The following is a 71820-nucleotide window of genomic DNA, read 5'->3' as shown; positions in this document are numbered from 1 at the left end:
ATCCTACTTTCCCCATACTTGCTGTGTTTCATTGATTCTAAGATACATTCTTAAAAATGTTTGCATTTTACATCTTAACATTACTATTTTCCTCTAAATTCTGTAGACAATCACCCTATTATCATCAGATACTTAATTTTGTATATCTGGGAATAACATGACTTATTTCTTCAAAGACAACTTAATTCTATCTAAATGCTTCTAGAATTTTTTATGTTTTATAATTAGCAAATATTTTGTATTTAGCAAAATCCCCAAAAATATAGTGGCTTAAAGATGCAATGATTTATTATTTGTCAGGGTTCCATGAGTGAGCTAGGCAGTTTCTCTGCTGGCTTCACATGGCACCCTTGAACAACTGCATTTACTTGAACGATCAGCTGGGCTGAAAGATACACAGTGACCTAACTCACGTGTCTGGCAGTTGTTCCTGGCTGTCAGGTGTGGAGTCTACTTTCCTCCATGAGGCCTCTCATCCTCCATTTGGCTAGACTGGATTCTTTTTGTGGCAGTGTTCACTTCCACCACATTCTATTGGTCGCTACAACACCCACTCAGACTGAATGGGTGAGAAATTAGATTACAATTTTTGATGAGATATCCCCCCAAGAATTTGTGGCCATATTTACTCCCATCCACTATCTGGCCATAATTATTTACATTTCTCCAACATATATAAGACACTTAACTCCTTCTCAAGACCTCTAAAAGTTTGATACAACTATCAGATCTAATATTTTATTATCTGCATCTGATTCAGATATGAATAAGGCTTCTCCCATGTGCCAACCTATGATCTAAAAATCAGTGAACCAGGGGCACGTGGGTGGCTCAGTCGGTTAAGCATTCGACTTTGGCTCAGGTCATGATCTCATGGTTCATGAGTACAAGCCCCATGTAGGGATCTGTGCTGACAACTCAGAGCCTGGATCCTGCTTCCAATTCTGTGTCTCCCCCTCTCTGCTCCTCCCTTGACCATGCTCTGCCTCTCTCTCTCTCTCAAAAATAAATGAGCATTAAAAAATTTTTTTTAGAGATCAGTGAACCAAAGTAGGGGTCCAACACCTTTTTCTGTCAAGATCCCCATGGTAAATATTTTTGGCTTTGTGGGGCTGTTTAGTCTTTGAAGTTTTTTTTGGGGGAGGGGTTGTTTGTTTTTTAAAGATTTTATTCTCAAGTAATCTCTCCACCTGACATGGGGCTCAAGCTCACAACCCCAAGATCAGGAGTCCCATCGTCCACTGATTGAGCCAACCAGGTGCCCCTGTACAGTTTCTGTTATAACTATTTGATTCTTCAATTGTAATGTGAAAGCAGCTATAGAAAACATGTAAACAAATGAATGTGGCTGTGTTCCAATAAATCAGGTATTTACAAAAATAGGCCAAGGACTGGTTTTAACCTGTGGGTCATAGCTTGTGCCCTCCAAATTAGAGTATAAGAGACCCCACCAAGGAAAATCGAGGTGCCCCAGCCAACAGTTTGAACCAACTATCTGACATAAGAGTGAGATGATTTGTGACTTTTAGTCCAGCCAGCTCCTGCACTGATTTAACCGATGTGAAAACAGCAGAGGAATCTCCCAGCCAACCTACAAAATCATGAGAAATAATTTCTGTGTTTTAATCCACTTAGTTTTGGACATTTCATTATACAGCAGTAGTTAACTAAAAGAGAAATTGGTACCTGAAGTGGAGTACTAGTTTGGCATTTGGTTAAAAAGTAAATATACGCACATTTTTCTGGAGTGAAAAGCAGTAACTTTAATTAAATCCTTATGGGGATATAAGACCTATAAAAAGGATTAAGAACCTCTGTCTTGATATATCTCAAAGAACACTTTTAGGGTCAAGATGTAGATTAAATATGGCCACACACTTTTTTTTTTGCTCTAAATTTTTTTTTAAATGTTTTTTTAACGTTTTATTTATTTTTGAGACAGAGAGAGACAGAGCATGAACGGGGGAGGGGCAGAGAGAGAAGGAGACACAGAATCGGAAGCAGGCTCCAGGTTCTGAGCCATCAGCCCAGAGCCCGACGCGGGGCTTGAACTCATGGACCGCGAGATCATGACCTGAGCCGAAGTTGGACGCTTAACCGACTGAGCCACCCAGGTGCCCCTTTTTTGCTCTAAGTTTTAAAATTACATTAGTATCCTGAAACTCATCTATGGAGAACCTGAAGTTGAAAATCCCTAGCTCACATATTAGTATATTTTAATTAATTTTCAGTTAACCCTTTCCATCTGCAGACACAGTTCTTTATTTAGCTTATTAAAATCATTTTTCATTGTTGTATCTTTATTGTAATACAACAATTCGTTGTTGCATTGCTTGTGTTTCAAGTGTTCATGATTTATCCTCGTAACACTAACCATCCATATATAGTCTCTCTATGCTCTGCCTTACATTATCACCAGCTTCTCGCTTGTCATTTTCATCTCTTTATCCTTTCCTTTGTAATTTTAGCAAGTTTCTCATATATTTCCTCCATATTACTAATTTGATTTCCTTTGGTGTCAGTTCAATTCTTTATTGACATATCACTTAAAAATAATGTGTGGATCTGTTTCATATTCCGATTACATAAGCCAAGTACTTGAAGAAATAATTATTGAGACAGTTGAGGAAATCTGAACATCATCCAGGTATTTGATGTACTAAGGATTATAAGTCTTATTCAGTGTGATGGTGGAATTGTGGTTACATTTTTGTTTTTTTTTAAGAAGAAAGGGGGCTCTTGGGTGGCTCACTAGGTAAGCATCTGACTTCAGCTCAGATCATTTTTGAGTTGAGGCTGGTGAGTTTAAGCCTCATCAGGCTCCCTGCTGTCAGTGCAGAGCCTGCTTCAGATCCTCTGTCTCCCTCTCTCTCTCTCTACGCACCTCCCCCACTCAGATTCTCTCTCTGTCTCTCTCAAAAATAAATAAACATTAAAAAATAAAATAAAAAAGAAGAAAGAATGACTTCATGTGAAAGAGATACTTATTGAAGTATTTACAGGTGAAATTATATTGTCTTTAGGATTTGATTTAAAATATTTTAGTACAGGGTCCCCTGGGTGGCTCAGTTGGTTAAGTGTCCAACTCTTGATTTCAGCTCAGGTAACGATCTCATGGTTTGTGGGATCAAAGCCCCACATAAGGCTCTGCACTAATAACAAGGAGTCTGCTTAGGAGTCTCTCCCTCTCTCTCTGCTCCCTCCCCTGCTCGTACTCTCTCTCTCTCTCTCCTCTCTCAAAAATAAACTTTAAAAAATAAAACAAATTTAAAAAATGAAATAATTCACAAAATATTGGTAACTAAGTTGAATGATTAAATGGTGATTATTACATTGATCTCTCCACTATGTATCTATTTTAAACATCCCACAATATCAAGTATCAAAATTGCAAAAATAAGTCTGAACTTTATTGTTTTTAAATTTTTTTTTAACGTTTATTTATTTTTGAGACAGAGAGAGACAGAGCATGAATGGGGGAGGGTCAGAGAGAGAGGGAGACACAGAATCTGAAACAGGCTCCAGGCTCTGAGCTGTCAGCACAGAGCCCGATGCGGGGATCGAACTCATGGACCGCGAGATCATGACCTGAGTTGTAGTCGGACGCTTAACCGACTGAGCCACCCAGGCGCCCCATAAACTTTATCTTTTTTTAATACAGATTTAATATATGAGATTTTACTGTTTGTTTTTCCTTAATCCACCCCACTTCCTTTCTATATTTCTGCCTGCCTCTCAATCAGCTTTCTTTCCATCTCAGTCTGCTATTTTATATTATCTTTTATGTCTTATTTTATAGAATAAGTTTAAGGGTTTTTTTGAGAACACTAAGCAGATGTCCTGTTCTTGCCGAAAATCTATTTTAAAAGCCTGTTCTTCTTACCCATCTTGAAACTGTTTTCTCCATTTTTCCATTTTTTAGAATCTTTTCTTATCCCCAGTGTTCACTTTCTTTCTAATTATTGTCCTTAAAATAAAAAGGTACTATCAGGCCTGGTTTCCCCTGTAATCAGGGAAGGTATATTCTACTTGGTTCCTTCATTATCCCCAGGTTGTTGTTATATTTTCATTCCAGTCAAAGTCTAGTTAATACAAATTTTAGTAAACCAGAATTTTAGGACCCATGAGAAAGATATGGAAACACTGAAAAATCCAAGCAGAAGAACTTCTTCTCTATAGTATCTTTCTACTGTGTCTACTGAAGCTGCTATACTGGAAGCTAAACTTCTGTATCTAGAGTGCTAATATTCTATTTCCATCGGGCCAGTAATTCATGTTAAGTGCAAGTACTTAAGGGTCTCCTATCAACTACTGCCTGCTTCATGGGACTCAAGATCCTGCCCCTTGGCCAGCTCTGCTCTTGGTGGTTTCCCATTGCCACTCTCTTTAATAACTGCTGATTTGCACTGATGAAATGGAATCCAAGTAGTTTCCATGGAACCAAGTGCTCTTGTGTGGTTTTTTAATGTATCAACTGGCTGGGCTGAACTACATTTCCCAGAATTCTCTTTCCTGTATGTTTTCCAGTTACAGTGAGCCACAAGAGACAGTCTTGTATGAGATTTAAAGGGCAAAAATGGGCACCACAGCCTTTTTTTATTATTAATAGCTTCCATACCTTCTTATTCACCTCCTGGCTTACCTTGTTGGTCTGCAGCAGCTCCATCTTCACCTGGATCCTCTCCAGCTCCTAAGCCAGTTACCAATTTCTCCTGCAGGACACCCATGTGATCAAGACCAGAGACAGTGAGAACTGACACAGTGTTCAGTTCACCTTTGTGGGTTTCAGATTGTGCTTATCGGTCCCAGTTCATCCCTTCTCTCCTGCACTTAAATTTTTTTTTAATGTTTATTTATTTTTGAAAGAGAGAGAGCCCATGTGCAAGCTGGGGAGGTACAGAGGGAGAGGGAGACAGAGGATATGAATTCACAAACCGTGAGATCATGACCTGAGCCCAAGTCAGATGTTAAACCGACTAAGCCACCCAGGCGCCCCTCTCTCCTGCACTTTAAATTCGCCTTCCATTGGGGCACCTGGGTGGCTCAGTCAGTTAAGTGTCAACTCTTGATTTCAGCTGACAGCGCAGAACTTCCTTGAAATTTCCTGTCTCCCTTGCTTTCTCTGCACAAACCCCCTCTCGAAATAAATTAAAAAATAAAAATAAAGGAGGAGCCAAGATGGCAGAACAGCAAGGAAGTTTTTTGTGTGTCTCGTGTCCATGAAATACAGCCAGACCGACACCAAACCTTCCTACACACCTAGAAAACTGACCGGATGATTAACACAACAATCTGCACAACCTGAACCACAGAATTCAGCAGGTACGCGGCACAGAGAAGTGAACTTGGGGAGCGAGAAGACACAGGAAGGGAGGTGTTTTTGTCAGCGGAGAGAGGATGGAGACTGGGGGTGGGAGGGAGAATATGGGAAAATCACCCCTCCCCAAAAGCAGCTGGAGAGAAAGTAGAAAATTAGAAACAGCCACAGGGACTAAACTAAAAAGGGAGAAAGGAGAGGGTTTAAATTTCGTTAAGACTGTAAACAAGGGGAGCGCAGTCTGCAGCTCCACAGCTCGATACCTGGCGGTGCTCTGGTGGGAAGGGCAAATACCCAGGAACAGAGTGGGGTCCAGGAGGTTCTCAGGCCACCTGGGGAAAAGCGGTTCCACTTCTGGAAGGACATTTGGTAGAGACTGTTGAAGCCACCTGGTCCCAGCAGACCCCCGAAGGCGGCCACATTTGCTGGTGCTGGAACAAAGTCATTAAGGGTGAAGCCTGGTGCCAGATGTGTGTTGTGATTTTCCATAATCCCTGATAAGCTGCTGCTACACTGTCTCAGAAACTTTTACTGGGGCGCGCTGGCACCTGGCCGCAGTCTCAGGGCACCGGCAGCAGCAGGGTCCATCAAGTGTTCCTGGGTGCAGCCGACATTCAGCCATTGCTCATTCAGCCGTTGTTCGGTGAGACCCTCCCGCAGAGGGGCGGAAGAGGTCAAAGCCGCAGTCCTTCAGAAACAACCACATCTGAGTCAAAACGTGGAAGGGAGGCTTGGGGCCTGGTCACGGAGAGTGAAAAAGCAGGGAATAGATGAAAGCTGAAGACAGAGGACAGAGGCGTAATTGCTGATCCGGGAGAACACATTGGGTAAGGGGTGGCGCCATTTTTACCGCTCCGGCGCATGCGCATACACACCTAGGAACCCCGCAACATTCCACCCCAGTAGGATAGCAGCGCCATCTAGTGGAGAGCGGAGCTATTACACTGAGCCCCGCTCAAGTGGGCCAACCTCACTCTTCAATAACACAAGTCTCACTGCTGGCTTAGTCTATGGACTATGAAACGCTACATATACTGACTTCTAGGGGAAAACGAAGTAATGTCAGTCCTACCTCATTCTGTTAGCAGGTCCATCTATTCAATTTTCTTTCTTTTTTTTCTCTTTTACACTACTTGTCTTTTTCTTGAATACAGAAAGACAAAAAAATTTATTTTTATTTTCAATTTTTATTAAAAATATTTTTCCTTGATTTTTATTACTATATTTTTTACTTTTGTGTAAAATTTTCAAATTCTATTTTACGTCCATCATTTTATTTTAGCATATTCACCTTTTCAAATTTTCAAACGATTTCCTTTTTTTTCTTTTAGTTTTTCTCTTTTTCGTTTCTTTTCTTTTTCTTGAATGCAGCAAGAGAAAAACTTCATTTTTACTTTCAATTTCTATTAAAAATATTTTCTTTAATTTTTATCACTATAATTTTTACTTTTGTGTAAATTTTTTCAAATTGTATTTTACTTCCATCATTTTATTTTAGTCTACTACAGTGTATTCACTTTTTCAAATTTTCAAACGATTTCCTTTTTTTCTTTTTTTATCTTCTTTCTGTTTTTCATTTCTTTTCTTTTTCTTGAATACAAAAAGAGAGGATTAATATTTATTATTTTTTTTCCAACGTTTTTTTGTTTTGTTTTGTTTTGTTTTGTTTTTTATTTATTTTTGGGACAGAGAGAGACAGAGCATGAACGGGGAAGGGGCAGAGAGAGAGGGAGACACAGAATCAGAAACAGGCTCCAGGCTCCGAGCCATCAGCCCAGAGCCTGACGCGGGGCTCGAACTCACGGACCGCGAGATCGTGACCTGGCTGAAGTCGGACGCTTAACCGACTGCGCCACCCAGGCACCCCTTATTTTTAATTTTTATTAAAAATATTTTTCTTTATTTTTTTCTTACTTTATTCATTACTTTTGTGTATATTTTTTCAAATTCTATTTTACTCCCATCATCTCATTTTAGTCTACTTCAGTGTATTCATTTTTTAAATTCTCAATTTCCCCCCCCCCTTTTTTTCTCTAATCTGTCAAACCACTTTCAACACCCAGACCAAAACACACCTAGAATCTAGCATCATTTATTTGATTTTGGTGTGTGTGTGTGTTTTTTAAATTTTTTAATTTTAATTTTTTAATTTTAATTTTTCTACCTCATTAATTCCTTTTCTCCCTTCAAAATGACAAAACAAAGGAATTCACCCCAAAAGAAGAGCATGAAGAAATGACAGCCAGGGATTTAACCAACACAGATACAAGCAACATGTCTGAACCAGAATTTAGAATCACGATAATAAGAATACTAGCTGGAGTTGAGAATAGATTAGAATATCTTTCTGCAGAGATAAAAGAAGTAAAAAATAGCCAGGATGAAATTTAAAATGCTGTAACTGAGCTGCAATCACGGATGGATAAAGCAGCGGCAAGAATGGACAAGGCAGAACAGAGAATCAGTGGTATAGAGGACAAACTTAGAGAATAACAAAGCAGAAAAAAAGAGGGAGATTAAGGCAAAAGAGAATGATTCAAGATTTAGAGAAATCAGTGACTCATTAAAAAGAAACATCAGAATCATAGGGGTCCCAGAAGAGGAAGAGAGAGAAATAGGGGTAGAAGTGTTATGTGAGCAAATCATAGTGGAAAACTTTCCTAACCTGGGGAAAGACATAGACATCAAAATCCAGGAAGCACAGAGGACCCCCATTAGATTCAACAAAAACCGACCACCATCAAGGCATATCATAGTCAGCTTCACAAAATACTCAGGCTAGGAGAGTATCATGAAGCAGCAAAGGAAAAAAAGTCCCTAACCTACAAGGGAAGACAGATCAGGTTTGCAGCAGAACTATCCACAGAAACTTGGCAGGCCAGAAAGGAGTGGCAGGATATATTCAGTGTGCTGAATCAGAAAAATATGCAGCCAAGAATTCTTCATCCAGCAAGGCTGTCTTTCAAAATAGAAGGGAGATAAAAAGTTTCCCAAACAAACAAAAATTAAAGGAATTTGTGACCACTAAGCCAGCCCTGCAAGAAATTTTAAGGGGGAATCTCTGAGGGGAGGAAAGATGAAAAATATATATATATATATATATATATATAAATAAATACCAAAAGCAACAAAGACTAGAAGGACCAGAAACTCCAACTCTACAAGCATCATAATGGCAATAAATTCATATCTTTCCATATTCACTCTAAACGTCAATTGACTCAATGCTCCAATCAAAAACATAGGGTAACAGAACAGATAAGAAAACAAGATCCATCTATGTGCTGTTTACAAGAGACTCACTTTAGACCTAAAGACACCTTCAGATTGAAAATAAGGGGATGAAGAACCTTCTACCATGCTAATGGTTGACAAAATAAAGCTGGAGTAGCCATACTTATATCAGACAATCTAGACTTTAAAATAAAGACTGTATCAAGAGATGCAGAAGGGCATTATATCATAATCAAGGGGTCTATCCACCAAGAAGACCTAACAATTGTAAATATTTATGTGCCAAATGTGAGAGCACCCAACTATATAAATCAATTAATCACAAACATAAGGAAACTCATCAATAGTAATACCATAATAGGAGGAGACATCAACACTCCACTCACAGCAATGGACAGATCATCTAATCAAAAAATTAATAAGGAAACAATGGCTTTGAATGACCGGGCCAGATGGACTTAACAGATAGATTCAGAACATTTCATCCAAAAGCAGCAGAATATACATTCTTCTCCAGCGCACATGGAACTTTCTCCAGAATAGACCATATACTGGGACACAAATCAGCCCTCAACAAGTACAAAAAGATCGAGATCATACCATGCATATTTTCAGACCACAGCGCTATGAAACTCGAAATCAACCACAAGAAAAAATTTGGAAAGGTAACAAATACTTGGAGACTGAAAAACATCCTACTAAAGAATGAATGGGCTAACCAAGCAGTTAAAGATGAAATTAAAGAGTATAAGGAAGCCAATGAAAATGATAACACCACAACGCAAAACCTCTGGGTTGCAGCAAAGGCGGTCATAAGAGGAAAATATATAGCAATCCACGCCTTCCTAAAGAAGGAAGAAAGATCTCAGATACACAACCTAACCTTATGCTTTAAGGAGCTGGAAAAAGAACAGCAAATAAAACCCAAACCCAGCAGAAGACAAGAAATAACAAAGATTAAAGCAGAAATTAATGTTATCAAAACCAAAAAGCAGTAGAACAGGTCAATGAAATCAGAAGCTGGTTCTTTGAAAGAATTAACAAAATTGATAAACCTCTAGCCAGTTTGATCAAAAAAGAAAAAAGGAAAGGACCCAAATAAATAAAATCCAGAATGAAAGAGGAGAGATCACAACCAACACAGCAGAAATACAAACAATAATAAGAGAATATTATGAGCAAGTATATGCCAATAAAATGGGCAATCTGGAAGAAATGGACAAATTCCTAGAAACATATACACTACCAAAACTGAAACAGGAAGAAATAGAAAATTTGAACAGACCCATAACCAGTAAGGAAATTGAATTAGTAATAAAAAATCTGCCAAAACACAAGCACCCAGGGCCAGATGGCTTTCCAGGGGAATTCTACCAAACATTTAAGGAAGAGTTAACACCTATTCTCTTGAAGCTGTTCCAAAAAACAGAAATGGAAGGAAAACTTCCAAACTCTTTCTAGGAAGCCAGCATTACCTTGATTCCAAAACCAGACAGAGACCCCACTAAAAAGGAGAACTATAGACCAATTTCCCTGATGAACATGGATGCAAAAACCCTCAACAAGATATTAGCCAACCGGATCCAACAATACACTGAAAAAACTACTCACCACGACCAAGTGGGATTTATACCTGGGATGCAGGGCTGGTTCAATATCCGCAAAACAATTCACATGACTCATCACATCAATAAAAGAAAGGACAAGAACCATATGATCCTCTCAATAGATGCAGAGAAAGCACTTGACAAAATACAGCATCCTTTCTTAATATAAACCCTCAAGAAAGTAGGGATAGAAGGAGCATACCTCGAGATCATAAAAGCCATATATGAACAACCCAACGCTAATATCATCCTCAATGGGGAAAAACTGAGAGATTTCCCTCTAAGGTCAGGAACAAGACAGGGATGTCCACTCTCACCACTGGTATTCAACATAGTATTGGAAGTCTTAGCTTCTGCAATCAGACAACACAAAGACATAAAAGGCATCCAAATTGGCCAGGAGGAGGTCAAACTTTCACTCTTTGCAGATGACATGATACTCTATATGGAAAACCCAAAAGATCCCACAAAAAAAATGCTAGAACTGATTCATTAATTCAGCAAAGTGGCAGGATATAAAATCAATGCACAGAAATCGGTTGCATCCTATACACCAACAATGAAGCGACAGAAAGAGAAATCTAGGAATCGATCCCATTTACAATTACACCAAAACCATAAAATACCTAGGAATAAATCTCACCAAAGAGGTGAAAAATCTATACACTGAAAACTATAGAAAGCTTATGAAAGAAATTGAAGAAGACACACACAAAAAAGGAAGAAGATTCCATGCTCCTGGATAGGAAGAACAAACACTGTTAAAATGCTGATACTACCCAAAGCAATCTACATATTCAATGCAATCCCTATCAAAATAACACCAGCATTCATCACAGAGCTAGAACAAACAATTCTAAAATTTGTATGGAATCAGAAAAGACCCCGAATAGCCAAAGCAATCTTGAAAAAGAAAACCAAAACAGGAGGCATCACAATCCCGGACTTCAAGGTATACTACAAAGCTGTAATCATCAAGACAGTATGGTACTGGCACAAGAACAGACACTCAGATCAATGGAACAGAAGAGAGAACCCACAAATGGACCCACAAATGTATGGCCAACTAATCTTTGACAAAGCAGGAAAGAATATCCAATGGAAAAAAGACAGTCTCTTCAGCAAGTGGTGCTGGGAAAACTGGACAGTGACATGCACAAGAATGAACCTGGACCAGTTTCCTAAACCATACACAAAAATAAACTCAAAATGGATGAAAGACCTCAATGTATGACAGGAAGCCATCAAAATCCTTGAGGAAAAAGCAGGCAAAAATCTCTTTGATCTTGTCCACAGCAACTTCTTACTCAACACGTCTCCGGAGGCAAGGGAAACAAAAGTAAAAATGAACTACTGAGACTTCATCAAAATAAAAAGCTTCTGCACAGCGAAGGAAACCATCAGCAAAACTAAAAGGCAACCAACAGAATGGGAGAAGATATTTGCAAATGACATATCAGATAAAGGGTTAGTATCCAAAATCTATAAAGAACTTATCAAACTCAACACCCAGAAAACAAATAATTCAGTGAAGACATGGGCAAAAGATATGAATAGACACTTCTCCAAAGAAGACATCCAGATGGCCAACCGACACAGGAAAAAATGCTCAACATCACTCATCATCAGGGAAATACAATCAAAACCACAATGAGATACCACCTTACACCTGTCAGAATGGCTAACATGAACAACTCAGGCAACAACAGATGTTGGCAAGGATGTGGAGAAAGAGGATCTCTTTTGCATTGTTGATGGGAATGCAAGCTGGTGCAGCCACTCTGGAAAACAGTATGGAGGTTCCTCAAAAAACTAAAAATAGAAGTACCCTATGACCCAGCAGTTGCAGTACTAGGCATTTATCCATGGATTACAGGTGTGCTGTTTCGAAGGGACACATGCACCCCCATGTTTATAGCAGCACTATCAACAATAGCTAAAGTATGGAAAGAGCCCAAATGTCCATCGATGGATGAATGGATGAAGAAGAGGTGGTATATATATATAATGGAGTATTACTCGGCAATCAAAAAGAATGAAATCTTGCCATTTGCAACTATGTGGATGGAACTGGAGGGTATTATGCTAAATGAAATTAGCCAGTCAGAGAAAGACAAAAATCATATGACTTCACTCCTATGAGGACTTTAAGAGACAAAACAGATGAACATAAGGGAAGGGAAACAAAAATAATATAAAAGCGGGAGGGGGACAAAACAGAAGAGACTCATAAATATGAAGAACAAACTGAGGGTTATGGGAGGGGTTGTGGGAGGGCAGATGGGCTAAATGGGTAAGGGGCATTAAGGAATCTATTCCTGAAATCATTGTTGCACTATGTGCTAACTAATTTGGATGTAAATTTAAAAAAATAAAAAATAAAATTAAAATTAAAAAATAAAATATTAAAAAATAAGAATAAAATAATAAAATAAAATAAAATAAAATAAAATAAAATAAAATAAAATAAAATAAATTCATCTTCCCTTCCCACCTATCTACCCTGTGAACTTCAAGCTCTAACATCAGGTAAAATCAACAGCCTTACAAAGACTTCTAGAGCAGCTTCTACAATTGAGGTCAAATTCCTATAACAAAGACATTTGTGTGTGTGTCTGAAATACATCTTAGTATAGCTATCTATATCTAGTTGTCTAGCTACCTACATATCTATCTATCATGTATATTTCATAGTGATTCTGCTTCTTTAATTGAATCTCAACTAAAAAAGCTCCACATCTGATCCATGACCCACTTTAGTTCCTGTTATTTTGCTTCAAAGTTTGGGAATTCTGGTTGGCTTCTCCCAAAGTCTCAATTTAACTTTGTGGTTATTTTGTTGTTTCTTAGGAAAGGGCTTTCACTACAACACTCAGTGACTTTCAGTTGAATGTGCACCTCATTTAACAGAAACTCCTTTGCCTTTTGGGCCCGTGATATTGTCTTTGCCTAGTAAATCAGAAGCAATGATCAATCCATGAGGGCTTTAGGTGCAGGGGCTTATGTAAATATTTTCTACAGCTGATTCCTGGGAGGGAAATCATTGTCAGCCCAAATCTAATTCTATATGTTTTATGTCCATACAAATGTCACTCTATTGACTCTAGCTCTTGTTTTGAAGATTTCTGGGAATTAAGAAAAAGATCACTGGTCCCACTTCTAGCCATGACTAACTAGTGCCAATCATGCCTTCTCACTGTCTGCACGTAGACAACTAGACAAAACATGTGAAACAAATTTTCAGACATTGGACCACAACTAATTCAGAACTGAGATCTTGAAAATAGAGAAACAAATGAGGAGGGCTGTATAATCACCCCAGCTTTCTGGATGCAAGGACCATTTAGACAAGGACACAGAGAAGGGATCTTAAGCAGCATATAGAGATCAAAGTTTGAGGAGGAGAAAAAAAAGTTTGAGGAGGATAAGGTAGGTAGAATGTGTGGAACAGTCTAGAGAGGACAGAGCAATGACAAAAAAAGAGCTCCAGAAATACGCATAACATATCCTTGAGTTTTTGACTGAATGTAAGCAGTGTATAAATAGGATGGGATTCCAGAAGGCTAAGTAATGAATGGATCTGTCAAGTGAAAAGTTTCCATAGCTCACACTGGATGGGGAAGTTCTAACAAGTAATGGAACTGGAGAAGTTTTTGACTTTTTTGCTTTTTTCTTAAAGAGAAGCCATAGTTGCAACTAAGCCTTAGCTGGAAAGCTACAGAGTTTCTACAATGAATCATCAAGATGGATGCAATCCCAATGATACTATGGAGAAAAAATAAAATGAGACCCATACACAAAACATAATCAATGAATACCAACCTTAGAATGACCCTAGTGTTGAAATGAGCAGACAAGGATTTTAAAGCAGCTATTATAACTGTGCTCAAGGACATAAAGGAAAATATACTTGTAGTAAATGAACAAACAGAAACTATAAGTGAGAATCAAATGGCAAGTCCACAGCCTGAACATATGGTAAGGATGTGGGGCTCTTGGCCAAAGTGAGGTGGAAGGCCCTGGAGCAAGACAGAGTCCAGACCAAGCATTAAGTTTAGCTTGCAATGCTTATAATTAGAATGAATAATTTGAAATGGCAGCTTCACCTGATGCAGTCATGTCCTCTTCATCCAATTTCTTAAGATCTCTCTCAGTTTATGAACCTCTTAAAAGCATTAATCTCCTAAGATCTGATTGTTAAACCCTGTGGGATAAATCAGAATATTATTACAGAATTGTCAAGTTAATATTGCTGGTGTTTCAAGGTCCAACCACAGGTGTCTTTTCCGCTAGAATATATGATGATGACCACAATACCAAGATCCAGTACAGCCTATACTGTGCTTTTTGGACTTGGGCTTTAAACCCTTGCATGTAGTCACATTGATAATGAAAAGAGAAGGACGTAGGAGCTTGGCTGTAAAATGCATGAGAAGTATTTTCTACTGTTACATGCATCAGGATGTTAAGGCCCAGAAGTTTAAGCAGGACACAGCCCAGTTCTTTTGGATATTTTTCAGCCACAACAGCATGAAATAAGACTAACCAGGCATCAAACCAGTGAGTCTTTGAATAGAACTTCCACTGAGTTCTCTGGCCAAGCAGCACAGATCCTGCAAAACAAAAAACAAAAAAACAAAACAAACACTCAATGGTATCATATCTGGGAAGCATTTACCATAGCAACCAACCTGTCAGATATGATAATATATGAGAGAAATGTCTTTCTCCTTCTTGAAGTCATGTTGGAAAATATCAACTAGCCACAAATATCAATTGTGGAGTTATTAATGGCTATATTCATTTTGCTGGAAAGAAATCTTCAGTGAGACTTTCAAGACAAAAAAGTAGATCTAGATAAACTGGTGAAAGAAAAATTTTAGTAATTTCAAAAATATGAGATTCAACTAAAGGAAGTTGACAAAAAAGATGATGTGACTTCCTTTTACAACACTCTCCCTAATCCCTTGCTAAAAAAAAAGCTATCATATATATATATATATATATATATATATATATATATATACACACACACACACACACACAGGGGAGGGGATGAGGAACACCTGATTGCCTAAGTTCAGCTCACAGGTCAGCCAGTGGTCATGTCCTCTCGGTGACCTCCTTCAACAAAAGTTTAGGGCAGCTGGAGATAAGGGGGAGAAGAGGTAGGAAGAGGTAGGTAGTGAGGCAGGGAGAAATTAGTTTGGAGGAATATGTTGGACTCTGTCCTGTGGACAAGAACCATAGACTAGAGTGGAGAGAGCCTAAAGGTAGAAACAAGAGCTACATGATAGGCAATAGATGATGAATGGCCTTGACAGAAGCGTAAGGAGGAAAGAACTGGTTATGAAGAAGTAAGGCTGGATTTGGGAGACATCTAAGATGTGGAATTGATATGACTTTATAACTAGTTGGATGAGGAACAGGAAAAGGATGATATTCAGATAGATGGCTTGGAAGCTGGTTTAGACTGAATTTGTCCCCCAAATTCATATGTTGAAGCCCTAACCATCAATATAACTGTACCTGGAGGTAAGGTATTTAGGAGATAATTAATGTTAAATATGTTAAATGGGGTCATAAGGGTGGGGCCCTAATCCAATAGGACTGTGGCCTTATGAAAACAGGAAGAGAGAGGGAGAGAGATCTCTTCCCTTCAGTTAGAAGGTACTGTATACAAGCCAGGAAGAGTTCACCTGAAACTAAATGGCAAGAGCTTGATCTTGGACTTCCCAGCTTCCAGAACTGTGAAAAAATAAATTTCTGTTGTTTAAGCCACCCAGTCTATGCTATTTTGTTATGGCAGCCCAAGCAGACTAATTAATACAAGAGCCAATGGGAGGAGTGGGATTATGGGGAGGGGACATGTTCATGCAATTCACCTGGATCAAGAACACAAAACAAGAAGCCAGTTGCAGCAATGTTTTGAGTTCAGATTGGGATATCTCAAGATTGGGATGTCTAAATCATAGACATTTATATGAGAAGATAAACAGCTGGAAATCTATGTATGAAACTCTGGGGAGTGGTTGGCTGGAAGTACATACTTGGAAACCATCAGCAGTAGGTGGTAGTTGAAGCCATGGAGATGGGCAAGCAGAGGAGGAAAGAAGTTCAACAATGCAGAATAAAATAGCCAGAGATGGAGGAGAACCATAACTGAGTAGTGACTTTGAAGCCAATGAGAGAATTTTGAAAAGAGATGATTAACAGGATCAAATGCAGTGCACTGAGCCCATTTCTGGGGACCTGTCTAAGTGTTTGGCACAACCCTTGAAATCAAGGGCCCAACAGTCTAGCTGAAAGGAGAACACAAACATATGAAACAATTAGGAAATCATTCAATTAGAGTAAATTGTCTTATTACTGTTACAGACAAGTGCAATATAGATCCATCCATTTATTCTGCAAACATATTGAGCTCCTAGTGTGTGTCAGACATTTCGTTTTTGAAAGAGGCGATTGGACTTTTTTAAAAGAAGGGCATGACTTAGTTATGGAGGTGGAAATGATATTCTAAGTGAAAAAGAACAAAAGCTGAGTAATTTAGGCACATGAGGAGAGAGGGTGGAAAGGATGCAGTCTTGGCAAGAGTCTAAGAAGGGGGGACTATCTGGGAAGAAAGCCTGGCTAGGTGAGTTTGTGTCAGAGATTGGAGGGCTGGAGGGCACCCGTCAGAGTGTAACTAGTTCCAGAAGTATTCCCGATCCAGTATATTTTCTAGGTGCTATCTACCTACTGCTTCAATAGCAAGGAGAGCCCCCTTGTGTCGAGCCAGTGGGGCCACTGCTTTCTGCAGACCTTGGACATGCAGAAAGTGCAAGCTTCTACAGGGGCCACCAAATACGTGTCGAATTGCCGTCAGATACGGAGAGGAGATTATAACTAGATATCAAGGGAAAGCATAATTAGAGGAAAGCTTTAGATATCACAGCAGTTTCCATGGCCCTGATGTACACATGAGCTTTTTCAAATAGCAGGTGCAGGAGATTGGGAGATCCCAAGCGTCCATCATAACATCTATACTGCAGTGGCTCTGGGTGGACCGATTAGCAGCCAGGCGTATGGCCGGGTATAGACAGTATGATGAATAGTGATATGGGCAAATTCGTGGAGGATGAACCACTACCAGTCTGAACGCTACCAGTCTTGCCTGGCGGACCTGGGAACAAAGCTTGCTTCCCCCAGGACGGCCCTGAGGGTGCAGTTCTCCGAATGGCTGGAAGAGGGCGCTGCGGATCGCACTGGTCCGGTAAAGTCCGAGGTCGACCCAGAGTCCTGGGAGGCGAGGGGTGGGGAAGCCAAGCTAGGTTTCCTCCCAGAAAACCCGAAGCTGCTGAAATCTTCCGCAGAGCGCCTGGCGGGGGTGTTAATGCGGCTGCTTGAAACTTTGCCTGGACCCAGTGTTGGGGGTTGGGGGGAAGGATGGGAGATTGGAGAGGGGAAAGGAACAGAGAAATAAACCCCAGAGCGCTGCTGGCAACTCTGAGGAAATCACGACTACTATAGGCCCTTGGGCTCACACTGCTGGGGCTTCGGTTTGATGGGAGACGGAAGGGTGGAAGAGCTGCAGGCTTCAGCTATCTAAAGTTGAATGCAGCTGCACAGGTCCTAGGGCGAAACAGCCGCGGCGCCGCGAGGAACCTTCTTGAATCTTGTCATTTCGGCTTCAGCAGTCGCTCCAAAACTTTCTTCCGAACTGCACGCGTCCCCTAGGATGTTCCCATTCCTTAGGATGGGGGCTTCCTATCTGTCCAGAGTATGGCGAAATCACCACCGTCCACCCTGTCTCGCCCACTTACAGGCTTTTAATTTAAACAGGAACGAAGAACTGGGAGCAAACAAGCCAATCCGCTACAGGGCTCTGGCTCTACTTATGCCTCTGTCTTCCAGGGCGCCCCGCATCGGCCTCGCTGGGTCTCCCAGCAGCTGTAGGTCGGCCCCCTCCCCACTTCCCACCCCCGTATCGGTTTCTCCGCATTTCAAAGGATGCTGCTAGCGCTGAATTTCCTCCTTCTCTCTACTTTGTAAACCAATCCCCGAAGTCGCTGCTACCCAAGATCTCTTCCCGCCAGGGGGCGCCTTGACTATAAGGGCTCTGGCTGTAACTTGGGACAAGTTGAATTAGGCTTGAACCGTGTGACATGAAAATAGGCAAGTTCTGAGACCACAGGTGTGAACCTCTTGGAAGACTTGACCTGACAGAGGAAAAGGTTCTTTGACACTAAAGGCCGGAGGGTGGACTCTCCTCCCTGGGAAGACTCCCACTCGAACACCAGACAGCGCCAGTGCAGGGAGAAGGTGACACTGGAGCTACTCTCAGACATCCCAGCGTAGCCTCCCCCTCGCCCCCCCCCCCCCCGGGCCTGCGCAGAAGCCATGGCTTGAGGAGAGTGTCCGGAAAAGGAAGGTGGCCCGCGAAGACCCTAGATGCTCAAGTCCAGACAGGGAGCAGTGAGAGAGCGCGCCTTAGCTCCGAATCTGTTCCTCGAACAGCCTCTTCGAAAGCCTCCTCAGGAAAGCCCCCTACTACAGCCCCTGCCCTCCACCCACCTTCTTCGAATAGATCCCTCAGAGGCTCTCAATTCTGGTGCCTGGGAAAAAAGCGCAAGGGGTTCCGGCGAGATCCTTCAGGGAGAGAAAGACGCCCTCCAGAGGGGGCTCCGGATTCTCCGTTCCTTGGATCTCATTGGGGAGCAGCGACCCCCCGCGCCTGGCTGCTTTCCTGCTTTCTCTTCCTGGGTGTCGTTGCCTCGACGGCACCCGAGAACCCAGCTCAGCCAGGCTCGGGAGCCTGCTCCTGGCTGAGGAAGGTTTGCCCTCTGGGGGGGCTAGGCACAGGAACAGCCGAGGGCCCAGAGAGCTTCATGCAGAGTTAGAAGCCTGGATTCATAGTTTCTATAAATTCAAGATACAGAGTCCTAAGTAACAATCCCTTTCATTTGCTAGCAATTTTTATGATTTACAAACTCATGGATCTCATCCTTAAATACTTGGATCCCTAGTACAACCTGGGAGGTACACAAGGAGAGATTATGACTATTTTTTTGCCATTCAGGAATCAGGTGCTAAGAGGCTTTGTTTCCTTAATTCAACATTTCTTGAGACACTGGAAAATTCAAGAATAAATAAAACAGGATCTCACTCTAAATTAGGGAGGCCAGTAAGCAACACCTTAGTTTACTCAGGCTGTGGGCAGAGCAGCTCCAGGGTGTGGTGGGAGTCCAGGAGAACTATACCACAGAGCTGAAACGTGGCAAAGCCAGGGCTCCAGTCCCAGGACTTCTGACTTGTACTCAAATGCTCTGCCTATGACCCCTGAGCACTTTAAGATGGGCTATGGTGAAGAACACTCCCCACCCCGTCCTACACACACACACACACACACACACACACACACACACACACAACTTAAGATGAAGGGGAAGGTAGCTAAAAGAAAGGACATTCCTGGGTTAGGAAGAGGTGTTGGGGCCAGGAGACTTCATCAAAACCTCTATCTTGGTTGGATCCCAGAGTAACATTGTCACAAAGTAACTATGTACATATTATTTGGGTGATTTATTGTTAGTTTATAAGCTCTGTGTGGGTAGGAGCCACATCTAGCTTCTTTAAAGCTGAATTGTTAGGCCTCGCACGGAGCCTGGCACAGAGCCAGTACTCAACAAACATTTGTTGAATAAATCACGAATTGCGATAAAACTCGGAACAAAATAACACCAGAAGGGAACATGGCCGCTCACCGTCCTAAGAGAGGTGTGAAGGACCATGAAGAGAATTAGAAAAATGTGGCGCTGAGGACTGGGAAGGACTTTTCATTTCTCTAGCGATCCAAGCTTCAGACTCCGAGTCATACAGCCTTGTATGAGCCCTCCGTCCTAAATTCTCAAAGAAGTGACTCCAGAGGGACAGAAAGGCGCTTCCCCCCACCATAAGGGTGGTGAGCAAAGGTTGGTGGCAGTTCAACGCGTCCCTGGCCGGGCCTGGACCTGAGCCCCAGTCGCCCGGGCTCCTTAGATTCCAGGCCAAGCTGCAGAGAGCAAAGCTATGTGGCCGCGGTTGAGGTGGGCGTGTGCGGCCCCACCAGGGAAAGCTCCTTGAGAAGCCCGAAATGGACCCCACTGCGCCCACTCTGCCTGAGAGAGTTACTGAAGACGCGGGGACCTACAGGGAGGATCTCAGGCTTCCCAAGTATTCCCTGCAGCCATGAAGAAATTACTAGGTTAACCTCGGTCACCCTACTTAAGATGAAGGGGGAGGTAGCTAAAAGAAAGGACACTCCTGGGTTAGGAAGAGGTGTTGGGGCCAGGGACGGACTCTCAAAGCCTTTGGTCCGGCAAGAGCAGAGATGGAAATATATGCCTTTTCCCTCCGGTAGACGCCTCAGTCCTTCAGGCTTATTGTTGGCAGTGCAGAGAGTGTGGGGCTGTGTGTGTGTGTGTGTGTGTGTGTGTGTGTGTGGCAAGGGTAGAAGAGGTGGGGGTGGGGTGCCGCAAGGTGGTGCAAAGGCCCAGGCGAGGTCTAGTCCAGAGCTAGTGCTGGTGCGCGCGCGCCTGGCGGTGAGGTGCAGCATAATCTTGGTTGCGGGGATGCAGGTGGGAGGGCGGAGCAGCAGCCTCGGCCAGCCGCCGCCCTCTGCCCCCCAACTCCCGGCCCAGCTCCAGCTCAGTGCGGAGACTCAATGCCTGCTGCGTGGCTGGGGGTCGAGGTCCATTCTGCAAGCCTGAGGGTGGGGGTGGGGAGCTGCCAGCCACGTGCGCAGCCGGAGCCTGCTGCGGGACTGCGAAGCTGCCGAGGGACGAAGGCCCAGGCTCAGGGCCTGCGGAAGACGCACCCAACTCTCCCCTTCACTCAAGGCCTAAAGGCAGGGCAGGGTGGGGGGTGTGCTAACGACAATACAGAAATCTGGCGCTCTGGCAATGAAATTAAAAATTTTCTAAAGCTTTCGGAGAGCTTTTATGTGCCCCATCTTATCTGAAAATCTCAGAGAAACCTTGTGAAGAATTACCTACACTTCTAAACGGCATTGAGACCGAGAGAGACGTACACCATTCTATACTTGGTGTTTCTTATACTTACCAGTAATGTGAAATAATGGAGAGGGAAAGGGAGAAAGAAGACAGGTGACTGGGAAACCCACCCCGCCTTAGCAATAAGACCCCAGTCAAAACAAAAGCCCGGGATTCTGGGCTGCCTGCAGACAAGATCTGTATTCAGTTTTGTCTGCTCTCCTCGACGGTTCATTTGAGCTCAGCATCGTCTTCCCTCCTTGCTCCTAGGGCTTAAATATCACATAGATCAGCGCGCAGTTGATGGAGCCTGAGCCTTCCTGAGAGCGCCGCCCCCCCCACCCTCCCAGACAAGCCCCTTGGAAGAAGCGCAAGGAACCAGCCTGGCGCTTGTCTTTCACAGTACAGCGGACAAGCACGTCTCAGAGCCCAAGTGCAGGGTTGCCTGCCCCAAAGCCACCAGGGGAGCTGCGCAAAAACGTGGGCACATGCGGGAGGAAGGGGGTGCCCTGGGCTTTGTCACCCTTCATAAGCGACGTAGGTGGTGAGGAAACCGAATGTTAGTATACAAGTTGGCTTTGTATTGAGGGAGCACAGAGCACTTCTCAAGGAGAGAACTGAAATGTTAAAAAGCCAATAACAAAACAAGTTTCCTTACTACAATTGCTGTTAATGGAAAAGGCGCCTAACCTGCTGAATTAAATCGTTCAAAAGTGCCTGTTCATCACTGGGAGTTCCTTCTCTACAAGGAGGGGAAAGAAAATGAAAACAAAAAAACAAGTTCGAGAAGCCCCCTTAACTGGCCTTGGCAGCGTGTTGGAGGCCCCAGCCTGGACAAGGAGCTTTCCACTCTCCCAGCCTCTAGCCGGAGAGGAGGCTAAAAGAGCCAAAGAAAAACCAAACCAAAACAACGACAAAACGTTTGGAATCTCAGGGGGAAAAGTCGGAGTGGGTCTCGGGATCTGTGCCACGCAGGGCACGACACTGTAGTCCACTGGGCTGGAGGCCGGGGCCTGGCCGGAGCAGCAAGGCCGTTGCCTCTGGTCCGGCTGGGGAGCGAAAGCCCACAGCTCCCCCTCTCCAGGCGCCCAAGGACCCTCAAGGCGCGGGGCTCACACTTGAAGCCTGGGAACGCGCTGACAGGAAACCCACTTCCTCCTAAGCAGTTTCTTGCTCGCCGGATGAGAGGCGCCCAATTGAAGCAGAATGATCCTCATCTACTAATATCCAGCGTGGCCACAAAGCGACTGGCCATTTACGCCGCCACTTTAAACAAAGATATTTGGTTATTCCCGGGGAAGCAAGTGCACTTTTGCATGGCTGAGCTCCGGGCGGAGGCGAGCCTCAGCCCAGCCTCCCGCCTGCTGGGCTGCTCGCGCCTCGGGATTCGCCCCCTCCCGGCCAGCTGGTCCCGCCGGGGTTCAGGCTCAGTTCCGCCCGGCAACAGGCGGGCGGGTACTTACGACGCTCCCTGCCCGCGCCCTCCCTGAAGCATCAGAGGGGAAAACAGCGTGGCCCTGGGCTCGGGTGCTGGGGCTGTGATGTCCTCGGAAAGTCAGCTCCAGCCCCAGAACCCCGCGTGTCCGGGCGATGGGCGAGGGTCGGGGACACCAGGTTTGTTCGAGGTGGGGCAACTTCAGCAATGGCCCTTCGGGTTAGTGCCCCCCAGCTTCCCAGCTCTGGCGGCCAGTAGTGTGCTTGTCTTGGCCAGGAATGGGGGTGGGGAAAGGGAGCCGCGGGTGGGTTGTTGGGGGGGGGGGCGTGATGCAGGGGGCCCTGAACCGCTGAGAAGACCCTGAGCTGGGGGGAGGGGGACGCGGGGATCTGGGACAGCCTCTCCGAGGCAGCCGATCCCCTGCTCAGCGTCCCCTCCGCCCGCTGGGATTCTCTCTCGGGTAGGGGGAAAGGGGGCGGGGAGCAGAGGTGTCCCTCTGACGGCGGCAGAAGAGGCAGACAGACGGACAGACACGCAGAACAACAGTGCGGCCCCAGGGTTCGTCCCCAGACTCGCGAGCTCGTTTGGTGGTGACTGGGGCTCAGCGCCGCGAAGCCCGATGTGGTCCGGAGGCAGTGGGAAGGCGCGGGGCTGGGAGGCCGCGGCGGGAGGGAGGAGCAGCCCCAGCAGGCTCAGGTGAAACCCCTACCCTGTCCCTTGGCCCCCTCCCTCTATAGACTTGTCCCCGCCCGGGAACCCCGACTATATTGGAAAGTGGTTCACTTTGTAACTCCGAAAGTTGGTTGCAAAGCAGCATTCACCTTCCTTCCTCCCCACCATCCCCCCTCCTCGGCTACTCCTCACCCCACCTCTTGCCCTCCCCTCTCTCGGTTCCCTCCTCCTTTCCCTCCCCTGTCTCCCCCCGCGCGCCGCCCGCACCCCACAAAAAATGGGGTGGGGGTGTCCGGGGGAGGGGGAAAGAAATGCTTTGGGTCGTGTCTCTGCCTCTCTCTCTCTCTCTCTCCCTCTTTGAGACCTAAAAATCCTGACAAGTGAAACTTAAAGGTGTTTACCTTGTCATCAGCATGTAAGCTAATTATCTCGGGCAAGATGTAGGCTTCTATTGTCTTGTTGCTTTAGCGCTTACGCCCCGCCTCTGGTGGCTGCCTAAAACCTGGCGCCGGGCTAAAACAAACGCGAGGCAGCCCCCGAGCCTCCACTCAAGCCAATTAAGGCGGACTCGGTCCACTCGGTTACGTGTACATCCAACAAGATCGGCGTTAAGGTAACACCAGAATATTTGGCAAAGGGAGAAAAAAAAAGCAGCGAGGCTTCGCCTTCCCCCTCTCCCTTTTTTTTCCTCCTCTTCCTTCCTCCTCCAGCCGCCGCCGAATCATGTCGATGAGTCCAAAGCACACGACTCCGTTCTCAGTGTCTGACATCTTGAGTCCCCTGGAGGAAAGCTACAAGAAAGTGGGCATGGAGGGCGGCGGCCTCGGGGCTCCGCTGGCGGCTTACAGGCAGGGCCAGGCGGCTCCGCCGGCCGCGGCCATGCAGCAGCACGCCGTGGGGCACCACGGCGCCGTCACCGCCGCCTACCACATGACGGCGGCAGGGGTGCCCCAGCTCTCGCACTCCGCCGTGGGGGGCTACTGCAACGGCAACCTGGGCAACATGAGTGAGCTGCCGCCGTACCAGGACACCATGCGGAACAGCGCCTCGGGCCCCGGATGGTACGGCGCCAACCCAGACCCGCGCTTCCCCGCCAGTAAGTGAGGCCGCCCCACTGCCGGGCCGCGGGCTGAGTACGGGAGGCGCGGGGAGAACAGCCCAGAAGGCGCGGCTCCTGCCAGCTGCGCCCTGGGCGTCAGGGTGGGCGGCCCGGCAGCCGCGCCAGGGAGTAGGGTGCGGGAGCTGGGGATTCTTTCCCCTGCTGGATTGAGGTGTCCCAGAAGAGACACTTGGTTACGCTGGGGTCCTGAGAGCAGTATTCGGCGTCTCCCCAGTGCGGCCGACTAGGAGCTCTGCTCGGCGCAGGAGACCTCGGAGTGCCGAGGGAGAGCCTCCCTCCCCCCACCCCACCCCCAAAAAACCCCTAAGGGAGCTGGGGGCAAGCAGGGAGCAGAGAGGCGCGGCCTGGCCGGGCCGGAGGCTGCCCTACTGCGACGCGCTCAGGCGTCCGGCCCGGCTGGCTCTCCAGTCTAGGCAGGTGGAAGGGCGCGCGTGGCTCCAGAGGGAGCTGTAAATGGAACGAGCAAGTGCCCTCACTGGGGCTGACAGGAGAGAGAGCGGCCAAGAGGCAAAGCGTCTGGGGTTCTAGCTTTCCGAAAGTGAAGACTCCACTCTCCTAAGCTCCCAAAGTTGGGGTCTACCGTGGGACCCCAGCTTTTGGTGTGGGCCCAGTTCACCGCCTGTGCCCCGATAACCCCACGACTCTGGCCGGGGATGGGCACGAAAGGAACGGAAGCGGCCTTTCTCCACTTTGCTTTTGGGCTGGAGCACTGAGACTGGGGAGGCAACCGGGGTTGAGGTGAGGAGCTTTCCAGTAAATCCCTCGACGGCAAGGCCTGGGGCAGGCGCTAGCCATCCTTGACACCTAGGCCTCTCAGGGCGGAGGCAGCTTAGGTGAGGAGGGAGCCGTCGGGGTGGGCAGGGCCGGCCAAGGCCGCGGAAGGCAGAGGTGGCCTGGCCCGGCCCGGTCCCCGCCGACGCTGTGCGTTTGTCGCCTACAGTCACCCGCTTCATGGGCCCGGCGAGCGGCATGAACATGAGCGGCATGGGCGGCCTGGGCTCGCTGGGGGACGTGAGCAAGAACATGGCCCCGCTGCCAAGCGCACCACGCCGGAAGCGCCGGGTGCTCTTCTCCCAGGCTCAGGTGTACGAGCTGGAGCGACGCTTCAAGCAACAGAAGTACCTGTCGGCGCCCGAGCGGGAGCACCTGGCCAGCATGATCCACCTGACACCCACGCAGGTCAAGATCTGGTTCCAGAACCACCGCTACAAGATGAAGCGCCAAGCCAAGGACAAGGCTGCACAGCAGCAACTACAGCAGGACAGCGGCGGCGGCGGCGGGGGCGCCGGGTGCCCGCAGCAGCAGCAAGCGCAGCAGCAGTCGCCGCGCCGCGTGGCAGTGCCGGTCCTGGTGAAAGACGGCAAACCCTGCCAGGCAGGCGCCCCGGCGCCTGGTGCCGGCAGCCTTCAAGGCCACGCGCAACAGCAGGCGCAGCAGCAGGCGCAGGCTGCTCAGGCGGCCGCGGCGGCTATCTCAGTGGGCAGCGGTGGCCCTGGCCTGGGTGCACACCCGGGCCACCAGCCGGGCAGCGCAGGCCAGTCTCCGGACCTGGCACACCACGCCGCCAGCCCCGCGGCGCTTCAGGGCCAGGTCTCCAGCCTGTCCCACCTGAACTCCTCGGGCTCGGACTATGGCACCATGTCTTGCTCCACCTTGCTATATGGTCGGACCTGGTGAGAGGACACCGGGCCAGGCCGGGCCCAGCACGCTGCCTCATCGCTTCCCCTCCTGCCGGTCACACAATCACCAACTACCCGCCGCTCCCTGCGCTTCGACTTTTCTTAATAATCTGTCCCGTTTAGACCGAGGGGAAAAAAACACAAAAGCCAAACTGCTGGACGTCTTTTTTTTTTTTTCTAAAATTTGTGGGATTTTTTAAAAAAAGAAAATAAAAACATCCAAGTGAATCCAATTCTTTAAGGAGTCCTTAAAAAGAGAAGGACATAACAAGAACAGCTTTTGGGGTGTCTTTTTGGTGATTGAAATGGTTTCACTTGCTCAGGCAGGGTGCAGTTTGGAGAGGGCTCCACGATGACTGGCTCTGGACTCTAAAGATCGCAAACTTCACTCTGGGTACACTGTGCCAGCAAGGCGGACTCGCTTGTAAATACCCGGATTTCTTTTGAAGGGATGATGGGGGCTGGGGAGAGGAAAGACTCTTCGACAGGACCCACTTGTCATTGACACAAAGGAAATGCCCCCTCCCAGCGCCCTCTGGCCGCCCAGGCTCAGCCCCGGGGAAAAGCCCTGGCTAAAATTGTTTTATGTTTGATGTGAACTTGTAGCTGTAAAACGCTGTCAAAAGTTGGACTACATGCCTAGTTTTTAGTAATCTGTACATTTTGTTGTAAAAAAACAAAAACAAAAACAAAACCAACCCCTGTCCCCAGCCCATCATATTTTTTATGGGCATTGACAAATCTGTGTATATTATTTGGCAGTTTGGTATTTGCAGCGTCAGTCTTTTTCTGTTGTAACTTATGTAGATATTTGGCTTAAATATAGTTCCTAAGAAGCTTCTAATAAATTATACAAATTAAAAGGATTCTTTTTCTGATTAAAAGTCCACCTTTTGTTTCGTTTTAATTTGGCTTTAAAAGGCTTTTTTTTTTTGGTGGTGGTGGTGGGGTCAGCTCATCATTGGCCTGATGGGGTTGGAATTGTTTGGGGGCTGAAAGGATACTAAACCAGCTAAAGAGCTGGGCCCAGAGTCCTTATCCCACAGGGAAACGGAGTTTTGTTCTGTCTCCAGATTGAGTAGAACCAAACCTTGAGCAGTCCTGGGACTTGACAACCAAAAGGAAAAAAACTAAATACTTCCATCAGGAGGGAAAGGGTGAAAGGAAGAGAAAGAGACCAAAGGACTAGTTTTCAGCACCAGGCTTCTGGTTTTTTGTTTTTTGGGTTTTTTTTTGAAACCTCAGAAGTGTCTACTGTGGTCTTATACAGCTAAGGCAACGTTTAAGACTTTAAAATGTTTAAATAACATGCATTTTAAATAATCTGAATGAGGGATCATTTTTACTGAACGGATGGTCCCTGTAGATTTCAACACCAATCCTTGTTTCTAATCTGCTGTAGAGCCTCGTCAGAATTGGAATTCAGGGGAAGACTATTTTCAAAAGTGGGAAAGTTTATCTGGGTCTCTGTTCTGTTCTAAAACAGCTATCCCCCATGCAGGGTTAGACATGGATCCCAAGCCTCTCAGGGTCTTTCTGGTCTTGGGAGGTTTCTGACTGGGCTACACCAAAGGCAGGACTTTGGAAGCTGGGCTTTCCCTCTTTGTTCCACCGGTTTCCATCTCTGGAATATCTTTGTAGTAAGGAATCTTTTTCCTGTCTCCAACTCTCTACTTCTCGCTGCCCACCCCCTGTCACCACCACCCCAGCAAAATAATCATCTTTGACCTTTCTCCCTCCTTCTAATTTCCTGGTCTCTTTCCAGATGTGGTTGTTGGGGAACTCTTAGGTTGCCCTGAGGAGGGGAGGAGGAAGGAGTGGCTGTGGACAGGGAGAAATCATAGTCCCTAGATGGGCTATTGCCGGATTTCAGTGTCACCCTTGATAAACCTACCCAACAAAAGTGACCGGGTGAGCTCCTATTAGCCTGAAAGTGTTTGTGGGTTTCATACTTGGCATTTACTCATTTCATGCCCAGAATTCCATCTTTCTTTTTCCTTTCTTCCCTCTCTTCATCTTCCTCTCTTCTTTTCATCTCATTCTGTCTCCATCTCTCTTTTCACCGGACTTTCCCCATACCCCACTTGTGAAGGAAATTGCATAGACCAAGGCCTTGCTCCATGACCAGCAGTATTCTTTGTTAACTTCCTGGGGGCTCCTCTCCCCAAATGCCTTAGGACTGGGGGCCGGGGTGAGCTTCCTCCCCTGGGTCTGGCTGCTGAGATATGGTTTCCAATATCCAGAAGAGACTGGAGAATCCGAGGATGGTTGGTTGGGTTTACAGAGTGTGCTGGTTGGGGAAAATCTCAGCAGGCCTCACATTTTGGTAAACAAGCAAAAATCAGTAAAGTTTGAACACTTGTGTTGGAAAGAGCAGCAGTGGTCCCGGGACAGGGTGCATAGGTGGTCGAGTCACAGCTCGGGCCGGGTCTTTGCCAGGGAGATGTTTGCTCTAAGGTCCCAATTCCATGGGGGATGGGAGATTCCGCTCAACCTGCCCCAGGCCCAGCACAAGCCCCAGGGGCGGGGGAGGGGAAGCAGGTGGGGCTCGAGGCAGGACACTGGCAAGGATGGCTGCTCCCCCAACTCCTAGCCGGGAGCAGGCGCCTGAGAGTCACAATTTTTAGTGGGTTGTGGTACCCTCGGCCTTATCACCCTTACACTGGATGGAATTTTCTCAAATACATTCTTCTCTCTGCCGTCTAGGGTCGGCTTAGTTTGAAGTCTGTTTACTTGTTCGGGTGTGGGGTGGGGGAAGGAGGTGATTTCAGCCGGGTCTGTGGATGGGACCGAGACAAATAGAGGCTTGGCTGCTTCTCTCCATCCATCACGCTCTGGCCGGGAGAGTGTAGTAACTTCAGGAAGTAGCCGTGGAACGCAAGCTGAAGCTTTTTTGATAGGGAAACGTGTGCGCGCTGGGTGCAGCTAAAGACCCCAGCCTGGGAACATTCCCCAGCCCACATCTCGAAGAGCCTCTGCGACGCCTGTCGTCATCTACTCCTGAAGTAGACCTCCCCTCGGTCTCCAGCATCTCTGGCCCAGGTTCTGGCCCGGAGAAATCAGCCTTCTGGGGATGTCCCTGGCCCTGAATGCTGGAAGAGCCGGAAGCTTCCCCACGTAGGGGGGCAGCGCAGTTCGCCCCAAGATCCCAGAGAAGCTGAGCACCCCCGCCTATGCACCCCACCCATCCCTAAACCCTGACGGGTGAGGAGAGTGGGGGAGATCTTGCAGACAGCATCCCCCATACCTCCTCTCCCCCACCCCACCCTGCCAAGTAAACACGGGGACTTTCTCGAGAGCCCTGGAGAGCGGCTCTAGTGGCTTGGGGCCTGAAACCCCAGGCTTGGCTTGTTTGATGTTTAGCATCCCAAAGCGGCACACCACCCCCTCCCCAGCCTGGGAACTTGGAGCTGTGGGTCGGAGAGGGAGGAAAGCAGCCCTCTCAGTCGGCCAGGCCGGGGACTGGACTGGGTTCTGGAAAGGCGAGAAGAGCCGGTCAGAGATGCTCTGAGCAGGGGAGAAGGGAGACCCGGCTGCCGCGCCCCCCCCCCCCCCCAACAGAGACACTTGTGGGTACAGCTGGAGTTGTCAAGGCCTGGAGGTGGGTGGGGGCAGGGAATGCTCAGCAGCCGGGCAGGGGCTCTGGGATAGGGGCTGGCCCTGAGGGAGGTAGCTTGGGGCCCTCGAGTGAAATCAGACTCAGGCCCGAGGCGACCGCGCGAGAAACGGTCGGGGCACTTACTCCTGGAGCGGAGGAGGCCCCGCGCGCTCCAGTCCAAAGGCCTCGCAGGAGGCAGGTCTCCTTCCCGCTGTTTAGGACTTGGCCTTACAAAAGGGAAGACTTGCTCGGGAGCCTTCCGAGGATTTTAAATCCTCCTGGGTCAGGGGCAGGCCTGGGGCTGGCATCAAGGTCTCGGGTTTTGAGACCCCAGGGAGGAATTCTCATACTGAGGCCACACACTTCTCCGAGCGCGCTCGCCGGCGTATGCGCGTCGGTGAAGGGCTATCTCCAGGCGCGAGTGCACAAAAGGTAGCGCGAGTCTCTTCTCAGGCGACTGGAGATAAGAGGAAATGAGAGCGGGGTTTTCTGACTTCCAACTCATTAGGGACCAGGTAAGGTCAATGCTTTCTCTATTATGTCTTTATCTTAAAAGCGGGTCAATTTAAGATAAGGGAAAAAAAATCCAGGATCTGTGTGAACCGTACTGATAAAGACTGACCCCTTTCCAGAACTAAAAGCAAGCCAGGCAGACATTCATTTTCTATAAACAAGAGAGTTGTGAGAAGCTGCCTTGAATTCTGATCGAATGTCTCCAGTCTCTCTAGACACGGCTCACCCCCTCCCCCAATTATTAGAGCTGGGAGCAGAGTGCGGGAGGATATTATTTGTGGAGAACTAGAAAGCCTGTTGGGAAATGTGAATCTGAGATGATATGGCTCTTAGGCATGGTTTGCTGGCTTGTTTGCTTCAAATGTGTCTTTCTTTTAGAATGGAAGGAAAGTGACAGACATGAATGTTGGGAGGGATGAAGCTGAATGTTTTCTTTGCTCTGCCAGGTTCCTATTAAGAGATGCTGGACACCACCTTCCTCTGACCCTCCCTGACTTCCTGACTGGTGTGTTTGTGGTTGTGTAGTTGGGTCCTTTTCAGCTCAAGGCCCACCCTTTGTGGGGCTCGATTTGGGCTCCCTCCTCCACTAGGAGCACAGCAAATTTTCTTGCGCTGCTTTGGCCAGGAGCTTCTGGAAGGAGTGTCCTATCCCCAGTTGCCCTCTGTGGCAAGTTTGTCCACCCAAGTGGCTGGATATATTGGGTATGGATAAGAGTAGTGGGAAGAATGTGTTTTATTGAAAGGGAGGCCCAGGGCGTGCATGCTCCCTCTTCCCACGTAGTTGTGTTTCTCAACTTGATGGTTCTCAAAGGAGCAGAGGAGAAGCAGGCTTAGCAACTTGACAGCACAGTTTCTGCCTCATCTGAAGTCACAGCTGAAGTAGCAGGCTGAGTTTCTCTCTGATAGTGACCTAATACCGTACTTGGAGGGCATCTAGGCATGGCCCCAGACTTCTTATTTCATGTTTCCCATTTGATCTCTGCTTCTTAAACATTTATTGTCTTTGTTATGCTGAGTTGTAAATAAGTTTTGGAAAGGATGAGATTTAAATCCATTCTCCTGTTCTATTTATTTTTTTAGTTACTTGCAGGACACTGCAATATAAATTGATTATTGTTATTGCTCTACTTGAAATGCAAATAAACAATTTTTTTTAATTGCAAGCAATAGGTCTTGTTAAAGAGGACTCTCCTCCAACATAATATTCACATCTGATTCTGCCAACTCTGTATGTAGGTATAAATGGTTGCATAGAGACATCTGTCTTTGTATGCATTATAGAAGTATACACATATGTATCTATCTCATATATCTATTTTAGAAGGTATTAAAATAGAAAAAAACTTAATGTAGGATTCTCTCAGTAGGGCATCTTATGGAAACTGTTAGATGCAAAAAAGTTGAATGCATTCATTGCCTCAATTAAGATTCACATAAAACCGAGTGTCCCTTAAAAAAATTATACGAGTAAAGAAAAACTTTCTTCAGCTTTATCCATCTTAAATTGGAATATTAATTTATTTTCATGCAAAATTCTGGAGAATTAATTATGTTTGGGGAAAATATTAAAAGTTGTTCTTAAAGAAAATGAACTTGTTGTCTGAGACGCACAGCTGTAGATGAGACTTCTTGAGGCAATCTATTAGAAAAATTATCGTTTGTCACATCTCCATTATTCACTAATAGATATCATTAGTATGAACACTATTGGCCAGCTAACAAAATCAAATGGAAATGTTTCTGCTGCTCCTTTGTAGCAAACTTCCCTCCTACTCTGGTCTTCACAGAGTAGTGGAAATAAGAGGGCAGGTCTGAGTGTAGTCCGGCAACAAGGAAAAAGACCAACTTTTTCTCCTTCCCTCCATTTCCTACATTTCCAGGAATCCTGTCTTTGCTAGATGAAATTGTCAATAATTGTCAGTAACCACCAGGCTGTTGGTAGAGGGTCAAACATTGCATTTCTAGGGTTTTCAGCAATTGTTGATAATGTCATTTCTACAAAATCAAAGATGTTAGGCAATGAAAAGTGTGCTTGGATACCCTTCCCCAGTCACTATTGCCCTGGAGCCGTTCTGTGGAAAATCACCCAGGATGGTAGGGCCTCCACCTTGCCTAGTATTTTCCCTCTCAATACTGCTGCTCGAAGGTGTCCAAAGCTCTAGGAAAACAAGGGTTTATTTGGTTCGCGCGCTGCCGATTTACCTGATCTCCTCGGCACACACACAGCTGAGTGCGCGCGCGCAGATGTAAACCTGGGAATTACCGTAATGACACGAAGAGGACTGGGAGCTGACTCCTCCGAGCTGGCTGTTCGCTCTGTTCTAACCTAGGAGAACAGGTCAATGGTTTAACGAATCTGGCTATGTTGATGTATACAGCAAATCCGGCATGGTTAGGGTCCCCGCGGGTGCCCCCAAAGCACTGGGTTTCTAAACAGGTTTGGAGCGACAGGCTTTTTCAGAGGAGATTCTGAAGCCAAAGAGGATTAAACCACTCTCCCCGCCTGGCCACTCGACGGTGCCTTGAGGTCTGCAAGGCACTGTTTTCTGGGTGGGGACTAATGGGGGTTGGGGGTGGGGTGGGTGCGGAGCTGGGCAGTGACGGCTTCCTCCTCCCCTTCTGAGTGTGCTTCAGAAAGATTGCAACTCTTTCACCAAAGGCATGCACAGAGCATACATCCCCATCCCCAGCCAGGGTAGACACAAGTTGTAGCCAGTTCATTACTACTCACTAACCTGCACTATGAACTGAAATGTTGATTACCATTTCCTGGCAGGACTGCTGAGACTGAGGCCTGGGTGTAGTAAACTTTGGAAGTACCGCAGCATATCATTATATACAATTCACATAGCAGGGAGAGTTCAGTTATCTATGTGCACTTCACGTTGGCTTCGTACTGAAATCCAATGGGAGAATCTTTGGAAATATTCCACAAAAAGTCAACCCATAGCCATAATCTAGCCCTGGATGGGTTAAAGAGAACATCTATGAGATCTATGGTAGCATACACGGAGCTTCAGGCATCCCTAATAGTTGATATTAACTTTCCGGTATGAACTGTTTTCTAACAACCCTATGCCATACCAACCCTAAATTGGTTACTGAAAATTCTCGACAGAGCTAAATACTTAGGTTCTGTGGAAGCTGGAGGGTTGTGTGTGCGTGTGTGTGTGTGTGTGTGTGTGTGGTTCTGCACAGAAGAGAAAAGAGGAAAGGAGAGGGGACTGGAAAGGAGGGGAAGGGAGAAGAGAGGAACACTGCCTGGTGACAGTGTGTGGAGTTCTGCTGGTGTTTTTGACAGCTGAGTCATACTGGCCTTTGGGTCCAAGGGTTGGGGCAGATGGATGAGTGTGTACTGTATGTGATTTTTAGGGGGTGATGCTGGTGGGTAGGGCAGGGGGGCCGGCTGAAAGGCAATGTGTGTCCCACCTCTTGGCTGGAGTGTAACGCAATGGGAACGTAATTACCTAGCTGAAACAAGCTCAAAAGGCAAAAAGTTGCAAAATAGATCGGCCTCCCTGAGAAGAAGGGGAGCCAGTTCCAGAGGTCTGCAGCCATCATCCTTTTTTTTTTTTCCAATACATTTTCAACAAGAGGATCTAGGGAGTGATTCCGATTCAATACACATAATCAGTTTGCAAGTCTTATTTCCATTTGAAAACAGGGCCATTTGCAATCATAAGAGCTGGACACGCTGAAAGATACAGAGCGCTTTCTGAGCAGATGATGGGTGACAGAATCTACAGGCAAGCACTAAATATTTTCTTCTAGCCTCAGGCCGTATGCATCAGGCTTTAGTCCCGGTGTATTTGAAATCGAATATTCCTGTTGTATATATAATTTAATTGCTTAGAAAATTGAGACTCCATGGTTGGAGGGGGGAAAGAAACAGCAGGAAAGGTGAGAGAGAAACCATGTTTGTGCTTCCTCTCGTTGCTGATTGATAGTCATTTAGTGAAGAGTAGACGGGCAAAAGATTTGATGTGAAATTCAAACTTGTTTTTAAAGGAAGGGCCGCCAGAAGAGGTTGCTCGGGGCTAAAATTTCGTGCGTTGGAGTCGTGAAGCCCTGCCGGGGCGTTTCGGGGACCAGCAGGATGTCTGCGGGGCCCGGGCGCAGAGCTGTGACCGAAGCCCTACGGGCGGCTCCGCGGCCTCCCAGTTGCACCGCCAAAGACCTAAGGGCCCCTAGCGGCCCCGCGGTTTCAAATTTGTTGTCAGGCGACCCAGCTGCAAATGTGGACACTTAAAATCTCCGGCTATTTTACGGTCTTTCGTCGTAAAAAGTTTCGGTTTCTAGAACCCAGTGTAACAGCTGTCGGCGACCTCCCCCCTCCTGCCCGCGGCCTCTGCACTCCCCACCCCCTCGGCCTCCAGCTCTAACCCCAGTCCTAGGCGTCACCCCGCCCACCCGAGGTCTTCCCTCCCACGCGCAGCTTGCGGTCACGCGCTCTCTTCCCACCCAACCTCTCGAACCCCCCATCCCCACCCCCCACCCTCGGCAAGGCTAGCAGGTGACTCTCCAGCCCGTTTTCAGTTCACGCTGGGAACAGCCTATACTCTGAGCTGTCTGCCGACAGGCTCCTAACCCCTTCTGGAGACCACACTAAGAAGTCTGGTGTGAGGATAAGTAGAAATTTCCCGTGAAGTTTGACCCCAGAATATACAGATAATTAGTTCACTGGGTCACGATGATGATCAAAACCCTAACCTGAAGGGATTTTTTTTTTAACGATCTGAAAACACAATCTTTATTTGGATAAACAAAATCAAACACAGCCAGCGAACTGCTGCTGTTTCCCCAACGAGTTTTCCTACGGAAAAGAGAGATTCCGCCTCTGCCTAGATACGAACATCTAACAAACTTTCTGGCAGGCAGAAACCCAGTCTAATAATAGTATGTGCTTAATGCCGATTCCATTTTTATTTCAAAAGGGAATAATTTATTAACCTCCTCAAGTTAGTGCCTCTTAGGCAGGCGTTGTGTTTTTAAACGTCCTTGCAAAGCATTTTCACCTCTGAGAAGATCTCAGGAGAACCAATCGATGGGGGGTAGGGGGTGGGGACGATCTGCACAGCTTCCGCCGGCTTGCTCAATCTAATGCAAAACTCTTCCTAAAAGCCCCGATGTTCTCTTTAACAGATGTCAAGTTACAGAGACCATAAAGATCTAAAGTCACCCTTCACACACACCCCAGCTGTAAACTCACTCCCCCCCCCCCCCCCCCCCCCCCGCTCTCTAGAATTCATTCTGTGGTTAAGCGGAGTGAGTGGTCCTGAAGCATTAATCCATCCTGAGTGCAGGTGGGAAGGTCAGGCCTCCCACAATAGGGAGCCTTCAGGCTCCCTATTTCTGCAGACGGGGAACACAGAACTCCTAAAACTGACAGGAGGTGAGGGTGAGACTGGGACCAGTGGGACCCAACCTGCTAGGGTAAAGGGGAGCTAGCTCACCCAAATGAGGACAGGACCCGGCTTAGTCTTGGCTGGGTAGGCAGAGAGGGTGCACAGGGATGTGTCCCAGAGCAGCAGAGAGCTAGAGCAGGTTCCCAGGGCAGGAAGTCCCAGCCACCTGACAGCTCCACAGAGATATGGTGACTATGTGGCCATTTCTAGGAGTGGTGGCTGATGTGTGGTGACTTCTTCCCACTCTCCAGGATCTCCCTGAAGACCAAAACCACACAGGCTGGGGATTGCTGGTCCACGTCTTCAGGAGCAATCCTAATCAGGGAGAAGAAACCTCAGTCTGCCTTCCTCAGGGAGCCCTCTCCCTATCTCCCAAGGCAGATGTGGGACACCTTCATTAGGAGCCAAAGATCACCTACGGGAGCATCATATTCTTGTATTTATAGCTTGATGTGACTCCTTCATCTACTTTTTATTTGTTACTTCATCCCACTCATTTTCCATTTCTTCATTTCAACGCCTATGTTTTACTTGCTTGCTTGTCCAATTCCAGCCTCACAGCTGCAGTCATACTTCCAAGGCAATTCGGTATCATTTTCCTAATCATGTCGGCGCTAAAGGGAAAACAAAGTGGATGCGCTAACCCATACAGAAGGAAAGCCAGTAAAGCCCATATGGGAGGCCAGTGGTAGTGGTGGTGTGGAGAGGTGTTGCTGAAAGGACCAGTGAGCCACCAAGGTCAGCCTATCAGAGGACTAGTGAGAAAAAAGTGACAGAAGCAAAGAGAGGCAGCAGTGCAGAGAAATTCAATTAATGTCAGTAGATGCGAAGTAAGGAATACAGCCCCGACCTAACATATATGTCTGGCCTGGACAGGCATAGAAAGGGATGAGGAGGAAGCAGATGTGTATATGGTCATCTGTCTCTGAACTGAGAGGCAAATCTAGCAACCTCTTACTTTCCTCCTGCTAGACATTAAGAATAGAAACTTTATGCCGGAGCAAATTAAAGGGCTAGGGAGCTGAGGGGCCAGGAACTGTTGTTCGCCTCCAAACTCCAGCCTGGCCATTTGGGCTCTACACTTTGGGGAAGGAAAAAATTCAGCGGAGCCTGGGGGCAGAGGGCGAAGCCCCTAGGAGAAGAAATAGTGGCTCCTGGAAACTTCCGGGAAAAACAGACAAAAATCCTTTCTTTCGAACAAGTGCCCCACCCCTCCTCCCTGCAGTTGGAGAGGGGCCTTAAGAGAAAGGGGAGACTCTAGGTCTTTTCCGACCCTGGCTGTTGGACAGCGCCCTCTTTTGTCCCCGCCAGCGCGGCCTCGAAGGAGGTACCACGTGGAGGGAGCCCCAGCTGCCTGGGAAAATGGCAGGGCGATTCCACTGGGACTAAGAGCCGAACCCGCCGCCCCCCCCCCCCCCCCCCCCGCTCATCTTCGGGCCCCGTACAGCTTCCCATGACAGAAGGCGGGTCCTGAGAAGGCGCCCGGTTCCCCGCTACCCAGTCGGGCCCCATCCTTCTGCGGACGCGCAGCGGGCGGGGCCACGACTGCCCCGGAGATCCCTCCGCGGAGCCGGAATCGCTCCCCCCGCCCGCTCCCCGGGAGGGTCAGGCTCCGCGGGGCGTTCCCAGCCTCTGGGTCCCGCGGCTGCGGCACGGGAGGAGACCAGGCTTGCCCTGTCGCCCGGCCTCTGCTCTGCGGGGAGAAGGGAATCCCCCCCACCCCCCAAAAAACTACACACAACCTTCCAGGGCCGGTCATTTCCCTCCACCGCCCCCTTCCCTTTCCCAGCCACTTTGGGGTTTCTCCAAGGGGCCTGGAGCCCCAGGGCCCTTGCTTTCTTGAGAGTTTCACACGCTCTGTGATATATTTTAGCTGCAACGTATTAACCCATTTACTACCCCGGCATGACACAGGTGTTGATTTGGACTTCATTTGGGTGGTGACCGCAGAAGGGCACATCTGAGAAGCTTCTCAATTTGTGAAGCACAGGCCGAGGGTGAGGTCCGGGAGAGGGACCCGGAGCGAATGCCGGCCGGTCGGGGAGGGAGGGCGGCGGTCCAGACTTCCTGCGGTCGGCGCCGACCGCTCCGCCCCAGCTGCAAGAGGCCTCGCGCAGCTCCAGTTCCCGCCCGGCGGTGTCTCCGCTAACGGGGCTTTTCTCAGCAAAGGGTGCGCTGCAGCGCGACGTCAGCCCCGCCGGGTCCAGAAGCCCGAATCCTCCTTCTTGGACCCGCGCAATCACCGCTCTTTCCCCTTTATATTCTTCGGTAATTTCGGAGGCAAAGATTTCAACTTTGGGGGAATTTGTTTCATCTCTCCTAAATTCAGAAACGGAGTCTTCAAAAGTCTTAATGTGTGTGTTTACTTTTTTCTAGCGTTGAAATGAATGCGAAGCCACGGATCGAATCCCGTCACTCATTTGGGGTTAGCTTCTCCCGATATTTCACACGGAAAACAAAACTGGGTCCCTCTTATTTGTACTTGTCCTTAACCTTTGCAGCAACTGCTGTAGATGAGGCTCTGTCCATTCTCTAATAGATTTTACTAGGGGCTGGTGACAGAGAACTGATTTCTTTTCTATTAGGGTTTAGCACATCTTTGTTGAAGGCCTGTAGAATGACCAGGGATTAGATTTGCATCTCTTAGGCGCCCTGTGTGGTCTTTGTGTGAAGCTTGTAACTGTTAAAAATGACTTGTTAGGAAGCGTGTGGGCTCTCATCGCTCTCCTTTTGACAGAATGATTGTGAAATTCAGATTGGCCCTGTAGGATTTAGCCCGCAGATTCCACCTGAACCCTAAGCAATTAGACCCTAATCTCACTGCAATCATATATGAGTTAGGATTTGTTGCACTTTGTTTACTTCAATTAAAAGCAGAGGAATATTTTTTTTTCAGCCTTTAAAGTGAAATCTCCAGGCGCAAAACCTCAGGACTTCTCAGAAACGGTTTTGGTCGTGATGGGGATTTCTTTCCTGTAAGGTTTCCTCCTACTCCTCCCGCCCGCCCCTCCCCCATTTAAATAACTCTTTCTCTCTGTCTGTCTCTCTCTTTTTCCCCCTTTCCCTGTTACTCGCTAATGTCTGGAGCATCTATCTTCTTAAGGGTTGAATTCAGGTCGCCTGGGAAGAAATGCGTCGAGATGACTCCCAGCTGCTAGGGGCGCCCAAGCTCCGGGAGTCCCCAAGTCCCCGACAGAGCGCCTACGTCCCGCTCCAGCGCGGAGGTTTCCCACTCTCGCTGGCCACGCGGCGTGCGTGGGCTCCGGGCAGTGGGCGCCCGTCCAGCGTCTGGCTTCCTGCGGCTGATTCTCTTCTAAGGCGCCTGGCGCCCGCCCCGCCGCAGGGCGACTGCCGAGACCCGGTCAGCTGGACCGCGGCGTCCGTCCCGGAGCTGCCCTTAGGATTCAGTGTGGCCTCCACGTGGGCTTGGCTTCCACCCTGCGGCCTGCTGCGCGCACAGTCCGCCCCAGGAGGTTGGGGGAGGTGGTCTCACCTCTGCGGGGTCGTCTTCTGCCCGGGTGCCGGACCGGCCGGAGTTGGGCCTCGAGCGGCCTGGCTCCGGCGGTCCTACGGGCCCTGAGCGCCCGGGGCCGGCCTCTAGCCTCTCCTCGCCAGGCCCCAGCGGCCCAGAGCGCCGGCCTCTGTGCGCCGCCGTCTGACCGGCTGCGGAGGGTCAGTGGCCCAGGTCGTCAGGATCTCGGCAATTCTCAGGGCATTTAACCCCGATGCAATTCCTAAGGGTCGCCTGCGGTTACTAACTGTCAAGTCAGGTCACCTTAGTAGTATTGCTTGATCTGTGGTGAGTTTATCGCCTTCATTTATTTATCTCGTGCGACTTTGTTACTTTTATTTTCTCGGAGGATCTCATTGGGGAGACACATAATGACAATGACCCTTGGTCATCGTTTGTCCATTTTGACTCATGACCACTTATTGGGTCCTAGTGAGTTTGATTTGGTTCCCTAAAATACTGCTTCGCCTTTATGAGTTAATACTAAGGTGAGAGCCAGCATAGGATGTAAACTAGAGAAATATTCTGGCACGGGAGGACCTCAATGCCATTTATTTGAGGGGGAAGGGAAGATGCCACTTTTAAAACTTCCTAATAAACTTTTTAGTAGCAAGTGTTCTCATTGTCACTCATGTCAGAGAAAAAAAATTTTTTTTAATGTTTTTTATATTTGATTCCATAAGAACGAAGGAAAGCCAGCCTACAACTTCACTCTGCCTGCGTAGCTAAAACATTTTAAGTGAGGACAACGTACTCTACCGCCGCTTAGGTACTATATAAATGTGAGCAGTGCAAACTAATTTAAGCAAATGGTGCTCTCTTCCAATATTTTCTGGGGTGGAGTCTGCTTTAAACAGTCTCATCTTTTGGGATAATTCTAATAGCTATTCTTAACTTTATTAAGAATTTGTAAGGGCTTAAGGGAATAAGGGAGATTCTGTCTTGCCAGTGGATTGGGGGGAGGTGGGAATGTGGTCTTGGAGTAGGGAAGAAGGGGGAGGAAGACTGTGATAGTCTCTTTGAGATCTACCAAAAGAAGTCTTGATCTATTGATTGAAGATCCCTGCTTTAAATCAACCCTGTGTGCAGTTTAGTACAGTTTTTCATTTGTGAATAGGAACTGTATCAAAACCCTAGTGTGACCATGACAATTGGGTAATCACACACAAGGCATCTTTGCTAATGGAGAGATTCTGTAAATATGTTTCTAGTGAATACACAGATAACAGTCACAGTGGAAGGGTCAGGTGCCACAAATCATAGATTACTCTGCCAAGGGTTGCCAGCCATCTGAGGCTTGGAAGGACATTAACTGCCTTTGCATTCTCAGAATACTCCCCTCAGTTCGTGATTTCACTTACTTGACCCTACTTCTGTTATTAAAAAGCTGGCAGGCACAATCAAGGGCGAGCAGGTTGGCTACCTACCCTTCTGGCAGCTTGCCAGTATTCCCATTTAGCTGCCAGCAGACAAGGCGAGGAGCGAATCAGTCGTAATCCTACAGTAGCATCTAGAAGGTATCAGGAAAACTTTAGTGGCAGCAGGAGGGTCCACCAATCAGCCCTGTTTCTAAATTCTCCACTTCATATCTGTAATAAATCCCTCTGGGGGAATTCACTACTGGGAAAGGTGGGGAGAGGAATGGATACAGGAGATCTCAAGCAGTTTCCTTGAAAAGTAAGCTGTAAGTGCATTACTTGATAGTCCCAATTTTGAAAACGGGCATAAATAGGAATAGGATTCTTGTTACTAACAAGAGCAAAAACCAGGAAAAGTGTCCCTTATCAGTGGGGGGGGGGGGGGGGAATCAAGAGCTTTTAATAAAATTTGTAAGATTATCCCTTTTTGTCAATAGAACAAACTTCTGCCTTTTCATGTTTGCTTTAATAGAGAAATTATTGCTTAGTAAGATTTAAACATTCAACTTTCAGAGAAATTATATAAATTTAATATTATATAAAAATAGTTTTTTATTCCTATCTCTAATTGAAACAAGCAGGTATTTGGCACACAGGGTCATTGTAAAAGCAAAATCTCTCTCTTTCTAGTATTAGCACTTTTCCTTGAGGATATAAAATCTAGGAGTCTAACACAAAAGAATCTATGGGTGAAATAAGACTTTCTGGGTCCCCTTTGTTGGCAGGATAGGCTCTTTTCTCATACTTTTAAATTGGAAGTAGCTTTGCGATCTAGATTAACTATCATGATTGAGATAAAGCCATAACTTTTACTCGTAGGTACCATGAAAAAGTAAGTAGACTGACTTCATCAGTGAGGTTTTCTTCAGGGGATTTGCTTGTGGGAGAGGCCTTGTTGCACTTTTTGAACAGAAAGGTACAATTCACTAAAGTATGAGTGTTCATAAAGGCTAGCAAAGTGTATTTTTTGAAGAATATTATATTTTCTAATATGTCAGATTCCTAGATGCGAGATATAAAAAAACTAATTTAACTTTTTCTCCCAAAATTATACCATCATTACATTAGTGTATTCTTAAAGAATGGAGATGGACATTACTCATCTACATTACCAAAGGGGAAAAAAATTTAAAAACCAGGTGGCAGATATGTGCCTTATAATTTAAACAATAGTGAGTGATGAACAATCTTCCAAGTTCATTGAAGCAGGAATGGGAGAGAATATCTATAAAAGTGAATAAAAAAGGATCTTGTACAAATATGCCTAACCCTCCATTTTATTAGCTTATAATGCAAATTATTATTTGCTCTTGCTACTAAGAGCCATTTTAATGTAATGGATTCATTTCAGACCCTCAAGAAAACCAAAGCCTATGTCCTTTTACAAGTTTGTGAAGAACTTTCAAATGGCCACATCCAATTTGAAGACAGATATATTTTTTCTTGCTTATTAAGTTATAAAGTTGGAATTTATGCTGATGAGCATTTTCCATCTTGACTAATACTTTCTGCCAAAGAAGTTTTTCTTTTAAAAGAAAAGATAGCAAGTGAACAGAAGGAAATTCCAAGTCTCTGTGATTTGATAGTGGTCACCATTTCACATTCTTAAATTTAGAGCTGTAAACAACCATATTCTTTTTTTTCTTTGTGTATCTGTGGGTTAGTCAGTATCTTGTATAGTGCCTTGCACACGATAGTTTGATAAGTTGCTGAACAAATGAATTCATGAAACACTTTCACTATTTACCGTGTAATCTTTTCTGATGTGAAAAATATAAAGGTAAAGGAGTCTTAACATTTTTCCTTATTTATGTGAATAAAAAATTGTTAAAATTCTCGATGGGTTTGACTTAAAATGACAGAAAAGCAGCCCCATTCTATGCTAGTTAGCAAGAGAAGAATCTCTTAAGATTTCCCTGCCTATTGAAATGAAAACTGTTTGAGGTAATACTGTAATGTTTAAAACAAACAAAAACCCCCAAAGCTTAGATGTAACACAAAATGAACCTTAAAAATTAATGACTTGGAAAGTCCTTTGAGTTAATCTCTTTTTACATTCCAGATTTAAACTTCTATGGCATACTTATCTTTCTTGAGACCTTTAAAATTCTAAAGTGTAGCCATCTTCTGAAGTGGTGAAGGAAACAGAAGGTTACAAATCCTATCATTCTTTTGGGAGTGGGAGTGGGAACTGGCCAGTATGGTCTTATCTACTAGAAAAGAATATAAGAACTAATGTTGATTGTTAATGATAATGCCACATAGGGCTGCTCTAAGGAATGGCCAAGAGGAATCTATTATGCAAGAGCCATGGCTACTATTGCTGTGTTCCCAACTTCTATTCCTTAGTGAGCACCTCTCACATTTGATTAGGGACTATAGCTTTGGGGCACAATGGAACCAGTGGAGTGAAGGCAGGAGGAATCAAAAGATTGGAAGTAGCTTCAGAGTTGGGATGCACTATGCCTTGTGTTGGCCCAAACAACTCCTAGAATCTCTCTTCATTGATTTGGGGACTGGTTCAAGATTACATACCTGTTAAGAAAAGACTATACTGGCAGATTCTTTTCCATTTTGAATGTGACACCTTTCATCAATGAGTATGAGGATATTATTTCAAGTGGAAATGAGTGCTTATATAGCAAGGATGTCCCTGGCTTCAGCTGAGTAGGCTCCCTAGGCGGTATTTGCACCTCAGCAGCATTTGCTCAGAAAAATTAAGAAGACTGGAAGGAGTCAAACAGCAACAGAACCCTAAATAAGTTAAATCTCGAATCTAAATTCCATTTACTTAAGATCAAACATCCTCTTTTAAAGCACTCACTTGGCACGAAGATACAGATACTGCTTCCTGTTTATATGCAGTTTAAATACGCATTTACACTCTTAGTGGGTTACAGCTAATCCTTCAACTTTTGTTTCTAACAAGAAATGGATTCCTAAAAGGAAATGTTCTTTACCAGTGTCTGGAACAATGATGACCCATTGCTCTCCCAAAAATTCTCTGTTTTATTCACATGTAGATAGGACTTGGTATTTCATCACCAAGTTCATAACAAAGTCAACTCACTCTAGTGGAAGAGTATTTCTAAAATTATACTTTTTTGATAGAAACCAAAAACAGAGGTTGATATAATATCCTGTTGTCAGTGCATATCCAGCTTAGACATTATACAGAAGAACTAGGCAGTATCACCCTAAGACATAAATATTTTATGATATGGCCTATTTATTGATTCATTTATTCAGTCAGTAAAGATTCACTTACATCAGGCAAAGTTCTACGCATGCAGAAAAAGATATGTCTCTAACCCCAAAGACACTGTGTTTGGAGAGACAAGCATGAAAATAGACAATCACAGTTCAATGCAATGAGTGGAGTAATCTGAAGTCTGTGCAACATGCAGTGGGATCCAGAGGGAAGAAGCATCTATATTTGGCAGAAGGAGAAAAGGTAACACTTGAATTCAATCCCGAAGGAGAAACAAGGTTTTATCAGGTATTCCGGGTAGAGGAAAAAGGATGTGCAAAGGCCCAGAGGCAGTGAAAAGCATGTCCTGTTCAGGGAATCATACCTGCATTGTATTGCTGGAGGAGAAACTGTGAGGAGAGTGTTGGGAGTAAAACTGAAGGGGTGCTATGGGCAAAACATTTTGAAGACCCTTGAATGCCAGGCTAAGAAGTGTAGGTTTATCTTGCAGCAGATGGAAAGGCACTGAAAAAATTCAAACATAATCAGATGTGCATTTTAGAAAGACCATGCAGTCAGCAGATTAGAGACTGGGTTAAAAGGGACAAATTAGTGACAATGGGACTATTTGGTGGTTGTTTTTACCTGCCCGCTTGGTGTAAGAGTGCTAAAGAGAACTACCTTTTATTAAATAGGTACAAATCCTTAAACCCTGGCAAAAAGGAAGGCATACTTTCCAAGAGGCATCTTTTTAAGTAAAATGACTGTTCCCACTGAGTAAATATTGCAAATTAATTTTGTATGTCCTGTGCATTGCTCATTGTTTTACTTTACTGTAGGACTGACATCCACCTGAGCTGACATTTCTGTCACTGCATTGAAAGGCTGTGTAGTGTTGTAGAAAGTGTGCTACCACAAGTCAAGACACTTGCCTCTAATTGAGCTTTATATCTTAGTCTTTGTAAGACCTTGGGGAAGTCATTTTACCTCTTTGGGCTTCATTTTCCTCAGTTGTAAAGCTGAGGGGCACAGTGTAAATTATTTGAAATGCCACTTGATTTTTATCGTTACATGATTTGCAACTTTGCACTTGTTAATCTCTCCTAACGTTTCTTTCTTACCTTGTCTTTATGTTTTCTCACAATTTTAAGAGGGACAGAAGTATTTGGAAGATAATCCCAGGACATTCTGTTTTTATTGCACTATACTTAGTGTACTTAGCCTTCTCCTGGAAGTATTAGGATGTTGGCAGCCGTTTTGAAACTAGGCGTTTCTAGTTGCATGAGTCACATTTTATCTTCATATGCACAAAAAGAGGACTATTTAATCACTTTCAACATCTATTAGACCAAATTAGTAACTAATTTTTAAGTTATAAATTTTCCTTTCCAAAATGATTGTTTCTTGGGTCAGAAAAGGATATGTTCTTAGAAAGCTAGTGTACGGATAAAGTTGGCACTTAAAATTATAGGAAGTGCACTGTTTCTAGTAATATTCTATTTTAAATTCTGCATTTCCTTGGAAACTTCGTGTTATTTAATGCTCTTTTTTTTTCACTTAAGAGGCTGTTTACATTGGTAATATATCTTCTAGAGCTCTGGGAGTTCATAGGGTTTGTACCTACAAAACAGCACAGCACTGTTACTGTGCTTCAGAGACATGCAGGGGTCCCAGGGCAAATCAAAATGTTTTTAAATGTATGACATGTGTGAAGTTGATGAAAATTCATGACTTCTCTCTGTCAGGGCTGCTTAAGCTTAAATCATCAGAGAAAGGTGAGTGCAAAGAATTTTATTTAATACTTTTAATTCTGAAATCCTTTCCATCCCTTGCTTGTGGTCCTGTGTTTCAGTTCTGTTCTATTTAGTAGTCTGCTAACAAAAATGTTTAAAATTAAAAATTAGTCGCATGCTCTAAACTGCTTTTCAGATTTGCCTTCTTAAACTATCACTCAGATGTATAACTTTTAAAGGGGAATTGAAATGTGGTTTGAGAATGTAATCACGTACTATAGAACATGCAAAATACATGTGAAAGACCACACGAGTGCTGTTAATTTAACTGATTATACTTTATGCTTTAGAAATGTTTTCAAATTTATCTTTTAAACTTGAAAAGAAAATATTCCATGAAAATGTTAAGAGATAAAAAAAAAAAAGCCAAAATGCTGTGGATATTGAGATCAGCTGTTTTTAACTAAAAATCCATTCAAAGCAAAATAAAAGGCATTGTGTAGTGTGGGCTGGCTAAAACTGAGAACACAAGAGCATTGCAGTTAATTAGAAGCAATCAACAGGATGCTTTGCAACATTTCTCACATCAGCGCACCATCTGATCGCTATAATAAAAATTTCCCACAGTCTTGATGCAAAAAGCAGTAGAAATAAATATTTGAGTCATTAAAATATAGAATGTATTTCAATCACTCTTACTAATAATTATTTTTACTTAGTTATTATTGTTAGGAAAATAAGATCTTGAAAATCCCCAAAGTTTGTTCTATTTGTGTTAATCTTACATTTTTGTTTTAATTTTGTATGCATTTGAATATGAGAAAAATACCAATTTTTGAAAATAAAATTTAGGGCATGAATTTGAGTTGTTATATGATTTATGTGTGGTTAGTACTTGTAAAAGATAACTGGGCTGGCTTTTCCTGGACTGTTGGGCCATATATTATGAATGATTATTATATTACAAATAACTAAGTACTATATTATAGCTATTTTCATATTAACACAATATTGAACTAAGTTAACTATATTAACAGCTGTATCATAGAAGTCTTAAAAGAATGTACAATATTTAACACTATTACTTTTCTACAATTTGTTCAATGCTTGATTCTACTCAGAAGTTTTACTTTAGTTTCATTTTTTCGACATCAGAAATTATTTTACTAGGGCAAAAATATTGCTTTTGTCATATTTTCATGAAGTTCATAATCTGTTCATTATAAGTGACATTTGTTTTTTTCTTCCCGCCCACTGCATCCTTTTTTTTTTTTTTCCATTTTGGTGTGTGTGTGTGTGTGGGTGTGTGTGTCTGTGTCTGTGTGACAGATTCTTTGTTATGTTGTCTTCTCACATTAAAGGTAGAGCTCGCTCTGGGCCACTGAGGTGCTTCAAAACACATAAACACGTAAAATGGTTTGTTAAAAATGTTTAGCATGAATCAGAACTATATACATTTTGGCAATAGTTTTACAACTTTTTTTCCCTCAAAAAAGCTTATTTGTGAATGTCCAGGAGGCGCCCTTTTTAGAGGCAAAAATAGCTGTGAAACCAGTGCTATTAATAAGAGAATTGTCTTCCAAAAAAGTCTACGATTTGTTCTCCTGTATTTATAAAGTACAACTTGCTGATGAGAGGAATTTTCTCTTCAGACTATAGTCATCTCTTGCTGAAAGAAAACATGCTTTAGAAGAAAATACATTTGGTTTGTTTTAACTATTTTTGTTTAGTGTTTGTTTTGTTTTGGTCTGTATGTTTTCTCCTCTCACATCACACAAGATTTTTTTTTCTCTCCCTGTTCCCCAAAAAAGCTTTTTGCTAAGCATGTTCTTTCTAGAGCACTCATTACATTTTTCTGTAGAATAAAAAAAAAAATAGTTTCAAAGAACTATCTTCTCTTTGGCACCAAACTATTTTTTTGTACTCTTCTTTGTACAGATTTGATCTACTTCATTGCAGGAGGGTGTCTCTTAGCTAGGTTCTCGTTAGGGAATTTACTCTTTCTGCTGCTTTATAGAGACAAATAGCTTTGATGATAAATACTTTAGAATACACATCTTACAAGTTCAGGAAAAGGCTATGTTAGGATGTCAATATTTTTCTTCTGACTAAAGAGCCTATTACATGCACAGTACTATTTGTGCTTAAAATTTTAAACTCTGGTATTTTTGCTCATCAAGATTGGAGCATTAGCTACAAACGTTCACTGCTCCAATGAAAAGCAGTTCAGTAACGAACAGCCTGAAATTGGCTCTGTTGCATTTAGTTTGGTTTATAGGAATTGGAATAATAATGCTCTAAAAATGCATATTAAAATACCTGCTTATCTCTAACATCATTATTTCTTAAAGCAAACAATTTAGACAGAAAAGTCATTTGATAAAAATAATTGATTTGGACAAAATAATACTCACATTCTTCTGCCAGATAATGATTTAGCAGCTACTCTTACTTCAGTGGTACTTCATTAGACACAATTCTCATTCATCTGAAAGCCTTACAAAAAAATCCACATTTTTAATTCTTTAAAAATTACTTTATTTTTAAAGAAATGAACAAATACAGGAAAAGAGAATAAAGTCCCTAACAGAATTTACTTGCTGTTATTCAGTTCTTTAAAAAATTTCTTAAGAGACAGAAATGTCATATGCTTAGTTTCAGGACAAAGGCACCTTTTTAAATGAAGGGCTTAAAGAAAATCGATGAAGAAGTTTGCTTAATAGAAAGCGGGCTAACTAAGCTTTTGGTTGTAAAAATTATCTATATTACAAAACAAGAACATAACTAATGTTTAGTGAACTTTAGAACTAATATAAGGCTAGTCTTTAATAAAAAGTATCTTAAAAAAAAACAATTATGAGCAACTTCTGGAATTCACTTTGGGTAGCATGTCCAGGGGGTACATTGTTTTACTCTTTTTCTATGGTAGAGCCGATTTAACTTGGGAGTTAAGAAAACTTATGTAACTTCAGAATGTTTCCAGCTAGTGGTTTTATGTAGGACTAGTATTATGCAGTTAAAAACAAAAACAAAAACCTTATAGTCATACAATGTTAATTAACTCATTTAGCAATGTGGGTTGTTATTATTATGATTATTCTTTTGCTTGAAAAATGACCAAGCTATGTAGATCAGGAATCAAAATAATTCAGGTTCTTAGCAATGTTATAAAGTGTTCTTTTTAATAGTTTAGCAATTAATTAAAAGTCTCTTGCATGTGATTCATTAATATTCATTTTTATATTTTGAGACTTAAATATATTTAAATTTTCGTGATCATTAAATGCTTTTAGCTGCATATTGTGTTTAAGTAAGAAAAAAAATCAATTGTAAACGGGCTGAATTCATTTAAGAGAGTGTTTACATTTATATTTCTTTTTAATAAACAAAGTTGTTACATTTAATACATCGTAATTTTGCTAAAGTTGCAAGCATTTTGCTAAAATGTTTTATTTGGTAATGAAAACAATTTCATAAATATTAATAAATCTTCACTTCCTTTACTACTTTCTATCAATTTTTGATTCTTTTTAAAATACAAACATATTATTTATTTTTAATGGAATGAATAAATATATTTAGGATTCAAATTTCCTGTAATGAAACAGAGTTTAAAATCTTCAACAGGATAGTAAACTATTTACTTGGCTTCACTCTGTCTTCTATATGATTTGACAGAACTAAGTAGTGAAAACTAACCAAAACCAGAAATCAACTGAGAGAATATTCAAGAAAGAAAAAGGAAGAGTTGCAGGAAATGATATTTTCCCATCAGTGGATAGGCATGCATATATTAAAGACATAAAAGGCAGCAAGGGGAGAAACAAAAGCTGTATACTGGGGATTCTGCAAGTCTGAATTAACTAAATGGAAAAAAAATGAAATCATTCTGCTTAAACTTGTTCACTAATAAAAGGAGAATTGCTTTTGTTAAATATGCTTGGTGTGATTATCAAGCAAAATTTTTTTTCTCCCAGACATCTATGAATAAAACATGCGTTTGAGCATTAGGTAAACAAACAATAAATGGATGAGTTCAGTTGCAACATAATAACATTTTATTTAGAAAACATATATAATCATATTTGTATTGGCAATCCAAATTTAATGACTTCTTTCAGTAAAATTAAAGTGCCTCACAAATAACATCTTATGCATAAGGATTGCTTATTCTTTGCCCAATTTTTCCTATTTTTTCAAAGAAACAGATTTTTAAGGTCTCTGCTGAACCATACATAAACCAGAGGAAGCACGATTTCTCAGAAAAATAAAATTTGAGTCATCTTAATTTTATGTTACAGATCTTGTAAAAATTTTTTAAAATATATTTCTGGGACTGAGGGAGAAAATGTTCTCAAGGCTGCTATAGCTTGAGCTGATTTGAACAAGGCTCTGTATGCAGCTGAACCAGTCTTTGGCTTATTAGCCATTTCATTAACACAACATCTTCTGTAAACTATGAATGAGAATAAACCATTTACAATAAGGAAAGCAAACAACAGAATGAATTTCCTCTGTTGGTGTTTTATAAGACTGTTAAACAGAAAATGGAGGGAAGAACTCTCTTTAGACGATATCACTTAATTAAGTAAAGCATCCTAATCAGAGTCCCCTCCAATTGTAATGACTGTAGGGAGTCAAGTACATTTCTGTCTATATTAGAGTATCTAACTGCAATGATTTATTGATATTTATTTTAGAAGTACAACACAAAAGCAATAAAAGAGAAGAAGCAGGGAGAGAGGGAACATGCCATTGCTTACTGCAGGTACAATCAGAGCACTTCAGCAAAATTCCTGATTTTCTTTTGGGGGGGGGTTTACTTTCTAAAATCAGAGCACACCTTTAGATGAGAATGGTCCTTTCCTGCATTTGACTTTTCCAAATATTCGCTGTGACGTTTCTTTGTCCATTGGGTGAATCATTGATTCACTTTCTTCACTGCAAGAATCACTGCAAATGAGAGGATGAGCACCTGCTGTTTTCTGCAGTGACATTACTAGATGCATTCTACACTGATTTGAGTCTTAAAGTACAGCTTCTTTGTATGGGAGAGAGATTTGAGGAACGAGAGTAAATATACTGTATAGGCAGACAGACATTGGCCGCCCTCCAAGCTGCACACAGCATAAACCTGTTTATCTGCCACATTTCACAAACCTCAAAAACATGTGAATAAATCAGGCGAGCAACTGGATAAGTGATTCACACTAGGGAATCTAACCAATATTCTGATGAGAGGGTACTATAATGCTAAGACATTGGGGCAAATAGACTTGTAGAAACTGCTAATCAATAAAATTGATTAGTGGTTCAAAGGAGAAAATATTCTACACCAAAACGAATCTAAAGAGGTATCCCAACTCTGTGAACTTCTGTTGGATATTTACGTCCAAGTTATCTGGAGAGTGGGTTCAAAAATATACTGTCACCCATATTATTCCAATAATTGGGGCCAATGTGCATTTGGACTTCAAGTTAGTTATCAAAATACTTTATTTCTGGATACCTGGATCTAAATATCGGAGGCTAGTGCCTTGAAAGCCCCTAATTACACCAACACATATATTCGAAATTAAATTACCGAACACGCTTTGAACCTATTCACTTTGTGAAAGCAAACTTTTCTTAGAAAGTTACATCCTTATAATTGAAGATGAATTGCTTGGTAATAAGTGAATTATGCAAGCAAAGGCATAATTATTGCTACATGACTACTTTTTCTCTTACTTTCTGTTATTTCTAACTCATCTGCTGATCTTTTTTAATGGTTATTGCGCCTCAGCATTTAGTTGTAAAATGGAAGTTCTCATAGGTTTGGGGGCTAACCTCAAAAGTATGCTTTGGTCCTGAAGATCCCTTAAGATTGTTTATGAATTTCATGTTTGGATTATTTCCCTAAACTAGACCTGGTTATAGTCACAGCAAGATGAATTATCCATTTGCTTGTTATGTCTATTAGCTTCCAGTAGAGACCTACCATCTTACTACCAAGAAAGTGTCGTTTTCTCTACATTTGCAAACACAAAATACTATTCCAGAGTGAAGAGGAATCAAATAAGGCATTCCATGACTTTGTTTCCTACGCTGCAGAATAAAAAGGCAAATTGCTAAAACTTTTTGGCCCTGAAAAACCTTATTAGATCAGTAACCTAAGACATCATCTTAGCAACAGGAAGTCATGGAAAAGGTAGGTGGCCCGGAAATTTTGGCAGGTTCAAGATTCTTGGTTAAAGACTTGCCTCCAAAAGGCCTGTTTGAATCTATTGACAATTGTATCTACCAATTTTTTTTTTTTTTTTTTTTTGCCTTGACGTTTTCTCATCTTCTTGCTTCTTGTCTCAGGTTGTTTCTTCAGGATCAGGCACAGAGACTGACTGAATGGCTCCAATGATCAGGATTTGAAAACCTAATATCAGAATCTGCTGTTTTGTGTAAGTTGGCCCTAAGCAGTCTCTTCTTTAGCAATAGGACACTTACACAATATGGGGGCATCTTCTTCACTTCTCCCTGACCTTGTAAAATATGACACAAACTTGTGGGCAGTCAAGAGTGATATTAAAATTGTTGGCAATTTCGGGGTGCCTGGTGACTAGTTGATTGAGTGTCCTACTTTGGCTCAGGTCATGATGTCACAGTTTGTGGGTTCAAGCCCTGCATCAGGCTCTGTGCTGACAGCTCAGAGCCTGGAGCCTGCTTTGAATTCTGTGTCTCCCTCTGTCTCTGCACCTCTCCCACTCACACTGTCTCTTTTTCTCTCAAAAATAAATAAACATTTAAAAAAATTATTGGCAATCTCATCAGTCTGAAGGCTAAACACATTGATTTTTATAATCCCAGAAAATTTTACCTAGTTTTCTAAATGTGTTGAATTTTTAATTTATGTCCACAAAGCTAAAGCTGATTCTGTGAACCTCAATTAAAGTCAATCACAACCACAAAGAACTCTTTGGAAGAGTTTTCTTTTTCTTTTCTTTTCTCTTATTTTTTCTTTTCTTTTGTGGTTTTATGGTTTTATTAACACAAATACAACATGCACATAAGTTGTCTGTCTATTCATTTTCTTCACTGCACAGCCTGGCATTGGGATTGGTGACTCTGATGGCCAGCTCAGCTGCTCTTTCCACAATGGCTTTGCAGTTCTTGGAGGAGACACTGTGAGCAATCTGTGCACAGTAAGATATTATTGCACATCAGCAGCTCTTCAAGATCCTCGATGTTGTGGACTAGGAACTTCCGGAAGCCACTGGGCAGCATGTGCTTTGCTTTCTTGTTGCTCCCATAACCAATGGTGGGCATCAGGATCTGGTCCGTGAATCTTCTGAGAACTCCATATTGTCAATGCCTCTGGGTTTCCACCAGTTGCACTTAATTTTGACTTATCTATGGTCTGACTGTTTCCAGAAGAACTTCTTGGTCCTCTTTTTAACCATCTTGGGCTTCACAGGAGGTCTGAGGGCGGCCATGATCCAGAGTAGGAGACGGCTGCCACTTCCATGGGCAGGTCGAAGAAGGGCTGGAGGATTTCTAAAGTAGTGGCTTTTCTAAGTAAGAAATGATCATTAAATCTTGTGTAATCTGTACACCATGGGAACCTAAGAATTAACAGGTTTAATCATATTTTGTAATCAATATTTGTAATCATATTTGCAATCAATACAGACAGCATATAGAATTAAAAAAAAATTGTTTCTTGCTTCCTAGCCTCCCACAATCCCATTCTCTAGTAGTAGCCATTAATAATAATTTCTCATATTTTTAAAAAAGTTCATCCATTTATTTTGAGAGAGAGAGAGGGAGAGGGGCAGAGAGAGAAAGAGAATCTCAAGCAGGCTCTGCACCACCAATGTTGGGCTTGAACCCACAAACTGTGAGACCATGGCCTGAGCTGAATTCAGGAGTCAGAAGCTTAACCGACTGATCCACCCAGGTACCCCAAGTTTCTCATATATTTTAAGAGGCTTTAAATTTTTTTCCCTTTCTTAAGTAATCTCTACACCCAATGTGGGGCTTGAACTCACAACCCTGAGGTCAGGAATCACATGCTTTACCAACTGAACCAGCCAGGCACCCCAATTAATAGACTTTTACATTCATATGCAAGCATGTGTTATTTTAAGTCACAAATAAATCATATAATATATCTACTCTTCTGAATTTGCTTTTATTTGATTAGCAGTGTTTTTGGCTATCATTCCATTCCCTACATAGGAGTCTATTTCATTCTTCTAGCAGCTGCACAGGATACCAAACAATATGCTATCATGGATATAACCATTCCCATATTGATGGACACTGAAGTTATTTTTTGTCTTTCTGTTTTTTCAAATAATACTTTAGCAAACATGTGCACATTTTTGTGTTTTTCTAAGTGTATTCATAGAATTAAATGCCTGAAGTGAAATTGCTATATAAAAACACACGTTCACAAGTTTTGAATGCTGTTGCCACCTTATTGGTACAACCAAAACATTGCACCAGTTTACTTTTCACTGTAAGTTTTTGAGAGGCAGGGATTTTGGAAACAGGCTTAGCTGAGTTCTGTGTGTTACGTTATCTGCCTGCCATTCCATCTCTTGAAACCTGATTAAACACAGTTGAGGGGCAGCAGGGATGGTTAGCGATGACCTAGTGCAGAGAGAGTGCCCCTATGACTTAGGAGCTGGGAGAGCAGTGATGGCTGGGGAGGGACAGCACCGGGGCAGGGAGGGAAAGAGCTGGGAAGTATGGCTGCCCGTCAGTTTAGGAAAAGTCTGAGTTTTCACCAAGTCTCTTCGCTAGCAGCTTTCCAGACAAGTGAGGGGGCTGCAGAGCAGAATTAAGAGCCATTCACATAGACTGTCATAAAAATGGAAAAGAAGGTGAATTAGAACCATGTTACACAGACACACTCACACACACACACACACACACACTTCTCTGTTCAGATTCCAGTCCAGGTGTGCATTCACCTTTACACCCTGTCTTGGTCTGGGTTGCTAGGGAAGGACTGTTCTCTGACATTCCTGGCTGATCTTCACCAGGCAGGAGTGCTCCAGGCTCCCTCTCTATTTTACCATTAAGCTTCTCTGCGTGTGGATAACCCGGAAAACACACATGACATTGTCCTAGTTCCTGGATCTGAAGAAACATCTTCATCCTTGAAACTTCTACTCCTTATTCAATATTTTCATTCGGCCTGGCATTTTATAAGTCCCATTTTCATCCTTAAAATAGAAACTTAGAAGTGCCTCTTCATCTATACCCTAGATCTCAGCCTTTTAAATTGAGGGGTTACTTTAATGTTCTCAAGGTTATAGTTACACTAGGAAGTTTATTTTGTATTCAACATTAGCATGCCAGGTAGTATGGTAGGGGCTGTGGATGCAAAGATGAATGAGACACGGTTCTGCCTTCTAGAAGCTCATAAAATAATGAGGAGATAGCACAAACTAAAACACACACCACTCTTTGATAAATGTTAAAACAGAGGTTTTTTTTAAAATTTTTTAATGTTTATTCATTTTTGAGAGAGAGAGAAACAGACAGAGTGTGACTGGGGGAAGGGCAGAGAGAGAGGGAGACACAGAATCCGAAGCAGGCTCCAGGGTCCAAGCTGTCAGCACAAAGCCTGATGCGGGGCTTGAACTCACAAACCATGAAATCATGACCTGAGCTGAAGTCAGATGCTCAACCAAGCCACGCAGGTGCCCCAAAACAGAGGTATTTAATCAAAATTATATGAAGTATCTGTATCCTGCAGATATACTTGTACACGTACAAAAGGACACACAAGCCAGAGTTGTTCGCTGCAGATGTTTGTGATACTAAGAGTTAAAAAAACATCCTGAGCATCTGTCAACAAGGGCACTATATGGTTTAATAAGTGCTGTCTATGTACTGATATAGTGTAGTCTTCAGGAGCTATATATATGCATGTGTATATATGTATGTGTGTGTGTGTGTGTGTGCGTGTATACATATATACATTTAATATATATATATATATATATATATATATATATATATATAAAAGTTTATTTCTTTATTTATTTTGGGAGAAAAAAAAGAGAGCAGCATAAGCAGGGGACGGGGAGACAGAGGAGAGAGAGAATCCCAAGCAGGCTCCATGCAGTGAGTGCAGAGCCCAATTCAGGGCTCAATTTTGTGAACCGTGAGATCATGATCTAAGCCGAAGTTGGACACTTAACCTACTGAGCCCACCCAGGTGCCCCTGGGATATATTTTTATATGAAAAAAGCAAGCTGCAGAACATGTATGTTGCCTCCCATATAAGAAATGTAGAAAAATAAGAATATGTATTAATGTTTGCTTATATATGCATAAAAAGACCCCTTAAGTGGAAGACCCCTTAAGAAACCAATGCGGAGTGCCTGGGTGGCTCCGTTGGTTAAGAGTCCCACCCTTGATATCGGCTCAGGGTTGTGAAACTGAGCCCTGCATCAGGCTCAGTGCTGAGCATGGAGGTTGCTTGGGATTCTCTCACTCCTTCTCTCTCTGCCTCTCCCCTGCTCTCTCTCTCTCTCTCTCTCTCAAAATAAATGAACTTAAAAAAAAATGAAAGCAATGCAAGTGCTAATCTATAGGGTGGGAGTGGGCATCAGGGATTACTGAGTGGATGGGAAAAGGAGGCGAAACAGATTCTCAGTGTATACCTTTTTATATCATTTTAAGTTTTGAGCCATGTGAATGTATTATTTAAAATTATATTAAATAAATTTAAGTTGTAAAATAAAATTCCCCCTCTCAGAGCTTTGAATTCTCTGAGGTCTTTGCAAATGCTTAGCTATGTTTACTTGGGATAAAGAACATTACAGCGGACTGGACAGGGAGGCTCTGAACACGAGAAAGAAGCCTTTTTAGAGACTGCTGGATTTTTCTTACTACATTCTTAGACCCACTCTTTCATGAAAATGATTTGGAGCAGAATGAGGAAGAAGAATACCTTTCTCTACAAAGTTTTCAGAGATGGGATATCTTACAAACAGTATATCTGTCTGACACAGGAACAGTTTTAGAAGTAGATTTCATTCTTTAAATTTCCTGCAGATAAGGCTGTTTAGAGTGGCCCCCTCTGGTTTCTCATGATAGTTTTATAGGAAAGACATGATTTGCCCATACCTTCAGTTGATCTGCTTAAGTCATAAAATGGAACAATGTGAAAATTTTCTTCTTTAAGCTTTAAATAATGGCCTCATGCTGAGTTACAAATAAGAGAGATTGGCTGCCTTGCCACAGAAATGCTACTTTTCTTTGACAAGGACGTGACTCTGTAAATTTTTCAGAACACCACATTCAGGTGAGTTGGAGAAAGATAGTGGGATAGAATTAGTTTTGAGAATTCGCTGGTCATTTCCATGAACTGAAATTATGCAGTTATGAAATAAGGAGGTAGAGAATAAATAACAAGAAAAACAATGTTGATGATGATTTCGTGAGTATAAGAGACAGTGTTAGAAGTTTGTTGAAGAGTGATAGAATCATCACACAAGCCACACTGGGCCAGAAAAGGCCATGGGTGTTGAGGAGGGATTTTACTCCCCAATATATCTCAGCACCGATTCTCCTCGCCACTATTACCGCTACTATTACTGTCCCTGCCTTTTCAGTTCATTTTAGCCATTTTTGCCCATATGACTACACCCAAGTGGTAAGCTCTGGTTACCTGGGAAGCTAGTGGTAAGTGTGTGGAAACATGGAGGTGGGTGCCCATGAAGGCCAGTGACTCACCACCTTCCATTCACCAGTTTCTGTCATTGCCTCCTCCCTCCCCCTCCCCCACCCAATATCATTTGCTCTTTCAGCTGGCTTCAAATCACTCCTGTGGAAAGGGTCTGAAAAATTTAGATTTCGATTTAGAACACATGAGCATGTTAAGGAAGCTATTGCCAGCAATCAGAGCCACTTGTGACATCACATCAATAAAAGACATTCAGGTGAGAGACAATAATGACTATAGGTATTTAGCCCAAATGTATGTGAGTTTTAACCTTTAAATGCATTTCCTTTAGCAGCTACTTGAAATACTTTATCAGTGAAAGTCTTGACTCAGCAAACATACATGTAAGAACGTGGGTAAGTAGACTTATACACCTTAACAAAACGATGGCTTTATGTGTATTCCCTTTGTAATTAAAATTTTTAAAAAAATATTTATTTATTTTTGAGGGGGGGCGCAGAGAGAGACGGAGACACAGAATCCAAAGCAGGCTCCAGACTCTGAGCTGTCAGCACAGAGCCCGACATGGTGCTCAAACCCACAAACTGAGAGATCATAACCTCAGCCAAAGTAGGATGCCCAACTGACCGAGCCACCCAGGTGCCCCACTCCCTTTGTAATTCTAACTAAATATTGCAGTAAGTGGTTCTGATTTTAAATACTAAGTATATGGGCATTTATTACATACAATATGAAAATACTTCAGGGGTCTTATGATTAATGCCATAGTATTTAGGCACAGTTTATAGAGACGTTCAAAGACAAAAGGCCCAAGCAGATGATGAAACACATGAAAAAGATATGTTCTTAATGTTCTCAACCTGGGACTCAATCCAGACTTGCTCATATCATCCCAGGTCCAGCTCCTGGCTTATCAGGAATGTTCCCAAGCAAATATTCTCTGCACCTGGCCCAAGGTTGCCCTGTGGATTAATCTCTATGGTAGGGTTGACAGAGAAAATACAGCATGCCAGCTAATTTTAATTTCAGGTAAGTAAATCATAACTTACAGCCTAAATATGTCTCAAATATTGCATCCAACATACATAAGGCAGACATATGCCCTAGCTCCTATGTGCTTACTCTCTGAGACAAGATACCTCGCAGGTTTGAAACCCTCAAATCCAGAATTTCAATCTAGCCTAATCGTTTGATTCTCCTTTTGGATACTGCCTCACCCTCTATTGTTTAGGCTTGCTTTCTCTAAATGGACCATTTTATTCATAGTGCATATTTTCAAATATTTTAAACACTAGTAACTGGAGAGAGACATTAGCTACTTTGGAACAATTATAATAGAGTTTTAGATAAAATTATAAAACTGACTTTATTCCCCACCTCCAGCCCCCACCCCACCAATTTAGATTTTTCAAAGGCATGTCTTTAGGATTTGATGCTAGATTTAAAAGTGTGGACAGATGTGGAATAAGATAGAAGGGCTCCTTTCAGACTAAGTTTGTACCCCTGGCTTATTCTCGTGGAGTTGTGATAAAGATAGCTACTCAAAGATTTCATTTGCAATTTTTGGACTCAAGTCAAACGCCACCACTACTAAAATCCAGCAACGAAGGAAATGGAATAGCAGCGTGGTAGAATAAATAAAAAATGTAGAGCTGGCAGATTTGGGATTGAAGCCTGGCTCTGGACCCGAACTAGCTGAAAGATCCCAGGAAAGTCCTTCAGTTTCCAGAAACCTCAGTTTACCCCCCAATAACATGGGGATCATAGGGCAACTATTAAGAGAGATACTGTGGATAGGAATGATTTGGAAACTTTAAGCCCAGACTAGACTAGATGTTTGCAGTGGTGATGATGATGATGATGATGATGATGATGATAAAAATGGTGGCCAAAAGATGTAAAGAGGCATTAGAGAAAGTCAGTTATTAAAGAGATACTTTAATTTAGATTCTGAAATGTTTACTTCCTACTCAGTTCACAAATATACAGGTTGGAAAAAGGAAAAACACCCAATAACACCAAAGTCAGTCCAATTCCATATACTTTTGGAAGAAAGCTTACTAAAAGATTTTGAGTCAAAAAATGAGATGTTTAGGGTAGAAATATTTTATTTATTTAAGATCACATCAGAAAATGGATAACAGAAAGGCACACTGAGAAACACTTGTTTAAAGCCTTTTACTTTTATTTTGGGTCAACAGTCATTCAACAACCAGCCTATTTATTTTGTAAGAGCCTCAGAAATATTTATTATTATTATTATTATTATTATTGTTATCTAACATAGCAGCTGGGAGTGTTCAATACACAGAGAAGGCTTTCATGAGGTACCAAGTATAACCATTTGCCCAGTGGTAAAGCAGAGGGAGCAAAAGAAGAGATTTGACCAGAGGTCCTCTCCTTCCCTTTAGCACTTCCACTCCTCACTCAAAGAGAATGCTGAAGGCTACAGGAGGACTAAGCCATGAGGGAACTGGATGTCAACTCTGACTGAAGAGTATTCATCCTTGTTTAACTTTATCTCACTTTTATTTATTTATTTTTTTAAATTTGTTTATTTATTTATTTATTTATTAAGTTTCTTAAGTTTATTAAATTTATCTGCACCTGTGTGCAAGCGGAGGAGGGACAGAGAGAATCCCAAGCAGGCTCTGTGCTGTCAGTACAGAGCTGGATGTGGGGCTCGAATCCACAAACTGTGAGATCATGACCTGTGTTGAAATCAAAAGTTGGCCGCTCAGTGGACCGAGCCACCCAGACACCCCTAATTTTACTTCACTTTTAACTGCACAACCAATACATGTGTGTTACAGAAAATTAGAGAGTGTAGATAAGCAGAAAGGTGAATAATGTAATAGTCACCCCTAACTCTTCCCTACAGAAATTTGGAATACTCATTTGGGTTGCCCTATGTCCCCACATGTGCAATTAAACCATGAGGGATCAGAATTTATCCTACTTCGTCTGAACCCAGCAGAGAAGCCCTTTCTGGTGTTCTGCTCTGAGGGATTTCTTAACAAGTACATTTCAACCAAGGCTTAAAGTGGTAGAGTAAGCATAAGCCCCACTAATGTTATTCTGTAATGACAGGACAGGATAGAAATTAAGCCACTAGATTTAAAAATTACACTTCTCATACTTTCTTTATCTCCCTTTATAGAACTCCCTAAATTTCTGAACAAAAGACAACGCTTTCCTGCAGAGATTCAGAATATAAATGAGTGCTAAGAGCCTTTGACGTCAAGGGTTCACCAAATCCTGAGCTCCATTTCCTACAGAGTCTCAAAGTGTTTTTCTGTCACTTACTTCCACACTTGGTCTTGAGTCTAAGTGAGATGGAGTCCCAGCTCTAGGCTAAAAATGTCCCCACCTCTAGAATTCAGAATCATCTAACCTTGCCTGAGACAAAGAGGGGCAGAGAGTCAAGTGGAAAAAGCACAGCTCAGTTACAAGCCATAGTGTTGGAGCAGAGTAGTGACTCAAGTACCTCAGGGTCAGTCATATTGGCCCCAGGCCCAGATTTCCATGGACTCATTTCTGGGTCCTGGAAGAGAGAGAGGACTGTGAATAGAAACTAGAAGACCCATTTTTACCCAAACCTCTTGAGACTTCGAAGAGCTAGCCAATATTACTTTGGTAACATCTGATGCAGAGAGAAAATGGAAAGGTATTTTCCATTGTGCCACAGACCTCTGAGCAGCATTGGCCCATCTGGTGCTCTAGGGGTTTGAGGTGGCACCCAGCATAAGTGCAGTGGTGGTGCCCAGAAGAGGGGTGGATGCCCTGGTGATAATGCAGAGGGCAGTGGTTCCCAGAGAGGCACAGGCATGGGGAAGCCCTGAAAAGCAGTGGGACCTAGCAGGGAGACAGCAGTATTAAGTTTAGAGTAGACATGGTTGTACCTGCAAAATGCAGTGGTACCTAACAGAGCATAAAAGCATAAAAATGGCATCTTCCACAGTAACTATAACCAAGCATAAGACACAATCCAAGGTTGTGTGCGTGCGTGAGCGCGCACATGCACGCGTGTGTGTAAGAGGGCAAACTCTAGAGCAGGCTCCATTTCAGCTATCATACCTATTTCCTCTTCCCTAAAACCAGTCCCATAGGTTGTTACTAAAATAATAAAATGATGGTCTTTCCTGGCATTTGACTAAGCTACTCATAGACTCAAAGTCTTCCTCAAAGCCTATAGAACTTGGACTGGATTCAGGCGTCGCCACTTCCCACTCCAGAATTTCTGGGCTAATAGTACTATTTACCTTGTATGGTTGTTAGGAGGATTACAATGTAGTACTTGAAAAAGGCTTAGAACAGCACTGGGTACATGTTAGCCCTCCTCAGTATGAAGTCTAGTATGAATGCTGTCTAAATTTGCCTCCCAAACAGGCCCCATTTGCGACCTAGTGCGTGGTGAGAGAGACTTACGCTTAACTTGTGACTCATAATTTACTAGCTGTAAGTCCTTAGACAAATTAATTGACTTCTTGGTAATGTGAAGTAATTCCACAAATGTGAAGCACATTGTATGCCAGACATTGTACCAGGTGCTGTAGACCCACAGACGGACAGGCACCTTGAACACCACCTTGCTGCAAAGCACTCAATGCCTGGGGGTGGGAGGCAGGCAACTAAACACACAAAAATAATAGAGCTGTAAGGATAGCACACTCATCCGGCTTGAGTTAGATCAATAGTTAATAGATTAATCAAACAAGTCAATAAAGTGGAGAATCATTAAAAAAATGTTATCTACATGCTTTAATTGTTCTATTTCAACATAAACAGTTTAGAGGTTGCCAGGGAACCGGGGAGGGGAGAATGAGGAATGATTACTTAAGGAGTGTTTTTCTGGGGTGATGAGAAAGTTTTGAAACTAGAGAGACTTGATGGTTGCACAACATTGTGAATGCACTAAATGCCACTGAATTGTACACTTCAAGATGGTTAATTGCATGTTATGTGAATATCACCTCAATAAAATATTATATAAATGTGCATTATTTTACCAATCTTTCAATGTATGGCTAAGGACTCTTCTTGAGGTACATGCCTAGAACTGAAGCCCCAGGTCATCTTTCTGGCATAAACCACACCCAGAAAATATATATTATATATTATTTCCAGTTTTAATTTCTTTAAACTGGGCATCATCTTCTTCATCTTAAAAATATTAACCACCTATTGCTTATAGTGTTACACGCTATTTGTGGAGAACTACATAGATTTGATCACTGCATTTTAAAAGTTTACAGTCCAAGAAAGACTGATGCAGGCATGCATGCTTAAGATTCACCAGACGTACTGTACCAGTACATTTCTGAGAGCAGCCTGCTTGGTTCTGTGACTTCCTCCCCGCTTTCCCTCTTGACCCTTATTACCTTCCTGGCCCCCAGCACTGCCTCACGTCCTCGACCACCCCCCCATTGAATACCCTGCCCTTGATGAGTGGGGGTGGTGGGTGGCACTGGTTTGAAGAGCTTACCAGATCTCCCAGAGCCAGCCAGCCTGGAGTTGTGTTTGCAAACACAGGCCCTGACTGTGGCTGTCAGACCTCCCAGACACTATCTGCTGCCCATCTGTCACCACCATCTTCAGGTGCCGTGTTCATCTGGCTGGGCTGCCTACTACCACCCTCCACTGCAGCTGTCCCCAGTACCTGCCTCCCTGATACCACAAGAAAGCACATCTAGACTCCAGGAACAAATGATCCTTATCTGCCTCATTCCCACTGAAGATACATTACTCACAACAGCATATATGTAGTGAGTGCTCACTGTCATTCATTTAATTGTTGGCTCTTCCATTCCTGGCCGTGACAAGGGATATGCTATAACCTACTCCTGAAAAGATTCGATGACACGTGTGGACAAATGTATTAGCACATTATCACTGGCATCAAAACTAATGCCCCCTGTGGACCCAGAACAGGCCTACAGGAGAGGAAAGCAGAAAGCAGAAAACCTACCTGCCTCACTGCTTCTGTGCCAAGTCCAGGAATGGTGTTTGCCTTGCTACATCTGTAAGCCAGCAACAAAGGAGGAGGCCATTAGAGGTCAAGGTCTTGTCTTAAGAATATTCATTAAAATAAAGGCACTGGCTTCATTCTTAGGCAGATTCTCATCCTGTGGAGTATCTAGTCCTTTTGACTAATATTTTTGTTCTTCTTGAGTCTGATCTGGATCTGTTCTAATGTGTTTCAGCTATGAGGGTAGTGGAAGTAAATTAAAAAGAAATTTAAATAGCTTCTCATCCCCTAAATTGGTTTCATACTAATATGACCCTAAATCTGAAAGTTTTTGATGATCTGGCTACTGCAGTCATCCATATGAACTCTCTTACTGCTGACTGAGAGTTAATTATCATCAAATACCCATCCACCGAGGGTCAGTTACAAGTTGGGACAACTGTGGTGAATAATACAAATGTGGGGTGCCTGGGTGGCTCAGTTGGTTGGGCGGCCAACTTTGGCTCAGGTCATGATCTCGTTGTCTGTGAGTTTGAGCCCCGTGTTGGGCTCTGTGCTGACAGCTCAGAGCCTGGAAGCTGCTTCTGATTCTGTGTCTCCCTCTCTCTCTACCCCTTCCCTGCTTGCTCTCTTTCTCTCTCTCTCTCTCTCTCTCTATCAAAAATAATAAAAAACATTAAAAAATTAATAATACAAATGCAATTTATTTTACTGTTTACTCTCTCATGTCAGAGTGATCAGCTAGTAAAACAAAAATTATAGATAAGTACTTAAAAAATTTTTGTTTGTAATGTTTCTGTCCCATCCATATGAAATTTAAACTTTTTTCAAATGTAATTTACTACTAATATACCCTGTGCCTGAATCACATAATTACGTCCTCTTCCCACTTACCCATAAATGTGTTTGAATTGGTAATGTTCATAAATATGTTTGAATAAATTTTCATATGGTTGAAGATGATAACAGTTTCCCATTTGTGGTGAATATTCTTTTGTTTTTATTGTTACTTTGTTGTTTAGAAGTTTAAAATTTTTTATAACTACATTTGACCATTTTATTCCACTTCACATTTCTTTTCTTGCTTCAATTATAAGAAGATTATCACCTTAAAGTTAATTAAGGGACTAAAACCTCTAATTTTCCCTGAGGATTCCATTCCCCACCATCCTTGAGATCTTACACTGACATTCTCTGGGCCTGGGAGTCCACGCCCCATAACTCTTCAATATATTATTTTCACAAAGGTTGAACACTTGTGTTATGACTTTATTGTTTTAAATTTAATTTAATTAAAAATTTTAAATTGAATTTTATTTTTTTTTTTTAATTCTCAAGTTAGTTAACATACAGTGTAGTCTTGGCTTCAGGAGTAGAACCCAGTGATTCAGCTCTTGTATATGACACCCAGTGCTCATCCCGAAAAGTGCTCTCCTTAATGCCTGTCACCCATTTAACCCACCTCCTACCCCCATCAACTCTCAGTTTGTTCTTTGTATTTAAGAGTTCTTTATGGTTTGCCTTCCTCTCTGTTTTTATTTTATTTTTCCTATGACTTTAACAGAGCAGTTACCTACAGAGTCCATTGTTCACCTGTTTATCCTGGATTTAGAACTATTTCTTATGTTTGCTGATGTCTGAGAGGCTATGGCTTACTCCATTTATACCCAGGTTGGTATACACATTCACTCATTTCTTCATTCATTTACACATTTATTTATTCATTCACTTTGTTATTTGTGGCATACAGATGCGTATGTAGCCCTCAGTGAGCCCTGCTTTCTGGTGTTTACCCATGTGTGTGGGCAGGACATATGACTTGCTTCTAACCAACAGAATATAGTAAAGGTGACGAAATGTCCCCTCTGTGATTGATTACATAATAAAGACTCTGTCTTGTTCGAAGACTCAATCTAGAGAGTGTCCTTGCTGGCTTGATGAGATAAGCGGCCATGTTGGGGAAAACCCCATGGTGAGAAACTGTGGACAGTTTCCAGACAACAGCCAGGAAGAAGCTGGGATCCTTGATCTTAGAGCTGCCGGGAAATGAATTCTGCCAAGAATGTGAGTGAACTTGGAAGGTATTTCTTCCCCAGTTGAGCCTCCAGGTGGGAACACAGTCCAGATGATACCTTGCTTGCAGTCTTGTGAGACCGTAAGTAGAGGGACCATCTAAGCCATGCCTTCACCTGTAGAAACTGTGAAATGATAAATGGCTATTGCTTTTAGCTACTAAGTATGTGTTAATTTGTTGTGCAGCTATAGAAAATGAATACACTGTGCTGTGCTAACTACCATATAGGCCTTCTCTCAGTACCTGAAGTAGCCTCATGAGCCTGACACTAATATTATTCCCATTTTACAGATGAAGAAACTGAGGCTCAGGAACTGAATGCAGAATGTCCTGCTCTCAACCACTGAACTATCATGCTATGTTTCATTTTTAATGTATTTCATTATTTCACAAATTCAAATTTATCATGGTTTAAAACTTATCTCCTGAACATGCCAACTGTATTTACAAAAAGGCCTACTAGGCACACCTAGTACACAAAATAAATGTTTCTAAATTTTTTTTTTCAACGTTTTTTATTTATTTTTGGGACAGAGAGAGACAGAGCATGAACGGGGGAGGGGCAGAGAGAGAGGGAGACACAGAATCAGAAACAGGCTCCAGGCTCCAAGCCATCAGCCCAGAGCCTGACGCGGGGCTCGAACTCACGGACCGCGAGATCGTGACCTGGCTGAAGTCGGACGCTTAACCGACTGCGCCACCCAGGCGCCCTTAAATGTTTTTATAAATGCAACATTACAAGGAACTTTTATTTTGTGCTACATTTTTACCATGTATCTCACAGAAATAATATTAGATTCATGAATAGAAAAGTTTCTATTTTCTGTTAAAGTAGTGATAGACTGCATCACTAAAATAGTGATAGACTGTAAACTATTTAGAAGGGAGAATAATTATGGCTGATATAAGCCCCAGATTTGTGGGAATTGATTTGGAGTTAAAACAGTCAAGTAAACATCCATTAGAATGTGCTGGATCTTACTGCAGGACAAAAACGTTTCATCTTGGGTCCTACCTTTCCCATTTATGTTCAGGTATAGGGAAACATTAGGAAGTGGGGAGATTGAGAAATACTTAAAAGAAAAACAACAACAACTAAAGTCCTATTTGGATCAGTGCTCTGAGAATCTGAGATAGGATTATGACCCCACTACTGTGTCTTCTAATGAGAGCTCTTTCTATTCTGCATTTATCAGATGTTAATTATTCATACTGCATGATTGATGATTTTGGAGTCAGAGATTCACCTGCAATATTTGGAATACTGGTGGAGGTCTACATCAACACAGAATTTATAAAGCAGCTGGTGCTAGTCAAAGCTAATGATGGAATTTCAGTTTAATAAAAAGACCCCCAACTGAGCACACCATCTTGAAAAAAGTATACTTATCGAACGGCTTTCAATCAGTTCAAGAGAGACACCTTAATTGGGAAGAGGAAAATTTGCAGAGCAGTTTGTCATTGTGCCAATTCTAGATCAATAACTGCATGTCTGCTCTTTGGGAGACATAGCTTTTGCTTTATATTGAGTAACCACATTGACTTCCTCTCCACTTGGGTACACTGTTTGATTTGATAATGTTAGATGATATCTTCTTTTAATTCACCTCTGCGTCTTCATAATAAACATGAGCAAATGTAGACTTGTGATTATGAAGGTCAACTTTTTAAATTTTTAAAATAAATTTTATATTTTTGCCACAAGAAGGCAATGCTTATAGAATCTTGATATTTTCAACATTGTTTTATTGGAAAAAATCACATGGGTAGAATTAAATTATGGTGGTTTAAGTAAAAGAAGAATATGATGAGCAATGATGATTTGGATTCATATAAAATTATTCTGGAGAATACTGTACAGAATCATCTACTAATTAGAAACAAAAATAGGGATGCCTGGGTGACTCAGTCAGGCATCTAACTCTTGATTTTGGCTCAGGTCATGATCTCACGGTTTGTGAGCCCCACATTGGGCTTCCCACTGACAGCACAGGGCCTGCTTGGTATTCTCTCTCTCCCCTTCCCTGCTTGTGCTCTCCCTCCCTTTCTCTCTCTCAAAATAAACTTTTAAAAAAGAAACAAAAATAAAATGGGTTTACCTTTGGAAGAAAGGATTTGGAACACTAAAGAATGTAACTCAGTCATCAAGTCTTAGTTTCCTTATTTGTTAAAAGGAGATACTCATTCAAACTGATGGCTTTCAAATTGGTCTAGGTGGTACATTAGAGGGCATTATGGAGCAGGCAGGGTAGGAGGGGGCGGAGAAGGTGATGGCCCAATGTGAAGATCAAGGCAAAGCTTGAGAAGGGAGGGCTCTAGTTCCCTTTTTCACTTAAACCAAGGCAAATCTTTGTTTTCCTTCCTTTTCTTTCTCTTCCTTCCTTCCTTCTTTCCTTCCTTCCTTCTCTCCTCCCTCCCTTTTTCTTTTTCCCTTCCTTCTTCTTTTGTTTTTTCTCTCTCTCCCTCTCCCTCTTCTGCTTCCTTCCTTCTTTTCCTCCCTCCTTCCAAAGTTTATACATATTTATATCAATATAAATTAACATACAGAAATAGCAAGTTTCTGTATAATAGTTCTTTTTGAAAAATAGGGTTCTACTGATAAAATATAACTTGAAAACCATTGAGCTAGACAATTCTAAGTCCTCTTCCTTCTGTGAATTTCTTCCTTCTAATGATTCTTCAATTACTTCTGGGATTTCAAGATCCAGAAATGAAACAGCAAGGGAGATTGAAGATATTTTAGAAGACACAACAGATACCTATTTTGCACAAACTATAATTCTACTAAAAGCTATGGGTGAAGTGGCATCTTACAGACCCCTACAGAGATATGGGATTATGACTAACAGGTCTAAGTTTTTTTTATTTTTATTTTTTTGAGTTAACTACATAGAACAGGGCTGTGGTCTTTTAAGCATTTAATCTACTAGATGATGTTCAGGTACAGTGACAGAATTATGGCCTAATTAAAAAAAAAAACACAAAGTTTCTTGCATTTAGAGAATCATATACCGTAAGAGTCAGTGGGAGACTTTGAGATCATTTCTCTCATTTTATACATTCACTTAACCATTAAATTAATACCTTTTTTATTGAATTTGAGTGTGTGTCGGCCAGTGTGTTAGGTGTTGAGGTTATAGTATATTGTCCCTGTCCGTAGAGGAATTATGTTTTAGTGGAGGAAACAGCAATGAAACCCACAATCATACACATAAGAATATAATTACATATTTTTATGAGCATTATTAAGTAGAAGAGCAGGATCCTCTGAGATCACGTGTTAGAGAGTACAGGACAACACTAGACTGTAGAGAGTGACAGTGACTTGCACTGAGCTGAGCACTGCAGAGCTGGCACTAGACTCAATCTCTTGTTCTCTGTCTCACCGGCTTGGCTGAGAAAGTTTGGGTTAGGTGATGGAAATCCAAAATCCATGAGCTCCTTTCCTGGCTTCTCTATTACTCTGAATTGTTGGGCAGCCTTGAGAGACACCTGAATATCTGCACTAAGAATGGAATTGTCTTCTTTGGTGAAGATCTCTCTGCTTATAGTGTGGTTGACTAGAGGCTGAAAAGGATTTGCAGCGGTAACAAAGTCCATGATTCAAGAAAAGAAATTACTTAGTATCTATAGAAAGACTACTAATTATTAAAACTTCCAGGCTGCATCCAAGTTCAACAGGTTTTTGGAGTCTGCTTTGTTGTGAAATGAGTGGTTTTGTTCCTATCGAAGGTCCATCAAAATGGACACCAATTTCCATTACAAACTTAAAAAAAAGGTTTTTGTTTATTTTCGCTTCAAGTTTTAATTTAAATTCTAGTTAGTTAACATCAGTTAATATCAGTGTAATATCAGTTAAAGATTTTATTATTTTATTAAAATTTTTTTTAATGTTTATTTTTAAGAGACAGAGAGAGAGACAGAGCCTAAGCAGGAGAGGGGCAGAGAGAGAGGGAGACACAGAATCTGAAGCAGGCTCCAGGCTCTGAGCTGTCAGCACAGAGCCCGATGAGGGGCTTGAACCCACGGACCGCGAGATCATGACCTGAGCTGAAGTCGGACACTTAACCAACTGAGCTACCCAGACGCCCCTAAAGATTTTATTTTTAAGTAATTTCTACACCCAACATAGGGCTCGAGCCCATGACCCTGAAATATATGAGAATTGAAGTCGTTTATAATGTTCAATGGGACAAGTGATTGACTTCCCTCAATCTAAAGCCTATGTCATAGTCAAGTACAACTAGTTTGAGATGTTTTGTTTGTTTTTATTTATTTTTATTATATTCAGCAATTATTCGCACATATACACTATATATAAATCTTTGCATTAATGAATAAATGGGATTATAGCATACATGTTGGGGTTTTTGGGTGCAAACTACTTTTTTTTTCCTTTTGTAAACCTCCTCTCCCTCTTCTTCTGTTTTCCTGCCATCCCCAACCCCACCACAACCCATGCTATCAAACTAGCTTGTATCTTTGTACATTTTTTACCCATGCTTATATAATCCTATGCAAAAATATGTATGTATGTAGAAGGTATATGTATTCCCATACATGGGTTTTGGGGGCCATATTTTAGAAATCATAGTAAATATCCTTTCAGATCATATTATATACCCTTTGCCCTACATTTGTCTTTCTCGCTAGGAAATACCTCAGGAGAAGGTCTCCAAGTCAACTGGCATAGTTCCACTTCATTTTCTACTACTTCTGTGGTGTAGATGTACCACGGATTGCTTCATTTGCAGTTTTCTGCTGTACTGAACAATGCTGGGATTAACTCCCTGGGTCATTTGTCCTTGGGTCCTGGGGCTCTTACTTTGATAGGATAGCTTTCTAGAAACGAGAATTCTGAGCCAAAGGGTGTGGCTATTTAATTTTAATAAATGCTGCCAGGTTGTTTTCCAAAAAACATTCTAACAATTCTCCTTTCCACCAGGAATGACAGCGTCATTTGTCCCTGCATCCATATCAAAATGGATATTACTCTTTTTCATTTTTGCCAGACTAATGGGCTTAAACTCGTTACTTTATTTTCCATTTCCCTAACTACTAGTAATTTAAATCTTTTCATGAATTTGTAGGTTATCTGATTTTGTTCCTCTGCAAGTTGGCTATTTTCTTTTTATTTTGGGCTGTATATTGGAAGAACTCGTTGCATAATGATCTTATATCTCTCATTTGTGTCAAAACTTTTTCTAAATTTCTCATTTGCTTATTTTTGTTCTCATTTGAAATACATATTTTAATATACCTGAAAGTGCCTATCTTCTCTCTTACAGCTTCTAGGTTTATTGTCTTAGTTATGAACAATGTCCCCAAACATGTACATTCTTACAACATTTTTATTGTTAGGTTTTATTTTAATTTTTTTAATGTTTATTTTTGAGAAAGGGAGAGAGTAACAGAGTGTGAGCGGGGGAGAGGCAGAGAGAGAGGGAGACACAGAATCCAAAGCAGGCTCCGATCCCATGAACCGCGAGATTATGACCTGAAGTCCAGAGCTCAAGTGACTGAGCCATCCGGGTGCCCCTATTTGTATGCTTAAGATTTTAACCCATCTAAAGTCATTTCTGTAAGGGGGTTCAACTTAATTTTTCTATACAATTTAAAAATAATCCACCCTTTTGCACTGAATTGGTCTATCACCTTCATCATATATTAAATTCTCATATATTTCAGGATCTATTTCTGGATTCTGTATCCTTTCTACTGATTTATCTATTCTTATGCAAATATCTGATTTGTTTTTAGTGCCTTTATGAGATTGTCTGATATTTGATTATGGATGTTATGCCTAACTATTCTTCTTTTCTTTCTATTTAAAATATGATTGGATTGGGGTGCGTGGGTGGCTTAGTTGGTTGAGTGTCTGACTCTTGATTTCAGCTCTGGTCGTGATCCCAGGGTGGTGAGATGGAGCCCGGCTAAGATTTTCTCTCCCCTTGTGCCCCTCTCCCCCGCGTGTTCTCTCTTTCTAAACTAAAAAATATAATATACAATTGGGTTATCTTTTGCACTGTTGGTGGATAAGCAAACTGGTGCAGCCACTCTGGAAAACAGTATGGAGGTTCCTCAAAAAGTTAAAAATAGAACTACCCTATGACCCAGCAATTGTACTACTAGATTTTTACCCAAAGAATACAAAAACACTAATTCAAAAAGATATATGCATCCCTATGTTTATTGCATCATTATTTACAATAGCCAAATTATGGAAGCAGCCCAAGTGTCCATTGATAGATGAATGGATAAAGATGTGGTGTATATATACAAAGGAATATTACTTAGTCATAAAAAAGAATTACATCTCGTCATTTGCAACAACATGGATGGAGCTAGGGAGTATAATGTTAAGTGAAATAAGTCAGTCAGACAAAGACAATACCATATGATTTCACTCATTTGTGGAATTTAAGAAACAAAGCAAACGAGCAAAGGAAATAAAAAAGAGTAAGAGAAAGGCAAACCAAGAAACAGATTCTTCACTATAGAAAACAAACAGATGGTTACCAGAGGGGAGGTGGGCAGGGGCATGGGCAAAATAGGTGGAGGGGAGTAAGAATGCACTTGTCATGATGATCACTGAGTGATGTGTGGAACTGTTGATCACTATATTTTACACCTGAAACTAATATAACACTATGT

At 42.9% G+C, this 71820-nt stretch overlaps 1 protein-coding gene, 1 long non-coding RNA gene and 1 pseudogene across 9 annotated transcripts; 2 read left to right on the top strand and 1 right to left on the bottom strand.

Moving 5' to 3' along the window:
- Positions 1 to 22474: 22474 nt before the first annotated feature.
- On the top strand, positions 22475 to 26965 carry NKX2-1 (NK2 homeobox 1). Of its 5 annotated transcripts, none has more exons than XM_058738848.1 (4): positions 22475 to 22784; positions 23070 to 23301; positions 23988 to 24373; positions 25338 to 26965. In XM_058738848.1, the coding sequence occupies exons 1-4, from the start codon at positions 22712 to 22714 to the stop codon at positions 26072 to 26074; spliced, it is 1428 nt and encodes a 475-aa protein (XP_058594831.1). In that variant the 5' UTR covers positions 22475 to 22711; the 3' UTR covers positions 26075 to 26965. The 5 variants fall into 5 exon arrangements, with proteins under 5 accessions (XP_058594831.1, XP_058594832.1, XP_058594833.1 ...); XM_058738849.1 differs by having other exon boundaries at positions 22477 to 22784; positions 23070 to 23163; XM_058738852.1 differs by lacking the exon at positions 22475 to 22784 and adding an exon at positions 23746 to 23890 and having other exon boundaries at positions 23191 to 23301.
- Positions 26966 to 29034: 2069 nt separating this feature from the next.
- Positions 29035 to 65654, top strand: LOC131517112 (uncharacterized). Of its 4 annotated transcripts, none has more exons than XR_009264404.1 (4): positions 29035 to 29677; positions 51790 to 51878; positions 57459 to 57519; positions 64657 to 65654. It is a non-coding gene; the product is annotated as an uncharacterized LOC131517112 (long non-coding RNA). The 4 variants fall into 4 exon arrangements; XR_009264401.1 differs by having other exon boundaries at positions 57456 to 57519; XR_009264402.1 differs by lacking the exon at positions 29035 to 29677 and adding an exon at positions 29736 to 30189 and having other exon boundaries at positions 57456 to 57519.
- Positions 51750 to 55318, bottom strand: LOC131517111 (large ribosomal subunit protein eL32-like; annotated as a pseudogene).
- Positions 65655 to 71820: the final 6166 nt, after the last annotated feature.

Source organism: Neofelis nebulosa, chromosome 7 (genome assembly GCF_028018385.1).
Source record: "Neofelis nebulosa isolate mNeoNeb1 chromosome 7, mNeoNeb1.pri, whole genome shotgun sequence".
In the NCBI taxonomy this organism is placed as follows: Eukaryota; Metazoa; Chordata; class Mammalia; order Carnivora; family Felidae; genus Neofelis; species Neofelis nebulosa.
The sequence above is the reverse complement of the archived record's forward strand: the minus strand, read 5'-3'. Positions and strand labels throughout refer to the sequence as shown.

What these genes read in the sequence shown, in the direction of transcription:
- NKX2-1 (XM_058738848.1), top strand. Translation starts at nt 22,712, where the DNA reads ATGTCCTCGGAAAGTCAGCTCCAGCCCCAGAACCCCGCGTGTCCGGGC. An exon ending in GCGAGGGTCGGGGACACCAG is followed by an intron (nt 22,785 to 23,069) that starts GTTTGTTCGAGG and finishes TCTCTCGGGTAG; the next exon opens with GGGGAAAGGGGGCGGGGAGC. An exon ending in AGACCCGCGCTTCCCCGCCA is followed by an intron (nt 24,374 to 25,337) that starts GTAAGTGAGGCC and finishes TGTCGCCTACAG; the next exon opens with TCACCCGCTTCATGGGCCCG.